The sequence below is a fragment of the Phoenix dactylifera genome, chromosome 12 (assembly GCF_009389715.1).
Source record: "Phoenix dactylifera cultivar Barhee BC4 chromosome 12, palm_55x_up_171113_PBpolish2nd_filt_p, whole genome shotgun sequence".
Lineage (NCBI taxonomy): Eukaryota > Viridiplantae > Streptophyta > Magnoliopsida > Arecales > Arecaceae > Phoenix > Phoenix dactylifera.
Window position 1 is genome coordinate 12,253,545 of NC_052403.1, and position 60,948 is coordinate 12,314,492.

Sequence of the window (60,948 nt, forward strand, 5' to 3'; positions counted from 1 at the left end):
CCCATTCATCCGTCCGCAATCTCCCAGCCGAGATCAGCGTCCATGCCCTCCGCATCAGTTTCATCAGCGAGTAGTTCATCCGTCCATGTTCACAGAGCAGATTAGCGCCCCATCTTCCGTGATCAACCCTCTCTGTGAATCAAGCATCCCGTGTGCCATCCTTTCCTTCCGTTCACAGAGGCCATTCCTCCGCCCTAATCCTCTCACGCGGAAGATCGTATTCTTCACTTGATGGGTCGGGAAGGCTATAAAAGGGGGCTAGGAGGGATTCAACGGGGCGCCAGGGGGATTGAGAAAAAAAAAGAAAACAGAGAAGGGAAGAAAGAAAGAAAGAAACAGGGTATGCCATGTTTCTGAAAAGAAAAAAAAAACAAGGGAGTTGATGTCAAAGGATTTGATGTTTGTAATGACTTGCTAACTCCCTTAGCAAAGGGTGATGGATGAACCCTTGTTATGTTGCTTTTTTCAAGTACACTCTAAACTTTTATTTTAGTTAATTTATATCCATTGGTATGTTTTGGACTCTTGCATATTTATTTATTAGATAGATCTTGTATGGTTTATATATATTGATGCATGGATTGTTTCGATTTTTGATTTGTCGTAGACGTAACCGGCACGATAAATACTTGGATGTTTAATTCATGTTTTCAAATTATATATTCCATGATTAGAACTATTCTATCTAATTATCCTTAATCAAGAATCGCAAAATTTAATTGTTGAAAACAACATTGTCAAGGGGAAATTCAGATCCCTAGCTTTCTCTATATTCTTGAACTTTGTTTAAATTACCTATTATTCTCTACTTTTAATTCTGAAAATCAATGGAAAATTGCATCAGAAATTACACTAATAATTCATAGACCGTTCCCTGAGGATCCGACCTCGGACTTTCGAGTATACTATTTGTGCGATTCTCCTGCACTTGGGAGAGCATTTTTGCGAACGCACCATATCCCTTAGCTACAAGTCTAGCTTTATTTCTTATAACTACCCCATTTTCATCTAATTTATTTCTAAAGATTCATTTTGTTTCAATTACAGAGTTATGCTTTGGTCTCTCAGATAATGTCCATACATTACTTCTTTTGAATTGATTTAATTCTTCTTGCATAGCATTTATCCAATTTATGTCTTTTTCAGCTTCTTCATAAGTCTTAGGTTTTAATTATGAAACAAAAGCAAGATAGTCATTTAAATTTCTAAGAGAGGATCGAGTTCTTACCTCTTGAGATGGATCACCAATGATTAAGTCTTTAGGGTGTCCATGTGCATACCTCCATTCCTTTGGCAAGTCTTGAGATTGTGGTGGCACGCGATTATTTTCCTTTTCTTGATTTGGCATGTCATCAAGATTCAATTTTTCAAAGTCAATAATTCCTGCATCATCATCAAGAGTATTTTCTCTCCTAGGAGACTCACTATCAGACTCATCAAAAATGATATTAATTGACTCTTCAACTACAAGAGTTCTTTTGTTGAATACTCTGTATGCCCTGCTAGATGTAGAGTATCCTAAGAAGATACCTTCATCTGACTTAGCATCAAATTTACTTAGATCCTCCTTGCCATTGTTTAAAATGAAACATCTACATCCAAATACTCTAAGATATTTAGCAGTTGGTTTCTTATTCTTCCAAAGTTCATAAGGAGTTTTCTTGGTTATAGGTCGTATTAAAATCTAATTTAGAATATGGCAAGCAGTACTTATAGCTTCAGCCCAAAAGTATTTTGGAAGATTTGACTCGCACAACATTGTGCGTGCCATTTCTGCCAAGGTCCTATTTTTCCTTTCAACAACCCCATTTGTTGAGGCGTTCTAGGTGCTGAAAATTGATGTGAGATACCATTTCCATTACAAAATTCTTCAAAGTGTTGATTTTCAAATTCAGTCATGATCACTCCGAATTGCTATTAAGGTAAGCTTCTTTTCAGTTATGATATTTTTATAATATTTCAAGAATGCTGAAAATGCTTCATTCTTATGTGCAAGAAATGAACCCTTGTATATCTTGAAAAATCATCTACTATAACTAGTCCATACTTCTTCCCTCCTAGACTTGCGGTTCTAGTGGGTCCAAATCGATCCATGTGTATGAGTTCAAAAGGCCTATTGGTTGATACTATATTCTTTGATTTGAAGGATGATTTTGTTTGCTTTCCTAATGAGCATGGTTCACAAATTTTGTCCTTTTCAAAGATCAATTTTGGCACATCCTTTATCAAATTCTTCTTGACTAGTTTTGATATTAAGTCCATACTAGCATGTCCTAGTCTACGATGCCAAAGCCAACTTGTTTCATTTTTTCTTTCTTCATTAGTAATTAAACATAATCTATTTTTCTTGCCTAACTCATGAAGATCTACCATGTAAATATTTCTCAGCCTTTGTCCTATAAGTACAATGCTATTATCTTTAGGATTTGTGATTATGCATACTGAAGCTTCAAATGTGACTTTAAGACCTTTATCACAAAATTGACTTATGCTAAGTAGGTTATGTTTCAGACCATTAACTAATAAAACATTTTTATAAAGGTGGATGGAGTAATGTAAATTTTATCTTTTCCAATGATAAATCATTTTTCATTGTCTCCATAGGTTACCACTCCACCCTTCTTAGATTCCAAGGTGACAAATTGTTCTACGTCACCTGTCATGTGTCTTGAACAGCCGCTATCTAGATACCATCATTTATCCACCTTATTAGCTGCAAGACACCCCTGCAATCAAGATAAAAAATATGCTTTAGGTACCCAAACTATGTTGGGTCCTTTAGGGTTAGTACTTGATGTTCCTTTTGGAACCCAAATTTTCTTGGATTTTAGCTTATAATTATTACTCAATTTGTTGTAGCTAGACTTTCTATAATTATATTCATATGCTTTATGACCTAATTTATTGCAGCAATGACAGATTATATTTTCATTTTTGGCTTTTACAAATATGTTCTTTAAGTATTTTTGTTTCCTATTTGTTTTATATCCTAAACCATCTTTATCATTGTTGGGGGAAAAAATAGACCATCCCACACGTACAATTAAAGCACCCAAATCTGACAACAAGTCTGAGCTCATCATGCAGGTCGAGCCGAGCTCAGAAGACTGAGCTGAGCCGAGCTCAGAAGGCCGAGCCGAGCTCATCATGCAGGCCGAGCACAGAAGGCTGTCGAGTACAGAAGGCCGAGCCGAGCTTAGAAGACTGAGCCGAGCTCATCATGCAAGCCGAGCTCAGAAGGCTGTCGAGCTCATCCATGCTGCCGAGCTCAGAAGATCGAGCTCATGCAGGCCGAGCCGAGCTCAGAAGGCCGAGCCGAGCTCATGCAAGCCGAGCTCAGAAGGCTGCCGAGCTCATCCATGCTGCCGAGCACAGAAGGCCGAGACCAGAAGGCTGTCGAGCTCATAAGGCCAAGCTCAGCAGGCCGAGACTAGAAAGCTGCCGAGCTCAGAAGGCTGCCGAGCTCAGAAGGCCGAGCACAGAAGGCCGAGCACAGCAGGCCGAGACCAGAAGGCTGCCGAGCACAGAAGGCTGCCGAGCTCCAAAGGCTGCCGAGCTCAGAAGGCCGAGCACAGAAGGCCGAGCACAGCCGGCCGAGACCAGAAGGCTGTCGAGCACAGAAGGCTGCCGAGCTCCGAAGGCCGAGCACAGAAGGCTGCCGAGCTCCGAAGGCCGAGCACAGAAGGCCGAGCTGATCTCAGAAGACCGACCTCGTCGTCTATATGCTGCGGCCATGCCCTGCAGCAGCCTCACCGCACCATGCTTTACTTGCCGGCCACGCCATGACATATCAATCAGGGACCATACCCTGCTACGACTGTCAACGCCTCACCATTCCCAAGAATGTACTGCACTGCGCGCCACAAGCAAGCTCTGGCTACGCGCCATCTCCTCCCATGATGGGAACGGGCCATCCACGGCAACTCATTACTTCACACGCCCACGTCCAATCGTGACGGTAACCCATTAATTCGTCCAGTCACATCACAGGTAACCCTACCACTCTTTCTATAAAAAAGAGGGCTTCTTCCTCTCAAGGGAAGGCTTCGGACTTGGAAATACAGTCCCTCTCCTTCTCCAAAATTAAGCCCCCCCTCTGACTTAAGCATCGGAGGGCCGGTGCCGGAAACCCCGGCCACCGGCTTTTTGCAGGCGCCCCACGGAGGACGCCGCTCGTCGACGGATCGCCGCCCGCCAGTGTTCGCCGGAGCCCCTCCTTCTCAGCTAAGTGGTCGCCTCCGGGTCCAATTTCTAGCAACAGTTGGCGCTAGAGGAAGGGCTCGAGTTGCGGCCATGAAACTAAGGAGCAGAGGAGTCTTTAACGACTCTCGGCATCATGCTCCAAGTCCCGAACGCTCAGTCCAGAATTTACCACCAAGATCTCCGGTAGATCAAGTTCCACAAGTCCAACCCGAGCACTTCGATGCGCTAGTGCAGCAAGTCCAAGCGCTAGCCATTGCAACCCAAAGCCTGCAACAAGTGGAGGCCCCTCCTGTGCCGCCTCCACGGGTTCATATTAAGCAGAGGAAGAAACTTTCTCCCGAGCCATCTCGAATCAGGCATGGCTCCCGCTGCAACGACGTATGTGGGGGCAACCAGTGAGAAGTAGTAGCCCAAGTCTCACGTCAACGAGTTGGAGGAAAAGAGAAATAAAAGCTGAGGTCTGGAGAAGGAGAGTTATGGAGCTTTAAAATGGGATTGTGAGCCTCTGTGGCAAAGGGTACAGCCCCATTAAATCCCATTATCCTTCCAAGTCTTCTGTCTTCCGGCAGCAAGAAACCATCATGTACTCCCTCCTCACGGGCATAAGTCCTCAGGACGGCGCCCACGACGTTGCTCTCCTTCAGAGCGTTGCCATCACCGAAGCCCCCGCCGAGCTCAGAAGGCCAAGCTGAGCTCAGAGAGCTGAGCCGAGCTCAGAAGACTGAGTCGAGCTCATCATCCGTGCTGCCGAGCTCAGAAGGCCGAGCCGAGCTCATCATGCAGGCCGAGCTTAGAAGGCCGAGCCAAGCTCATGCAAGCCGAGCTCAGAAGCCCGAGCGCAGAACACCTCCCAGAAAATCGAGCCAAAGAAGGCCGGTGCTGAGCCAAGTCCTGAGGGACTTCGAAGCTCGAGAGCCATCAAAATATCTCCAAAAGGTACAGGACGCCACTTTGACTTCAAATAATTTCAATATTTCATCTATTTTCAGGTCGGAGAATCCAAAAAATGACCTACGGGTATCCCTATCTCCAACGTCGCCACGCTCCGAATAAGGGCGCACAATCGCCAACGAAGTCCATCTCCTATATGTATCTCCAATGATGCCCCGACTAAGTTCGGGATGCCCCGAGTGTCGACAGTGCGTGCCCAGACCCCTCGACACTTCAGGAAGATGGGGTAGTACCTTCGCGGTCCTCCATGGCGCTCAACACCAACAACGGGATAGTACCTTTGCGGCCCCCCGTAGCGCCTCCTCGACTAAGGTCGAGATGCCCCGAGTGTCGACAGTGCGTGCCCAGACCCCTCGATACTTCGAAAATACGGGGTAGTACCTTCGCAGCCCTCCGTGGCGCTCAACACCAATAACGGGGTAGTACCTTCGCGGCCCTCCGTAGCGCCTCCTCGACTAAGGTCGGGATGCCCCGAGTGTCGACAGTGCGTGCCCAGACCCCTCGACACTTCGGAAAGACGGGATAGTACCTTCGCGGCCCTCCGTGGCGCTCAACACCAACAACGGGATAGTTCCTTCGCGGCCTCCCGCAACGCCTCCTCGACTAAGGTCGAGATGCCCCGACGAGTTGACAGTGAGCCCGAGCTCCCTCGACCTCGGAATGACAGGGTAGTACCTTTGCGGCTCCCCAAAACATTCGTGATTGACAACAAAGCACCCCCAAAATGTTCGTGGATAACAACAAAGCAACGCCCACACAGATCTCCAATGGCAACTATTTCTCCTATTGTGCCGGCGTCCCTAGAAAGCGGACCCCGAACAAAAGAGCGTCCACAAAAGTTAGTCGAGGAGCAAAGCTGCCGACCTCGGCGTGAGACGCTCGACTCCGACAGTAAAAAAAGGGCTCATGGCCTGAATTTTCGCCTTGTCAGCTGGAAGAAGTGCGACGCGGAAGATCTGTCGCGTCGTCTCGACGTTCTCGAGAGCTGAGTCGACCACAAGCTAAAGAAGGCTGCTGAGTCGACCTTGAAGCACTTGACTCCAACTGCATGAGAGGTACACCCTACTTGGCACGCACATCTCCATATATATTTGGCTATATTACAGGATGATCGACGATTGGACTACTTCCTTCGTCCGAGTCAAAAAGCAGCTCGAACTCGAAAGTCGGGGGGTAGTGTTGGGGAAAAAATAAGACCACCCCACACGTACAATTAAAGCACCCAAATCTGACAACAAGCCTGAGCTCATCATGCAGGCCGAGCCCAGAAGGCCGAGTCGAGCTCAGAAGGCCGAGCCGAGCTCATCATGCAGGCCGAGCACAGAAGGCTGCCGAGCACAGAAGACCGAGCCGAGCTCAGAAGACTGAGCCGAGCTCATCATGCAAGCCGAGCTCAGAAGGCTGCCGAGCTCATCCATGCTGCCGACTCAGAAGACCGAGCTCATGCAGGCCGAGCCGAGCTCAGAAGGCTGCCGAGCTCATCCATGCTACCGAGCACAGAAGGCCGAGCTCAGAAGGCCGAGACCAGAAGGCTGCCGAGCACAGAAGGCTGCCGAGACCAGAAGGCTGCCGAGCTCAGAAGGCCGAGCTCAGCAGGCCGAGCACAGCAGGCCGAGCACAGAAGGCCGAGCACAGCAGGCCGAGACCAGAAGGTTGCCGAGCATAGAAAGTTGCCGAGCTCAGAAGGCTGTCGAGCTCAGAAAGCCGAGCATAGAAGGCCGAGCACAGCAGGCCGAGACCAGAAGGCTGTCGAGCACAGAAGGCTGCCGAGCTCAGAAGGCCGAGCTGATCTCAGAAGGCCGACCTCGTCGTCTATATGCTGCGGCCATGCCCTGCAGCAGCCTCCCCGCACCATGCTTTACTTGCCGGCCACGCCATGACATATCAATCAGGGACCATACCCTGCTACGACTGTCAACGCCTCACCATTTCCAAGAATGTACTGCACTGCGCGCCACAAGCAAGCTCTGGCTACGCGCCATCTCCTCCCACGATGGGAATGGGCCATCCACGGCAACTCATTACTTCACACGCCCACGTCCAATCGTGACGGTAACCCATTAATTCGTCCAGTCACATCACAGATAACCCTACCACTCTCCCTATAAAAAAGAGGGCTTCTTCCTCCTAAGGGAAAGCTTCGGACTTGGAAATACAGTCCCTCTCCTTCTCCAAAATTAAGCCCCCCTCTGACTTAAGCATCGGAGGGCCGGCGCCGAAAACCCCGGCCACCGGCTTTTTGCAGGCCCCCCACGGAGGACGCCGCTCGCCGACGGATCGCCGCCCGCCAGTGTTCGCCGGAGCCCCTCCTTCTCAGCTAAGTGGTCGCCCCCGGGTCCAATTTCCAGCAACAATCATATACAGCTTTTTAACTATCAAGAATCATATTTAATTTAGTTGAGCTAAGTGTAAACTTGTCCACTAAGGATTTGTATTTTTCACCATCTTTTTTTAACTTGACATTTTCAGCAATTTGACTTTTGGTTTCATTGGTGAATCTCCTACTTAATGTTTCAAAGTCATTAGATAGTTTTAGCTTTTCTTTGATAAGAGATTGATTTTCATCTTTTAGAACTTTATTTTTGTTGATTAATTTCTTGTGTTCTTCCATGAGTTCTAAAAATGCATCATGTAACTCTTCTACTGTAAAATCACATTCAAGTTCAGAATCTACCTCATCGTCATTGGCCATGTAGCAGATTTGGGTTGTCTCTTGTTGATCTTCCTCTTCCGAACTTGACTCCTCACTTTCACTCCATTCAGCCATGAAGTTCCTCTTCTTAAGTTTTCTTGCTATTCATTTCAATTCCGGACAATCTATCTTGAAATGTCCGGGCTTGTTACACTCATAGCAAATTGGTGTTTCCTTTTTCTTTCTTTGTCCTTACCCTTTTTCTTGCTTGAGCTACCTTTGAGGAAGGGCTTCCTTTTATGAAATTTCTTATTTCCTCTCATGAACTTTCTGAATTTTCTTGCAAGCATAGTCATTCCTTCTTCATCATATTCCTCCTCATCATCAGATTCTTCTGATTCAGTTTTCTGTTTTGGAGTGGTAGACTTCAAGGCAATGATCTTTCTTTTCTTGACCTCATCTTCTGAATTTTGCCTCATGGTCAACTCATGGGTCATGAGTGATCCTAGAAGTTCTTCCAATTGCAGTGTATTATGGTCCTTTGCTTCTTGAATTGCTGTTACCTTGGCCTCCTAAACTCTTGGTAGAGACCTGAGAATTTTTCGCACTAGTTCAGAGTTAGTATAAGACTTTCCTAAGCTCTTTAGCCCATTTATGATTTCCGTGAATCGAGTAAACATTTCAGTTATGGACTCAGTGGATTCCATTTTAAACAACTCATACTTATGTACTAATATATTTATTTTTGACTCCTTGACTTGATTAGTTCCTTCGTGGAGATGCATGTAGATACTCATGTGTGACCTCTAGTTTATCCCAAATTTCTTTCGTGGAGATGCATGTAGATATTCTATTGAATTCACTTACATCTAGTGAACAGTAAAGTACATTAATTGCTTTAGCATTTAGTTGTGCTAGTCTTCTATCACTCTCATCCAATCCATTTTTGGTTTGGGAATGATTGTGCCCTCTATACTAATTGTGGGTGTGTGTGGTCCTCTAGTTATGATATTCCACAATTCATAATCTAGAGCTTGAATGAATATCCTCATCCTAGCTTTCCAGTATGTGTAATTAGTGCCATTAAACAGAGAAGGTCTATTTGTGGATTGCTCCTCGCTCATAGAACACCCTACTTGGGTTGTCATGATCTTTGTCTCTTGCTTGTGAGATCAACAAATACTATGTGAGCACCTTGCTCTGATACCACTTGTTGCCCAAGGTGATAAGCCAAGAGGAGGAGGGGTAAATTGGTTTCTCTAAATTTTTTACTATCTTAATTGAGTCAATTGATGAGTAAGTGAAGTTAAAATAATACACAATGCAAACACACAAGAAGTATAGTGGTTCGGTGCTCTTCTAAGCACCTACATCCATTCCCCAAGCGACCCCTTGGGAATTCACTATAATCCCGCAGATTACAGTTGGATTGTTTTCCGGGCTCACAATCCAAAAACCTTTACACTTTGGTTTTTCGGGATCACCAAGAACCTATGTTGGTTTTACGGGCTCACCAACAAACCTTTACAAGGTGATTAAAAAGAAGAAAAAAGTTGAAACTCCTAGATGAGCAAATATAACAATTATAAGCTATAAAGAAGAGTTTAGAATATAGTTATCGCTTGATGAGACTTCTCTCTTCTTTGTCAAGATTGATTCACTCTTCAAGGGTTGATGGAGCTCTTAATGTTCCTTAGAATCTGCTCTACCACTTCCTTTTGACTCTTTGAGTGAAGTACTTGGTTGAAGAAAATTAGAGCTCTTGTCTTTTTTGTGTGAGCTTTGATATTTTGCAAAAGGATGCCTTCTCTGATGAATAGTATCACTTTAAATAGTTTTCCTCATCCATTGGACACCCTCCATTGGTTAGATTTCAAAAACTAGCCATTACTTGCTGTTGGGAGGACAAAAAGTACTTCTGCAGAACTAGCCGTTATGCTTCTGCCCGTGCTGGGGTCGATCCAAATTTTCCTGGGGTCGACTCAAACCACTGTTCATCAGACTTGGGGTCGACTCAACTTTCACTGGGGTCGACCCAACTTTCACTGGGGTCGACTCCTGTTACATTGGGGTCGGCCCTCTCAGGAAACACATAACCTTATATTTCAGCCATTTTTCACTGGGGTCGACTCAACACTTTTTGGGGTCGACTCAAGTTCCATTGGGATCGACCCTCTCAGGAATTCCAGAGAGACAGCATTGAACGACACAGCCTTGGGGTTGACTCATATTCAGTTGGGGTCAACTCAAGCATTCCTGGGGTCGACTCAAGAAAAATTGGGGTCTGCCCTCTCAGTAAATTCCAGAGACTTGTTTTCTTGAGGCTTGAAGATGGAGTCGACTCAACTACTATTCATCCGTACCATTTTTGCAGAAGTGTGCCTGATGGTTCCATGATGTGCCGGGGTCGACTCCACCAATCTTGGGGTCGACTCATTCCACACTTTGCTGCAACTTAAGGTTAGATTCATCCATACAATCAATGAAATATACTTCAAGCAATTTTGAATGTATGCCATGGTGGTGCTACATACTCTTAACAATGAAAATTACTATTGTTCCCTTAAGAGTACGTTTCACTTGAAATTTTGCCGAATTAGAATGTAGAATTCACTATCCCTTTTCTATCGCAAATTTTATCTCATTATTAATCATTGAAATACATCTTGATCTCATTCTTCTAATGTACCGAGAGTGACGAACTTAGTAATGATGTATCATGTTAACTTGTAGTATTTAATTAGATATTTTTTCAATGGTTGTGTTAATTATCAAAATACCACTATCATCCTCATTGTAGCATCGACGCCAGACTCGTCACATATGAAGGAGAAGCTTTCCCCCTTCCCATTATCACTGAAAGATTTGTCGCCGGAACTCCCCCAAAATCCTAGATATCACTCCGACGACGCTTTAAAAAGAGGAGGAGGAGGCTTACCTTACACGAGGGCGAGGTCGACAGTGGTGGGGAAGCGGAACAGAGCACGCCGATCGGGGCTCAGGATGGAGGTGAGAGAGCGGGGGGGAGGTAGTGGATTGATGTCGGCGCCGGAGTGAGGAGGAGCAGAGAGAAGACGAGAGGTGGTGAATGAGAGATTGATGAAGGAGAGGAGAGGAGAGATTGATGTTGGCGCGGGGGCAGCTAAGCATCGATTGAGAGAGTAAGAATGACTGAGGAGATGAGGGGCGAGCAGTTGTGAAGGGATCTGGCCAGGCTTTCGACGAGGTTTTTAAGCGTCGTCGATTCTGAAGATTTACCGATACTTTTTAGAAGGGTCGGCAAAGTTTGGCGCTGAACCAAAATTTTCCGACACTTCTCTCTAGCGTCGGAAAAGCTCATATTTCTTGTAGTGACAATGTGAGACCCTAGAACTGGGCCCGGTCCATTCGATCGGCCCAGTCCCAAAGTTCAGCCTCACGTGCGGCGCACGTGAGGCAGCGGGATGGAGAGATCCATCCCGAAGAAGAAGGAGGAGCCCCTGTTTTAGGGCTTCTCCCCTTTCTCCTTTGAGTCCATCGAAGGAGAGCCCCACACCTAAGGAAGAAAGGGGGAGGGTCTTCTTCGCGTTGCCGGAGAGAGGAAGAGGGAGAGTCGAGCCACAGCACGGGTCTTCCTCTTTCTCTATTGCCGCCGGAAAGAAGCCGTCGGATCTTCGTCAGGGCTGAGGTAAGGGTTTCTACCCTTCATTTCTTTGTTATACCATTTGAAAAAAAAAGAGAAAGAAAGAAAGAAAGAAGAAGAGAGGGAAGAAGGAGAAGGCCGACCGTTGCGGGCTCTTCTTCTTCTCCCGTCCGAATGCCTCCTCCAAAGGAAGAAGGAGAGGGCCGGCCGTTGCGGACGCCGCCGGCCTCGACTTGGCCTCTCCCGAGCTTGCCGACCTCCCTTCGCGGGAGAAGAAAGAAGAAGAAAGAAAGGGGGGGAGGAGAAGAAGTCGGGAGAAGAGGAGGAGAAAGAAAAAGAAAGAAGAAAGAAAGGGGGGAAGGAAGAAAGAAGTCAGGAGAAGATTCTAGAGAAGAAGAAAAGAAAAGAAAAGAAAAATAAAAGGGAAGGGAAGAAAAGAAAAGAAAAGAAAAGAAAAGAAAAAAAAAGAAAAAAGAAAGAAAAAGAAAAGAAAGAAAGAAAATAATAATAATAATAATAATAATAAAGGAAGGAGGGTGGTTTACGGGTATGAATCCGAATCCAAATCCGAACCCGGGGTGCTAGACACTTCTGCAGGGTCGGCCCTGGAAAAATGTTAAAATTTAAGTTTTATATATATTGTGATGAATTTTAAAAGAAAAATATGATTTTGGATATTAGATTCTGTGAGGGATTTGTAAGATTAATTGGATATGTTGTGGATCGTGTTCAAGGAAAGTAATGAACTGCCTTTTCTAGACTCTTCATTTATATAATATTATTTTTGCATCGAATAAATTGTTAATGAATTTATATATGATTTATGAATTTTACGATATGATGATTTGAATGAAAGATAGATAGATGAATTGGAACAATATTTTTCGGATATATTTACTGTTCTTGCATCGTATATGCATATTTAGATCGGATTATGATATATTTATTATGTTACAAAAGAATTTTGATGTGCATCAGATTTGGAACTCTCAGCCTGACTATATTCTGGACCCTGCCAATTGGGGGTTATGCATTGGCAATTCTGGCCCCACCACAAGATATAAGTGCGGTATTCTGGCCCACTCCGTAGGGTATAAGTGCGGTATTCTTGCCCACTCCGCAGGGTATAAGTGTGGTTCTGTTTCTGGCCTAGCCACAGGGTATAAGTGTGGTCAAGTTAAAGGCTGTTGAGATGAATGTGATTTGTTTCGAATCAGATTTATGATTATGTATATGGATCTTTGAAAGATACGGTTCTCAATGGATTTGTGTTTGAAAAAAATTGATTATATCTTTATGCTGATTCATCGTAATTTGTATTTCTATTTTATGTTATTATATGAATTATCTAGTTAAAGTATTTATTACTTACTGGGCTGTCTAGCTCATTGTACGATTTCTTACTGTTTTTACATATACGAAAAATTAGCTCGATCCGGGATTTTACAATATGAGAGAGCGAATAAAAGAATTATGGCACAAGTTATCTTATATTAGGTTTTATTTAAATTAATATTTTATCTTTATTGTTCCGCTGCGTATTTAGAACTGTGAGATTTTATGACTCGAGTTAGTCAATAAAATAAGATTGCATTTTTATTTAGTTGAATTATTTTAGATATATATATATTTGAGATATTTGGTTAAGATGCCTTGCATGCTCGTGGGGAGAGTTTCCTACAGATGTGCGGCGGTTGGCGCGACCCCCGGCTCGCGATCTCGGACCGGGGGCGTGACAGACAATCTCCGTCGACAACTTTCTGTCAGTGACAGCTCCCAGGGTCCTACAATCCACCAAAAATATAGACTTGCTGATCATACTAACAATCATAGCTGCAAACCAAGCAGCTCCATAGTTCTCGCTTTCCCGGGTGACCTCGACCTGTGCTCCCACACTGAATGGTGGCTCAGCCACTTCCTGCAAGGTGAAATATGCGAGCGAACTTCCAGCCTTGACGTGAAATGGGTTTCACATCGAATTAAGCGTTTCCCATTGTGATAAATATTTGATTTGCCTTCCCAATTGAGCGCACGCAGTGCAGTTGGAAGTGAATTCAAATGCTGCAGCAAAACCACAGGAAACATATAGCACTCAAAACGCGGTTCCCATGCAACCAAAAGTTAAACAAATGGAGAAGATATGGATTAATGCACCAAGAAAAACAGCTCAACAGCATCACAGCAGTACCTTTACGGGTTAGTTTCCCATGCCTTTCCCTTCTGTCCATGGACTAAGCATCGAAGATGGGAAGTTTAGACGACCCATTTGCAGCCCTACTGACCGGGCGGCGCAGGGCTAGTCCTCTGGTGTTCGGACCCTGGGGCCTATACTGTGCTCGGGTGACGAATGGTGATGATTATTGGTACATGTGGCGGCGATCCCAAGTGCGGCATGGCATACCGCGACTGAGCTAGCCCATGCCAGATCCGAAGTGTGGCTTGGCCCCGAAAGCAGAATTCACGTTGAGCAGAGCTATTGTAACAGACCAAAAACACCCGAAAAGTTAGCTGTCTTTAACCATTAAAATCGCTTTATCACGTGGCGTAATTCGCGACGCAAATAAAGAGGGCGCCATGAGAATACAATACAAGCTGGGTGAGTTTTTGACCTGGAGTGGGGATACTTGGTGTGTCAGACCGGATGCAATTAATGCAGATTCATTGACGCTTCACGTGTCCGCGTAACGGAAAAGCCACCCCACGGTGGTCGCGGTTAGGCGGCATTAAGTCTGCACCGATTGATGCCGATGCTGATATCTTAGATGGCAACGGGCAACATAAATAATAATGTAAATAAGCAATACAGCTGGTATATATAAATATATACTCATGCACTTTAATATGAATATATCTAAAATAATTAAAAAAATAAATCTTGGAGTGCTCTAAATAGCTTTCTCTCATTAATTTAGAGAACTCTTCTAAAAAAATTTGTCACACATACGGGGGCATCCAATCCGCAGCTCTATTAGCTTTGACATGGAAGGCAATGTCTCCACCTACTATAGCCCAAATATTGAGAGCAGTGGGTGGAGTCAAATATTGTGGAGCAGTGAATCGCACCTCCCCCCCAAATGCCACTGGTGCCTTCGGGAATCTAGCCGATCACCATAGCCGAGTCACCTTTAAGTAAGATTGCGTTGGCCTGCAGTATGCGTTGGCCTAACACAGACTAACCCAAGTTGCCTTCAACTCTATCATAGGAATAGAAATGTCAAAGATTTGGCACCCACCAGCTGCAACTACCCTAAAGTCTAGGATTCTGATCCCCATCCTATCCCTCCTACTGCCACTAGCACACATTTGTCGAAGTTGACCTTGAGGAAACTCGGAAGTATAGGCTCCCAAATGATAGATACCGTTCGTGGCACTACAAGGGCAAATACAGAATTCTAGATTTTCTGAGCTGTTAAAGGAATGTCTGATGGACCTGCATGGGTGATCTCCGTCCCCTGCACACGGGCCCGCTCCACAACAAACCTAGGTGTAGGACTGCTCTCTCTAAAAATTATGGTATTTTTGGCCAGCCAAATGTGGTAAGCAATATAAGTCGCCGCAATGGCCAACCCATGCCATATCTTAAAATTCTTAGCCAAGCTAAGATATGAACATAAAAAATTATAATTCCCGAATTATAATTTATATAGAGCAATGGAAATAATGACAATAATGCTATGGTAAGTGGTACTGCTTCTCACGGCTACCAGGTTGAAAAATTAGTGCGGGAAACAATATGAGAAATGAGAGCTAGAAATGATTGATAAAAATTTGCACAATTCAAGAAATGAAAAACATCTATATAAAATTATAAAATTTATTTATATATTTAATGTAGGAAATAAAGATATATCTTAAACATATTAATAGAATACTAAAATCTCTCAGCTCATTGTTCAGAAAGAGGGGCTAGAAAAATTTCCTTCTGTCCCACTGAAATATTAATAGATAGTAGATTGCTTTTAATCAAAAAACAAGAGATTTACAAGACTTTTAATTAAAGAAAGAAACTTGAACAAGGAGAGTTCTGCATGAAGAATATTCATGTGGACAAAATCCAAATTAAAGTTTTTCGTTTTTAATTTCTATTAGTAGTGGTACAAAGGTGCTGGCTCACGAGGAGATACTGATTTGGTACTTTAAAAATGCATTGCTTGAACGCATTTTTTAATTCGGCTTCCCGAGTAACCCCTATTTTAGTTGGAAATGTGTTTTTTTGGTATCTATAAATGTAATGCTAATTTAATAGGTTAAGTTGAGCCTAACCCAAACTTGGGGCTATTTTACTTGGATTCAAGCAAACCAATATGAACCCGATGGCCATTCTATCTCGCTCTCTCCTTGTGAGGTTGTTCCATCTCTTCGTAAATCCTAGCTCGTTTCATAGTTTGAGATCCTAAATCTAAATTTCAATACTGTTGTGGTTCAAATTTGGCCCGAAGGTGACCACACCGGGGGAGTTGAAGGAGTTGTTGGCCGGAGCGAAGAAAGGGGAGCCACTTTCCGTGTGATAGTGTACTTGCACAAAGCCTCACCAGTAGTTCTAGTGAGGGCCCTCCGACGCTTAAGTTAGAGTAGCTCTTAGTTGGTCCAAAAATTCCTTAGGCATTACCTGATGGGCTTATTTATAGTCTCCGTAGAGGTGCCCAGGTGACGGAGGTATGACCCATCCTCATCATGGAAGGAGATGGTTTTTAGCCATATGGTGTGTAGCTAGAACTTACTTAAGGCACACGACGTAGGCCGTTCTTGTGAATGGTAAGGCGTTGGCAGATGTGGCAGGGTATGGCTGGGGCAGCATAGTGTCATCCAGGGTTGTTGTTGGCCAGCAAGCAAAGTATGGTGCGGTGAAGTTGTAATGTACGACCACGTATGTGGGCATGGTTGCGTTCATAGGTGCGCATGTAGATGCTGCCGTGGACGAGGTAGGCTCGGTGAAAGGTCGCATCATATACTCAGCAAGGTCAGCCCTGTGGGCATTGAGGTTGGTTTGCCAGGTGCCGGTCAGGGTACGTTATTGTATAGGGGAGTCAGGGCGCGTCGTCGAATATCAGGGGCGCCCCGACTCGCTCGAGTCGGGGCACGTCGGCGAATATAAAGGGCACTCCAAGCTCGGCTGGGGCTCGTCGGTGAATATAGGGGCGCCACAAGCTTGGCCGGGACGCGTCGGCGAATATTTCTGCGGTCGAAGGAGTTCTTTGGCTCGCAATCGACACGGCAGGACATCCCGAGCTCGGGCTCGAGACGTCATTATAAGTATCAGGAGAGGTTGCTGCAGGTCGTAGCGACAGAGAGATCCGACCGAGGTCGGTTGAGCTCTCGGCGAAGTTTGGAATCGGACTGGTTCTTAGCAGGACTAAGGTTTGGCCTGGTCGGTACTGACGTCTGCCCGACCAGAATGGGATGATTCCTAGTCTTGAGCAGGACGATCCATTTTGCCCCCCATCATTTGTAGTGGAATCTTAGTGAACTGGATCATAAGATGACCTCTTTAGATTTTATTTATTTGTTGTATATTGGTGAGGCATAAAAGAGTATATACAGTAAGGCCATCAATGCTGTATTGATCAGAATGTGCATTTATAATGAAGGTGCAAGGATATGAAAGAAACAAAGATGGAGAAGTTGCAGCTATGGTAGAACTCAGATTGGTGATATTTAGAATGTATTCACCTACAAGAGCTGAGTTGCATCATGAGAATATTTTAATATGTTAAGGTTGCTTATTAAAGACATTTGAGGAATTAATCTTGAGTCGGGCAAGTCTTAGGGAGTGTTAATGAGTTTTCTAGTTGTAGGTTGCTTATTAAAGACATTCCACTTTAGATTGTTCTATTTGTCGGACGTCCTTAGATTGTTGTCTTTGTTGGATTTCTTTTTGTTTGAATGCTCAACAGAGTAAGCCATATTGACTTTTATTACCAGAACCCTCTCTAGCATTTGCACTCGTTGTTATTTACCAGCTAGCATTGCTGCAGGGCCCAGAGATTCGTAGTGGCTTCCTGAAGGATGGAAAACCTATCCAACTGAAGGAGGGTCAAGAAATTACAATAAGCACTGATTACGGCATTAAGGGCGATCATAACATGATTTCCGTGAGTTACAAGAAGCTTCCTGTAGACTTGAAACCTGGGAATACATATTGCGTGCAGATGGTACCATAATCCTTTCTGTCCTGTCATGTGACCCAGATGCTAAAACTGTGAGATGCCGTTGTCAGAACACTGGTATGTTAGGTGAGAGGAAGAACGTCAATCTGCCAGGTATTGTGGTGGATCTCCCAACATTGTTGGAGAAAGATAAAGAAGAGGTCCTGGGATGGGGTGTTCCCAACAATATTGATATGATAAGTTCTTGGGCCTCATGCAAAGTGCATAAAGTTAATGCCAAAGGTATGTATTCTATACATCATGCATCTATCCATTTTATGTGTAATTGCAATTATCTATTCTATGTATGATATGTATTATATATCCGCCTATCTATCCATCGTGTATCTTGTATCTATTTATCTGTCATGCATCTACTTATGCATGTATGCCTTTGTGTGTACGCTATTGTGTATGTAATTGCAATCGTTGCACGTTGCTCCTTGGGCATTTTGTATGGTTGGTTGTCTTAGGGCATCGTGTAATTGCAATCATCGTTCAAATCTTCAACGGGAACGAAGGAAGACTGATAAAGTTGGTCCGGCGGATTACCGTAACGATTGGTATATAAGGGCGGTGGTCACGCCTTTCATCCCTTCTCCTTCTTGCGGTGGTCACGCCTTTCATCCCTTCTCCTTCTTCCCTCCCTCCCTCTCTCTCACTCTCTCGCTCCCTCTCTCTCTCCCTCTCGATCTCGATCACTTCTCCGGAAGAAAGAAGAGCGAAACATCGAACTGTAGGAGGAGCGATCGATGGAGGCAGGGGCGGGTTCCAGGCAGCGGCAGCGGCGGAGGCCTCACGGAGCATTCAAGGTAAGAGAATCCTTCTTCCCTCCCTCCCTCCCTCTCTCTAACTCTCTCGCTCCCTCCCTCTCTCTCTCTCTCTCTCTCTCTCTCTCTCTCTCTCTCTCTCTCGATCTCGATCGCTTCTCCGGAAGAAAGAAGAGCGAAACATCGAACTGTAGGAGGAGCGATCGATGGAGGCAGGGGAAACTCTTTTTTGAGTGAAAGCGAAGGAAAACATCTTACTCCTTTAAATATTAGTGGCATCAAATTTGAATATGAAGTTATAGCATGCTATGCCTGAGATGCTTACAGGCCCAGGTTCCGAAGTTCATGGTTGCAAGCAATACATCAGAACTGTCTATTTTCATGCAGTAATTATGCTTCTGTTTACTGCTTGCCAAGGTGACTCTTGGACTCAAACCTGGAAGGCTGGAACCCAGATTAAATCGAAAATGTTCCTGTTTGGAGAAGCTGGAACAGGGCGTAATTGCAAGATGAGTTAAAAACAAACATTTTTCTGCAAAACAGAAAGTTTTTCATGAGATTTTGACATCATGGTTGTCAAAAATGAGATCTGTTTGGAGGAGCAAGAAGAAAAAGAGACGGCACAGAGGCCTCTGTTTCCTGCCGTAGTAAAAATGTTCGAGACAGATATGCATGCATTTCTATTTAGCCGACCCTCCTGCTCTCCAGCATTGCACAATAGTTAGATCATAGGCTTGTGCGAATTTTTAGAGGGATTGATTAAAAACATTTCTAGAGGGATTAATGACGTCCCAGAATCTATTATGGTGGATTAGATGTTTTTCTTCTGCGACAATCCCACCCGCTGAAAACTTCATGTGCCTTGTTAAGAAGGTGATTTTTCCAAGATCTGTCAAAGAGGACTTAGCATTTAAACATAGTAAATACGGTGTTTTAATATTTTTGATCTTAAGGATGATGATGGATCAAACAAGGAGACACTAAAAATCTTGATAGAATTTTTCTTGCCTTTCCAGCAAAAGACGCGGGGGTTGGGGGGGGGGTGTGGAGCTTTTCTTGCCTGTTCGTATTTATGGGAGAGCGTAGAGTTGGTGGTGTGGTTGTTCAATTCCCTACCTATCTGTAGATTATTGTTGAGTGATGTCTGATGCTTTTTTGTTAAGATTGATCGGCCAATGCTGTTTGGTCTGCATCTGTGCAATTGCGATGTACAGTGAAGTAAGGACTCCACTTAACCGCCTTGCTTGGTTTGAAAAAACAAGGAAATCTTTATATACCCAAGCTTAATTACTTGCCTTTTTTACTTTAGAGTCTTTGGAACCTACTTAGGAAGCAACTAGAGATACATTAATTTGAAAGAAGAGAGTAGTTAGGTTGATTCACTTCTGCAGCAAGACAATGCATAGGTATTTTGAAGTACAAATTGCTAAATACCCTGTAGATAGAGGCAAACTAAAAAGGATCACCAGAAAAGGTTTAAGTACTTGTATTGTGCTCTTTACCACTACTGGCTGGTACAGGTAATGAAATATTACTAGGTAGTATATAGCTACAATTTTGTATACCAATTCTGAATATGTCAGCAAGAGAAGATATCGTGCAATTTTAATATTTACTCTTTTCATTTTTTTTCATAAATTGATTCGCAAAATCGTGCAATTTTTTCTTTGAAAAAAGAAGGATGTTTATTTGATTTTCTCTTTAATATACTGATCATATATTTCATTCAAAAACCCGGTTTACATCTTCTCCATGAAACTAGAACTGTGGATATGGCTTTGCTAGAGAGTAGAGTCTTTCACATCATACACTTGTATTTTTTTACGTAAGATGATCTTTATGACGAGCATACATCACCTCTATTGCATACTTTTTGCATTATTTTTATTTTCTGTTTTTCTGATTTGTCCTGTGTTTGTTTTGCTTCTCCTCAGGGTGGTTCATCGGTAACTAGAATCAATAAAATGGGCAAGCAACCAAGAAATCTAATGTTGAGGTATTGACATCTATTATTCAGTGCTCTACACTATGCAGGCAATTTATGATTCTGCCTGATTTTCTAAGCATGCATTTCTGTGATGCAGGTTGCTGCAGCTCCTGTATCGGCTCCACTTGCAAAATCTGCTAAAAAAGGTTCATTTTTTCTTCACTAATATATTTATATTACCAGGTTTTTCTGTCTTGGTTATTCTTTTTCTTTTTGATTTCTAAGAGATCTGCCATGTTTGATGATCAGGCAAGAGGGATGCCAAGGAAGCAATAGAGAAACCAGTGAGCGCAAAGAAGCAGAAGAGAGAAGTTGAGCTGGAGAGGGGAAGCAAGAAAAGAAAATCCTCACAGGAGAAAGTGCTTGCTCCCTCCAGTCATCGCTGAAGGTCATTTTCTTCCCTGTAAAAAAAATAGTTTATAATGTTTCTGGTCTTGCAGGTGCTGTCAACAATGTTTCTGGTATGCATGGCACTAAAATAAGAGCTAAGAAAAGCAGCATCGTTTATCCGTACTCGCTGTACTAATGCTTAGCTTGTTAGGGGTCCCCCCTCGTCCCCTACCACCGCCACCACCACGTCAACATGTCCACCACGTTGTCCTCCATATCTCTTAGACAGAGGTGGTGGAAGATTTTGGAGGCCAGCGTGGTGGACATGTTGACGTGGTGGTGGCGGTGGTAGGGGACGAGAGGGAACTCCTAATAAGCTAAGCATTGGTACATCCAGTACGGATAAACGATGCTGCTATTCTTAGCTCTCATTTTAGTGCCATGCATATCAAAAACATTGTTGACAGCACCTGCAATACCAGAAACATTATAAACTATTTTTTTTGCGTGGAAGAAAACGACCTTCAGCGATGAGTGGAGGGAGCAAGCACTTTCTCCTATGAGGGTTTCCTTTTCTTGCTTCCCCTCTCCAGCTCAACTTCTCTCTTCTGCTTCTTTGCGCTCACTGGTTTCTCTATTGCTTCTTTCGCATCCCTCTTGCCTGATCATCAAACATGGCAGATCTCTTAGAAATCAAAAAGAAAAAGAATAACCAAGACAAAAAAACCTGGTAATATAAATATATTAGTGAAGGAAAAATGAACCTTTTTTAGTAAATTTTGCAAGCGGAGTCGACACAGGAGCTACAACAACCTGCATCACAAAAATGCATGCTTAGAAAATCGGGCAGAATCAGGAATTGCCTGGATAGTGTAGAGCACTGAATTATAGATGTCAATACCTCAACATTAGGTTTCTTGGTTGACTTGCTCATTTTATTGATTCTAGTTGCCGATGAACCACCCTGAGGAGAAGCAAAACAAACACAGGATAAATAAGAAAATCAAAAAATAAAAATAATTTTTGGCTCGTGGATCGTGAAGATGCTGGTAGAAAAAACGAGGGGAAAATTTTTCTAGTGAGAAAAGAGGAGAAAAAACTATCTTTGCAAAAAGTATGCAATAGAGGTGATGTATGCTTGTCATAAAGATCATCTTACGTAAAAAAATACAAGTGTATGATGTGAAAGACTTTAATTCTCTAGCAAAGCCATATCCACAGTTCCAGTTTCATGGAGAAGATGTAAACCAGGTTTTGAATGAAATATATGATCAGTATATTAAAAAGAAAATCAAATAAACATCCTTCTTTTTTCAAAGAAAAAATTTCATGATTCTGCTAATCAATTTATGAAAAAAAATGAAAAGAGTAAATATTAAAATTGCACGATATCTTCTCTTGCTGACATATTTAGAATTGGTATACAAAATCGTAGCTATATACTACCTAGTAATATTTCATTACTTGTACCGGCCAGTAGTGGTAAAGAGCACAATACATCAACTTACCTATGAATTCATCAACCGGAAAAAAAGGGAAAAGAAGTTAGCTATGAATTTGTCCGATTGCAGCAAAAATCAATGGTTCTCAATGATAGGTTGAAGTGCAATCTTCCATCCTTATCAGATCCGGTGTTTCCTTGTCACCTGAGAGCTCTGGAAGAATCCAATTAGCTTCCATAAAATTCTCATTTTTCATAAACCTAATGAAGTGCTAGCTCCATTCAAGCCCATCAACATACCTGCTCTTGACAATTCACGTATTGCTTCGAGAAGTAGTGTCCTCATGCCAACTTTTGTAGTGCAAAAGATGCCTTGCATATTTCATCCTTGGATGATGCTTTATGACCGAAAAGAATTGCTTTGGCAATAAAGTTCCTTCTTTGCTTTCTTTGTGCTTGTGGGATTTAATCTTGCATTATACCTGCTAGTCAATGACAGAACTACACTACAACAGCTGATATTTCTTCTTCTTCTTCTTCTTCTTCTTTGAAAATGATTAGCAGCTGATATTTCAATTGCGTAATTGTTATTGGCAATATGAAGGCACATGACAAGTATCTTTTGACTCTCATAGAAAGGCCTTTTGAGGATGAGCCATGTGGATTTGTTTTCATCTTCTCCTTTTTTGCTCGCCTTATTGGTTCTTTATGCATGTCCTACCATTTTGCATCGGGCTATGCATGAAAAGGTAAGCATGCCCAAATAAGCTAGCAAACCTCATGCCCTCCACGTCTGATCAGCATTATCTATCAAGTTATGCTTTTTTTATTTCATCAAAAGAAAAAAAAAGTTGTGCTTTCTTTATTTCATCAAAAGAAAAAAAAAATTGTGCTTTCTTTATCAAAGTTTGAAAATGATGTTAAGTTCCTGTTTTTACTCGGCATTGCTCCATTTAATTGGTGTTGGATTTCTATCCAAGACAACTTGGGCTGGAAGAGGGATTTACCTGTAATACAAGGCTAGTAAGCCACTAGGATTTGCCGACATGATGATCCAAAAAAAAAAAAAGCATGATGTTATGTTGATTTTACGTAGCTTTTTGTGATGCAAATTTCTAGTAATTAAACACTATGCAACCAATCATCAAGATGACTAGATAACTATGTAATCATAATACTATCAAGTTTTTCCATATTGCTACATCCTCAACCCTCAACACAGCGAGCATAATTTCTGAGAGGAGTTTGTTTCCAATTTAGAAAATCATCTATACTTCATTTAGACCAGCCTAATTAGATTCCTTTGTCTAGTTTGAGAAACCTTTTTTTTTGATGCTTTTGCATAATATGAATATTCATCGAGTTCTCTTGGATAATGCAATTATTGTGATTGCAAACTAGTTACTTCTATCTGGAAAAAAAGCATCATAACGATGTTCCTCGAATAATGTTTTTAGCCAAAATTTTGATAATATGGATTGTTGAAGAATTGTGTGCAATTTGATATTCACGGTCTTTGTCGTTCCCTAATTGACTGCTTACCTTCAACTTGAAGCAGCTTAGTGATTAGTGTAATTTTAAATTAGGCATCCCTGATAATTACTTATAAACGTAGTTCTACTCATTAAGTGTTTGAAATGCAGTCATTGTCAAGACATTTAAACAAATGCTAAATGAGGCTTTTTTTGGTCAAAATTGATGGTCAATAATTGCACGGATGTGATCATTTTTCCTTATCTTTGATTCACAATACAGAAAAATATTGAAGAGATACACTGAGATATATGTTGGAGAGTCAAAACAAGTTGGATGATTTATTGGTATGCCTTGTTTTTGTACCTTTGTAATCAAGACAACAATAACTAGATAATAAAGTGAGGCTCACAATGTTTTATGTATTAGATTGTTTAGCGATAAGGAGTTCGAGTGCATTAGATGATGTTGGAGAGATAATTACTTGAAGTCAAAATGAAATAACACTGGGATCCTAAGTATAATAGAAGTGGAAGTTGCAGTAGGATTGAAGTGGTAAGGAACTAACTGATTAACAAGGCATCACATTTTTCATGAAGATCTGAGTAGGCTTGAGTAGGGCGAACAAGCTGGATTTGCATCAGAAGGGCTAAGAAAAATTTGGAGAAGGCTTAAAACATCGTTAATTGGAGGTTGTGAGAAATTGCTAAGGCTGACACTGATTGAACGTAGCCGTTCATGAGCTTGAATGGGATGAGGGCTCTTCTACTGTATTGTTATATGAATCTTCATTCATATGCTTTCCAAAGTCGATTATACTTTCATATTTCCATCATAAAACTGATTTTGTTTGTGCAATGCAATTTCATCTCTATTACTAGTGTAATGAGTGTGTTGCTTCAAGTCACAAAATTGCAGTCTATTGGGATTTCTTGTAAATATTTACTTCATTCTGATGTCTTTTGATGTCCATCTACAAATATATAGAGTATTGTTGTTACAGGCCTTACCTGAGCATTGATAGCTAATATCAAACCCTTCCATTCCAAGATCGCCGGCACCCTCATCCAAAACAAAACATACACACACAGACATGCACCAGTCATTATATCTCCTTGAGCACATTCTATTATACTTTCCTTCTGTCTTTGCTCATGGGTGCTGGCTGAGCTACACTTGCATGATTTTCTGAATTTTTGTTTGATTTGCATTTTCTTTCAACACCTAGAGGTTTCTTATTTATAAATGCATGCCTTCTCATGGCCTACCTTATCGATTATAGGATTGGAAGTGATATACAGAGATTGACTTGTGATATTGGTAGAAAGGATTCAACCTAAACTCTATTCAAAGCAATTAGTTGTGACAATAGCATTGCAACTGAGTGAATTTTAGAGTCATTGAAATTGTGATATGCCTATGCTAACCATGCTTTGTATATGTGTATCAAATTAAATAAATTTAGAAGACTGATTGCTTGCTTTCTAAGAAGTTTGACTTTGGTATATGTTAGAGTTATTACATCATAGCTAAGTCTAATTGTTTCTTCTATGCCATATGGCTGGTATTATAGGTGTTCACATTCTTCAAATAATTTATTGTATGAATAAAAGTACACTGAATAAAAATTGCCAGAGGGGCATTCTCTTTTTCTGCATTTTTATTTCTATTCCATTTATTGATGCCTGTAAGTAATATGCCATTTGTGGGAGTTCATCTTAAATTATATTAGTTAATATCCATTAACTGATTTAAATGACCAAAGGTTATCTTGGATCAAGTTATTTGTTTTCTGTTTCAGTTGTCAGTTACTTTTCCATCTCTCTCGTTTGAAATATCCAACCAGACATGAGCTATTTTTTCATTTTTCTGTTGACCACACTTTCCCCCCTTCTTTTCCCACGAAGCAAACAAGTCCTAAGAGTCCTAGTTTACTTGATTAACTTATGTAAAATCTGCAAAAGGGTTTGTGGCTGGTCACTAGGGTTTCTGGCTACTGTCTTATTTTTGGTTATCCTATTTTCTTTGAAATTCTTTTTAAGGAGGTGTGCAGTTGGATGTTTTAGAAGCTATCATTCATTATGAATGACTGTTATCTCTGTAATCCAGCCTGTCGGCTTTTATTTAATGCCAACAGGAATATGCAGAGAAAGAAAACTTGGGAATCAAGTTTATCTTGTTCACCAGGATGAAATTAATTTTAATTCCTAGCTATACCTGTTTTAACAATGTAACATTGCGTGATATTCTATATCTGCATAGTTCACAATTGCAAGTGGAATATCTGCTTACCTGACATGAATAGGAGAATATAGTTTGTCCTTGAGGTTTAGCTTCTTCGATTACAGGAAGATTCACTCTAGTGACAATTGGAACATCAGATGTGGTGGAATTTGTCTTGCATGTTAGATGGTTGTTTCGTTGTGAAATCTGAAATCCTGCATCTAATTGTTAACTTTATTTTACTTTTTCATAGGATTTTTCTTATTTTGGATTAGACAAGATATCCTTATTTTCATCATCATGTCTATTTTTATTATATTTTCTGTTTGAAGGAGCTATTTTTATTGTATTCAGTGTCTATATGGAGGAGATCCAAAGGGTTCTCAGCTAAGAGAAATTGAACGAGGATCAGATATTATAGTGGCAACACCTGGTCGGCTTAATGACATCCTGGAGATGAGGAAGATCAACTTCCACCAAATTTCTTTTCTTGTGCTTGATGAGGCAGACCGTATGCTTGACATGGGTTTTGAACCTCAGATACGAAAGATTGTGAATGAGATTCCTCCACACAGGCAGACTCTCATGTACACAGCAACTTGGCCTAAGGAGGTGAGAAAAATAGCTGGGGATCTACTGAAGAATCCTGTTCAGGTGAATATTGGCAGTGTTGATGAACTTGCTGCAAACAAATCTATCACACAGGTGAGAATGATAACTTATGATTTTCACTTTTTTGGTCATGAGAATGTTCAATTCATGCAGAGATTTTTCCTGTTAATTACCAATGAATTGAAAAAAAATTTGTATAGATATCTGATCGTATGTTAGTGATAATTACATGGGTGCTATAATCATGCTTTTCTACCCTATAGTTGCTTGTTTATTTGATGCTTAGTAGATTAGTGGGAAGTGCTACCTTGATTATGGTATGTCGTACTATACCGAAACAAATGGTATCGGACGTACCATACCAGTATCAGTTCGGAACCGGTACCGGTATCGGTGGCGTACCGATATTCGGTATGCCAAAAGAACCGTATACCATACCGTACCGATACTATACTAGTGTGGCACCAGTACGGGGTCTGGTACCGAGATAGCGAACCTTGACCTTGATGAATTTTAAGTTAGGGTTTTGCTAGCTAATAGACAAGCTTTATATGTCTTTATGGCTGGGTGCGTCATTTGTAAAAGGAGAGTGAATTAGAAGAAACACAAAAGGAGATGGTCTGCCAGTTTCTGTTATGGATGTCTCAATTCCCTGACAATTACACATAGAAACCATTTGCTTACTGGGCTCTGCCTGTTTTGTTTCTTGAAGCAAATGAGTCTATAATGATGTCCAACCCTTAAAACAAACTTATCGAACCTCTAAAATTTGAGCAACTCAGGTTTTCCTGGAACTCATCTTAATTTCCACCCTTTCAAAATCCAAGATCGTTGGGCACACAACTGCAGAGGCGTTGGAGATGGGGACCTCAAATTTAAAGGAACTTAGCAACGTAACACTGGAAAAATGATGAGATTGAAATATTATATTGTGCAGCATGTCTTTGACATATGCCATAGCAAAGCTAGTATAACAGAAGAATGGCTCACAAAAACAATCTTTCTAGACTGTAGGACATTTGAGTTAGTGCTCTTGGGTAAGTTAACCTGGAAAGAGACATGATGGCAGTTTGAGCAGTATTCTGCCAATTGTGATAGTGGAACTAGTGCAGGTGTCTGACAGACTAGTACTTATGTGTAGAGACTACAAAATAATCTGTTGTATTCTACTGTTAGATCTAGGAACCATGGTCTGAGAGTTACTGTAAGACACTTGGTTGTCCAAAGCAATTTGTTATGCAGTTCTCAAGACAAATGGTTAGGTAAGGCCACATTGACTTCTGTTTATCATTTGTTCTATAACTCTGGGTCCTCTACTTGCAGCACCACAACATGGTATGCGTTGGACTCCAATCAGTAGTTACTGTTGGAGGTCTCATGGGCCAAAACTGGAGGTGTTGGTCAGAGGTTGCTCTGAAGATACTAGGATCTGGTTATCAAAATGAAGAACAAAGGGACTCTAGAAAGAAGAGGAAATAAAGAGATGAAACCAGGCAACATTGAAGAATTGTTTACCTCGAATGCGAGTGAACAGAGTGCAGATTACAATATGTCTTTTAATTAGTAATATACATCATAGGTCACATGGTAACATCATAAGAAACTTTTTAGCAATAACAAAGCTGGTATGTCATCTCACTATTTAGTGAAAAATAAACAACGTCCTGTTCCTGTTTCTCTCTTAACTAATTGCAGTCAAAATATTGAGGCAGCCTTGCGTGTCGCATTTCGTAAATGTCCTAAAAAAAATTGAAAGGTAGGCATGTGGAAGAGCCTAATCAGCCTATGTAAGTTGCCTGGTGAATTAAAATGCTGAAATGTGGTATCTGGTCTCAATTAATTCAGTGTTAAAATAATACTAAAGATATAGTGATTCTATATGTGTTGGTACATCAGCTTTCAAACCTTGCAAAATCAGCATTTATAAGAATCTTTTCAGATGGTCGATGGGGATTGTCAGCTTCAAAAATATTCATCCCATCTATCATTTTCATGAGCGATGACGCACAATTATATATTCTCATATTTGCTGTTTATGTGCACAATTATATGTGCGTTTGTGAGCTGCTGTGCATTATCATTTTCATTGTGTACTTGTTTGTTCATGTGCATGTGTGGACATGATATTCCTGCACTGAAATTGTATCCTAACCTCATTACTGTGGGGAAAAATAAAATATCTTGGCATACCTACTCGTAATGTGTAAATCCTTGGCATTGGTGGCTTTTTCCCATGTGTAAAAGCTATGTTGGATAGTCTCATTCAAGATTTGCCTGAAGCAAGTTTCCTGAATCTGAGCCAATGGAGCAAGACCTACTTCAGTGCATTTTTCTCCCTTGTGGAAATGAATGCACGTGTTTGTATTCCCATTTTTCATTACATTTTGGCAGGGTACTTAATTATAATAGCTTGTTGGATAAAGGGTCCGACATTGAAATGTGTAGAAGAGGTATCATATTTTTCAACTAGAGTGGGGCTGCAAGAACATTCGGTGCTTGCTAAATGCATTTCTAATTTAACACAATGTGCTCACCTAATGCGCTGTACTTTGGCTTTAAAGCTTGTACACATGTAGTTCATTAACAGATTTCTTTTTTTTTTTTTTAAATTTGGTTTGGCATTGATTTTTGGCATATCAATCTCCTCCACATCCTTGAAAAATTAACCTTAGCTTCTACATTTACATTTTTGTAAAACTATTTCTTAATTTTCCAAAACTCATGTATTGTGGACTTGGGCACCAATACCTTGCTTCTGTCTGATTTGGTGAGTGCTCTGGAGAATTCTTTGACCTGTCATTATTTGTAATCCGTTACTGTTTTCTACATACCTCTTACCTTCCGTGATAATGGTGCTTATGATATACAGTACGTGGAGGTGGTTTTGCCCATGGATAAGCAGAGGCGCCTGGAGCAGATTCTTAGAACCCAAGAACGTGGATCCAGAATCATCATCTTCTGCTCAACAAAGAGGCCGTGTGATCAGCTGGCCCGTAGTATTCGTAATTTCGGCGCTGCTTCCATTCATGGCGACAAGTCTCAGGGTGAAAGGGATCATGTCTTGTATCAATTTCGCACAGGGGAGGCACCGATTCTAGTTGCTACTGATGTTGCTGCGCAGGGACTTGACATCAAAGATATCAGGTGTGAATTTCCTTTTGGTCTCGTATTGTACAGATATTTTACTTTTGAAGGCGAAGTTGAGGAAATGCTTTATTTGTATTGTCCGTGAGTTAAAATTTGGGTCATACCTCCTTTCCTACAATCAGCTTATGAGTTTATTTTGCATATATGCATGCTTTTGAATACCCCTGTCATTCTTCTGGTTTAATTGTTACCTTTATAATTATTTATTTACCCTCATTCAGCATTAGTAGTTCAGTTCATCCTTGGCAGCTCAGTTTTGCCAGGAAAGCGAAGAAAGCATAAGGAGAGGGGGGTGTTAAAAACTACAGGATGTGTGCATATTCATCTGTCATTCTTGCTTATGATCAATCTGTGCTTTCTCCTTTTCATCTACTTTCCATTGAAAGAGATGCTTGTCCATAATCATCATTTGTTCAGTTAGTGAACTTTTGTACATATCTTATGGTCTTTGATTCAAGCATGATTGTATCAGTTCTAACCAGGGCCGGCCTAACCCTTAGGCAACTGAGGCGGTTGCCTAAGGCCTCGGCCCAAAGAAGGCCCATCGCAGGAAATGCCTCAAAGATAAAATGGAAAAAAAAGGCTCCCTGTGAATTCGCCTTAGGCCGGCCCACTGTAGGGAAGGTCTCAAACACAAAACGGCCTGAGGCCCCCAAATACATTGGGCCGCTCCTGGTTCTAACATGTAATGATTCCTCTTACCTCACAAAGACTGTTCAGGGAGATCATGAAAAGGATTTATTGAGTTCAACTAGGAGATTGGAGACTGTTTAAGCAAAGAACTCAATGCAAATGCTGTACTGGCCTTGTGGCATGTGACATTTTAGTCCATCGATACTCTGTTCTTTCAATGGTCTTGTTACTTGTATAGTGCAAGTTTGGTTGATTTTAATGCACATGTTAGCTTGTTATCAGGCATTGCTCTCTCTCTCTCTCTCTCTCTCTCTCTCTCTCTCTCTCTGTGTGTGTGTGTGTGTGTGTGTGTGTCTGTGTGTGTGTGTGTATGTGTGTGTCTGTGTCGTGTCTGTCTGTGTCTGGGGTCATCGTGAATTTTCTGAATTTGGTGTGCAATAACATGTTCACATATGTAGATTTTGTTTTAGAATTGCTTCTGATCTTGATGTTTATGTCAATCCAGTATCTCTAACGTTGTTGTGAAGCCATATAAAGCATTTATATCCATCCATTTTTCCTACCTGTGACACATGACCTCATGTACTTATGGCCTATGTCTTGAATGTGGGAAAAATTAAATGCGCACGCGGCCGAGTCTCGATCTGCATGCGCGTTTGGATTTGGAAACGGCTGGGCGCTAAAGGAAAAATTAAATGCGCACGCGACCGAGTCTCGGGCTGCGTGCGTGTTTGAAAATTAAAATGTCGTGGGCATTTCGCTGGCAGAGCAATTACCGTGGACGCGTCCGCAAAATGACCCTAATGCCCCTGCTCAAACATCCCTATATAAATCTCCTATTTCATCCTATTATACACGAAAAAATTACAGAAAAATAGTAAAAAAACTATGGAGAAATTTTTCTTCCTCTTAGCCACTTCCGATTTTTGTTTTTACATTTTTATTCAGTTTATTTTGTTCTTTTCATTCTGCTCTTTGCTGGATCTGCAAGTTCGATTGGGTTCGTTTTGACTTCTTCCGAGATATGCCAAAGAAGAAGTTGTAGGATCGTCGTATCTCAGAGGAGGATTGCCGGGAGACCCGTACGTGGGGGCAAATACTTCTTTGGGACAGCGTCTACGCGCTTCGACCTGCCTTCAATCAGGCTACTTTCTTCTACCTTTATTTTTAATTTAATATTAGTAGATTTGTAGGATTTGAAATTCTATTATATAAGTTTATTAAATGCATAGATTTATCTTGTGCTAGAATAGATTTATTTTGCATTAAAATAGAATTATTTGGATGCCGAATGATATATATATATATATATATAACTCCTTTTAAGATTTTCCATTAATTGCATTTATAGATTTATTTGTTTATTTAGATAATATATTGCTAACAATCCAAAGAAGTATTTGATTATTTTTTTTGTTAGTAATATATAATTCATTAAATCCTTTATTGCAATTGTGGCATATTAGATTTTAATTACAATAATCATTTTTGCTAGTACATAATTGATAATAAATTACTCTAAAAAGGTAATAATTTGTTTAACCTCCAAGAGGTTTATTATACCTCCATTTGGACTCCAGATCCCATTCAAACGGAAAATTTGGAGATTGGTTAATACATAATAATTAATTCAATGAATTGACTTATTAAATCTCAATCAATTATTCTAATAAAGGAATAAATCTTTTAATTCGTTGAATTGACATATTAGATCTTAATTACAACAATTGATTTGTCATAAAATTAGTAATCAATTATTCTAATAAGGCAATAAATCAATTCTATTATATAATTCATTAAATTGATATTTTAGATCTCAATTAAAATAATTGATTTACTACTACTAAATTAGTAATTAATCATTGCTAATTTGGAAAATTCAAACGAAAAATTCTGAAATTAGTTAATCCACGGTATCTAATTTAAGTTTGCACTTAGATTATTCTAAAAATTGAATTTGTGTGATTTCTAGTGACTATATCTACTAACTAATAGTGTCTAAGAAAAGCTTGTCAAAAAGGCATACGCGCCTAAGAAAGGTTGGTACTTAAGTGAGCCTAGTGCTCCACCACCGATCTGAAGCTGATCTGGCTATTAGTTTTTTTGGATATATCAATTAGACATCCAAAGTTCAATATAAATATTAGTGCAATCTTTTGACACAGATTTTTTGCCTTCATTCAGGTGTCTGTCTCTATTCTATAACCCTGATTCTATGGCTTCAAACACTAGTGATCATCTTAGTGCCAAACCTAAAAAATTTGATGGCTATAACTTTAGGAGGTGGCAGAACCAAATGCGGTTCTGGCTCACCACATTAGGGTTAATCTTAGCCATAGGTGAAAGTACTACTAAAGTTGATAACGGGTCCAACCCAACTACCTGTTTCAACACTGAACATTTTGCCTCCACTAGCACACCCTCTAGGACACTTGATGAGATAGATTATCATTGTATCCATAGAATCCTAGGTGCCCTTTCTGAGAGGCTGTATGATATCTATTATACAGCCAAGAGTGCCAAAAAACTCTGGGACATCCTAGATAGCAAATATGGTCTTGATGATGCTGGGGTAAAGAGGTTTAAGGCCTCCGACTTCAATAATTTTAGGATGGTGGACTCAAAGCCTATGAATGACCAGATTCATGATTTTGAAACCCTGATCCACCAGCTTAGGGCTAATGGAACCAATTTGGATGAATCATTCCAGGTAGCCTGTCTGATAGATAAACTACCTACTTCCTGGTCTGATTTTGCTAAGACCCTTAGCCATACCCAAGGAGTTCTCACCCTAACCCAAGTCTTGAACTCCATTAAGATTGAAGAGCAGCACAGGCTCAGGAGGAATACCTCTACTGGACCCAAGAATGATGCATATAATGTAGAGGCCCCTCCTAAGAAAAATCAGAACAGATCCTTCCGTAAGAATTTCAAAAAGAAATTCTACAACCCTAGAAACCCTAACCACCACTACAATAGGAAACCTATTCAATCCCATGAGCAGAAGAAGAAAGAGGAAGGTGGTGGTGGTGCTCGTTTTTATTATGTGTGTAGTCGGACCAACCATTTGTCTCCCCAGTGCTTCTATAAGAAGACTGCACCTCTTCAATCTAAGAAGAAGGGTCCACACACAACCAGTGCTCAAGTCAACATGGTGACTTCCGGCACTGGCTCCTCTGAGACAGCTTTCAGGTCTGATTTCTTCACTCCTGATGTTAACATGACTTTACAAGCACTTGATTGGTGGATTGATACCAGAGCTGGTATTCATATTTGTTCGGATCGCTCCTGGTTTTCTTCTTACCAGATCTCAAGTGGAGGAGCTGTGATCATGGCAAACAGCTCGGAGGCGCGTGTGCTAGGAGTATGACGTGTGGACTTCAAGCTTACATTTGGAAAAGTCCTGTCACTACACGACGTCCAACATGTTCCAGTTGTTAGAAGAAACCTCATTAGTGGTTCTTTGCTTGTCCAGCAAGGCTTTCGTCTTGTTTTTGAGTCCAATAAGGTTGTAATTTCTCATGGTGTAATGTTTATTGGAAAATGATTCCTTAGTGAAGGATTGTTCAAGTTGAATGTAATAGCTCCTTCAATAAATGAAAATCCTTTGATTATGAATATAGAACCCCCTTCTATCTGGCATGGTAGATTAGGTTATGTAAATTATAATTCAATTAAGCAACTTATGAACCTAAATCTAATACCAAAAAGTGATCTTAAGAACCATGAGAAATGTCAAATTTGTGTAGAAGCCAAACTCCCTAGGAAGCCTTTTAAATCCGTTAATAGGGATTCAGATCTATTAGAGTTGATCCACAGTGATGTTTGTGACTCTGGTAGAACTTCTAGGGGAGGTAACAGATACTTTGTGACATTCATAGATGATCTATCCAAGTTCTGTTACATCTATCAAATTAAAACCAAGGATGAGATGCTCAGCAAATTTAAAATTTTTAAGATAAACCAACAGGAAAAGAAAATTAAAATCCTTAGATCAGATCGGGGAGGTGAATATACATCTAATGAGATAACTCAATTTTGTGAAGATCATGGAATCATTCATGAAGTGACTGCTCCCTATTCTCCCCAATCAAATGGAGTAGCAGAAAGGAAGAATAGGACTTTAATGGATATGGTGAACTCCATGCTTATAAGCTTAGGAGTGCTAGAGAATTTGTGGGGAGAAGCTTTAGTTTCAGCCTGTTATATCTGAAGGAAACATTTCCCGAGTTGTCCGATAAAATCGAACGCCAGGCATGAAAAATCAGTTTTAATTTTTTTTTATTTTATTTATAACAATTATAAATATTAAATTTAACTTTTATGTAAAATTACCTCAAGCCCACAGCGGAAGTTGGTCGAGGTAATATGGATCTGGATCCGGATCTAGATCCCTAAAAGTAGCTCTGCGAGGCCTGGATCTGCAAGCCCTCTACTTCGCACGCATGTCAAACTTCGCAAGAAGGTTGGATGATGTCTTTACTCGTGCAAAACAATCTTTTGCAAAAAGGACCCTTGGAAGAAAGGAAAACTAGAAAAAGGACCTTCCTATTTCTTTCTTTCTTCTCTTTCTTTCTTTCTTCGGTTTCTTTCTCCCGTTTGTTCACAGCACGCCTAGGCTGAAGAGACACCCGTCTCTTGATCCTGATCACAGAGGAATGGAAGGGAGGAGAGGACGCCGGACCTGGGCCGAACTCCAAACCACCAGAAAGAGAGAGAAACTCCTTCCTCACTCTTCTTCTTCTTCACAGAACCAACCTATCTCTCTGTCTCACGTTTTCTTCCCAAGAAATTTTTTTTCTCTCTCTCCATTCGAGAGGAAACGGTGGCCTACAAATAGGCCAACGCTGAGAGGAGTCAAGAGGCGTAATGGTCTAGCGTTATTGAATTCATTCATTATCAAATATGAATAAATTTGATAACGGTTGTTTCAAAAACAACCATGGAATAAAACAGCGATTAATGCCTATTATTGCCGGATTTCAAAAATCAAACTGGACTGGAATGTTGGCGGTTCAAAACCGCACATTCCGGTCCAGTCGGCCGTCTGGCCGGAGGCCGGTTGGCCGCGCAATCCCCGGTCGGAAGGGTTGCGGACGCGTGAAACAGAGAAGCTCTGTTTCATGCGTCCCAGGTGAGTCGCGGCTCACAAAAAAAATGCTAAGGGTCCATGTGAAGGGAGTGGTCCACGGGTCCATGGCATTTATTCACGGTCAGCAACCTGGGAAAAGTCAACTTGTGATACAAATGGGTTAGCCCATTTGATCATAAGTTAGTCTATTTGGTTCTAAACCAAATTTGCAGTCCATTTGAATGAATTTTTGACCCGAAAAAATTCCACATGAGTCTGACTCATAGGAGATTCAATTGGGTCTAGTTTCGGCTCGATCCATGTCCGACTTAGATCAGAACAAATACGAAATTAAATCCCAATTAAATCATGATCGAGCCCAATTACACTAATTTAGACCCAATCAAATCCAATCTCAACAATTGAGTCCTGATCAAGTTCAATTATATTAATTAAAACTTGATTGACCCGAAATACAGACTTAATTAGTTGTTCATCCATGAAATTTAGCATGTACCTCATGTTCAGTGCTAGCTGAACATAGACAGAGCCAAATTCCAAATGACCCATAATTTAATTCTTAATTAAATTGGGTCAAGACCTTCCTACTCAGCTTGACTAATGTGCGTGACTCCGATAGGTTCGAACACTAAGCCGGTAGTACATGGACTACTCCATGCACTAATCGAGGTGACCATCTAGCAATGATACCCGACGTCCGGATAGGTCAAATATGCAAAGCAACATTCAAGAACCTAGACGTATGGTTGTTGCATAATTCATCCCTATGACCTTCGATGCTCAAGATGACCTCAGAGTGGACTGTCGAACTCTGGATCCGGTCATCCATAGTATATTTCAATTAATCAAATCAAGTGACCATCACTTGGTTTACCCTGGCCAAGGTTTTACTGAATTGAAATACAGCAAGACATCAACTCCTCTAATCTGGAGGGTCAATCCCATCTTGACTCGTACACAGACTTCGCGAGTACTTGACTGCACCCAGCATCCTTCCGATCCCTGAATTAGAAATTCAGGTCATCCAGTGCCTAAGTACAGTGAGTTGCTTGCAAGTCACCGTGACAGTCTCAGGTCTAAGGGGTACTTATGCCCATACGTTTTACGAGCTAACTCCCGACAGTGGAGTGCTACGCAGGTGAGGCACTATTCAGTGACGATGTACTCCTACATCTCACCTGTATGCCATACAGTGTCTCCACACTCCTTGGTTTAAGAGGACAACCAACTAAATGGCACACAACGACCTATACTTGACATAGCTATCGTCCAATTGACAGCTCGTCATTTGGTCGCGAACTGGTTTAAGGACTAAATGATAAAATCTCTTTTATCCACTAAATTAGTCCTAAGGACTTCATCACAATACACAGGAGTTCAATTTGAAGATGTAACACTTGTGATGAATAGAAAATTGCCAGAATAAATTTTTATTCATTTTAATAAAATATATACATAATCCAATTTCTTACAATTAAAAATTGGCTTTGGGACACAATTCCCAACAACTCCCACTTGGACTAAAGCCAATTTGTACAGTATCTTATACCCATCTTCGATTTGTGATAATCGAACTCCTTTACAGAAAGGGCTTTAGTGAATGGGTCAGCTAGGTTCTCCTTTCCATCGATCTTCTGAAGATTGACGTCACCTCGTTCCATGATCTCTCGTACAAGGTGGTAGCGACGCAGAATGTGCTTGGTCCTGTGGTGAGACTTTGGCTCCTTTGCTTGTGCAATGGCTCCAGTATTGTCACAATACAAAAGAACTGGACCGTTGATTGAGGGAGCAACACCAAGTTGATTTACAAATTTTTTGATCCAAACAGCTTCCTTTGCCGCATCTGATGCAGCAACATACTCTGCTTCGCATACGGAATCGGCTACTGAATGCTGCTTGGAACTTTTCCAGCAGACTGCTCCTCCATTCAGGATAAACACAAATCCTGACATACTCTTACTGTCATCATGGTCTGACTGAAAACTAGAGTCTGTAAACCCCACAAGTTTTAAGTCAGATTCTCCATAGATTAACCATTGGTCCTTAGTATTTCTTAAATACTTAAGGATGGTTTTCACCACCTTCCAATGGTTCTCACCCGGATCAGACTGATACCTACTCGCTACTGCTAGTGAGTAAGCAACATCCGGTCTTGTACATGTCATGACGTACATAATAGAACCTACTGCAGAAGCATATGGGATTCTACTCATACGCTCTCTCTCTTCGGAAGTTGTCGGACAATCTTTCTTAGAGAGAGAAATTCCTTGGCCTATCGGAAGATAGCCCTTCTTGGAATTCTCCATGTTGAACCGCTTCAACATAGTGTCGATGTACGTGGATTGGGACAATCCAAGCAACCTCTTAGATCTATCTCTATAGATTTTCATCCCTAGGATGTAGGATGCTTCTCCCAGATCCTTCATGGAGAACTGTGATGACAGCCAAAGTTTCACATTTTGTAATGCAGGAATGTCATTCCCAATTAAGAGAATGTCATCCACATACAACACAAGAAATGTGATCACTGAACCGTTAACCCACTTGTAGACACAAGGTTCTTCTTCGTTCTTAACGAAGCCATATGTTTTGATAGTTTTATCGAAACGTATGTTCCAACTTCGAGAAGCTTGCTTAAGTCCATAAATGGACTTTTGTAGCTTGCATACTTTGGACTCGTCTATGGATGTGAAACCCTCAGGTTGTATCATATACACCTCTTCTTCCAACTCTCCATTTAGAAAAGCTGTTTTCACATCCATTTGCCAGATTTCATAATCCATATATGCTGCTATAGCTAGCATGATCCGAATAGATTTTAGCATTGCCACGGGGGAAAAAGTCTCATCATAATCGATACCATAACGTTGACGATACCCCTTGGCAACCAGACGGGCTTTATAGGTCTCCACCTTTCCGTCTGCGCCTCTCTTTCTTTTGAAGATCCATTTGCACCCTATGGGTTTTATCCCTTCGGGTGGATCAACTAGTGTCCATACACTATTGATTTCCATGGATTCCATTTCGGATCTCATGGCGTTAAGCCATAACTCAGAGTCGGACCTCTGCATAGCATCCATATAGGTGATCGGATCCTCATTGTTCTCATCGAGCTCAATGGGATCTGCGTCTTGGACCAAGAAACCATAGTATCTATCCACTTGACGCAGTACTCTACCTGATCGCCTTAATGGTGCTTCTACATTGGGCTCCGGGTTTGATCTAATTGAATCCGGTTCTGTGGGTTCAGTAGATTGTGTTAAATCTTCTACCTGCTGAACTTCACTAAGTTCAACCTTAGAGGCAACAATTCCTTCACTAAGGAATTCCCTTTCCAAAAAGGTTGCCTTAAGTCCTACGAACACCTTTTGTTCATTAGGAAGGTAGAAGTAATAACCCCTAGTTTCCTTGGGGTACCCTACAAAATAACACTTATCGGACCTAGGACCAAGTTTGTCAGTTTGAGAACGTTTAACATAAGCCAGACATCCCCAAACCCTAAGGTATGAAAGTGTCGGCTTACGCCCAGTCCATATCTCATATGGAGTCTTCTCAACAGACTTACTTGGAACCTTATTTAGTATTATACAGCAAACTCTAAAGCATAACCCCAAAAAGATAGAGGCAGACTAGTAAACCCCATCATGGATCGAACCATGTCTAACAGAGTTCGATTCCTCCTTTCGGATACACCATTGTGCTGAGGTGTTCCTGGAGGGGTCCATTGAGAGAGAATCCCATTCTCCTCTAGATAAGTCAAGAAATCACCGGAAAGATATTCTCCTCCTCGGTCTGATCGAAGGATCTTAATACTCTTTCCAGTCTGTTTTTCTACTTCATTACGAAATCGTTTGAACATTTCAAATGATTCCGACTTATGCTTCATCAGATAGACATACCCATACCTGGATAGGTCATCTGTGAAGGTTATGAAGTAGGCATAACCACCTTTGGCACTTACGTTCATAGGTCCACATACATCAGTATGTATGAGGCCAAGAACATCGCTGGCTCGTTCACCCTTTCCAGAAAAAGGTGACTTGGTCATCTTACCCAGAAGACAGGATTCACAAGTTGGCAATGATTCACAATCATTGATTTCTAAAATGCCCTGTTGGGCTAACCTGTTTATCCTGTTTTTATTTATGTGACCTAACCGGCAATGCCACAAATAGGCTTCATTGACATTATCTAACTTAGGGCGTTTATTAGAGGTGTACATTACATTCACAGGCAGTGATAGAGTATAAATGCCATATTTCAATTGTCCACGAAAAATTTTAATACCATTCAAAATGATATCACAAAAATTTTCTTTTATTGATAAACAATAACCATTTTTGGCCAAAAGGCCTACAGAGATGACATTCATTAAAAATGTTGGACAATAATGACAATCATCTAATATGACTACTCTAGATTCAAAAACAAGCTGAATGACTCCTAAAGCTAGGACTGGAACCGATCTTCCATCTCCAACGTTCAGGAATCTCTCGTCATTCTTGAATCTTCTACTAACTTGAAGTCCCCTGCAACGAATTGCAAATGTTAATTGGACTTCCGGTATCCAATACCCAAGTGGTAGAATCATAAATTGAAAAATTACAAGGTGTTATCATATAATTACCTTGTGCAGCAACTGTTTGCTGCCTTTTCTTCTTAGGCCTGTTTGGATCAAGGGACGCTATGTAAGCCGGACAGTTCCGCTTCCAATGACCCATCTTCTTACAGAAGAAGCACTCTGCCTTGCTCTTATCGGCTTTACGCTTCTTAGTCTGGCTGGGCTTAGAGACCCCAGCACGAGCTTTTTGCACCTTCTTCTTCTTTCCTTTCTTAAAGGAAGAAAGTCCTGCAGAAGTCCCACCTACCACATTCACCGTTTCCTTTTTGAGTTGGTGATCCTTCTCATAGGTCTGCAGTAAACCTAGCAAACCATGATAGGATACTTCAGGTTTAGTCATTCTATAATGACTAAGGAAGGTCAGGTAGGACTTGGGAAGTGAGTTCAAAATGGCATCCTTGCCCAATTGCTCGTGCAAAGGAAAGCCAAGTTTACTCAGGCGATCGATTTGTTCGACCATGTACAATACATGATCGGTGACCGATGCCCCTTCCCTCATGCGGGCATTGAATATAGCGCAGGAGGTCTTATGTCGTTCAACATCATCAGGTGTGCCGAAAGACTCCTTCAACATTTGAAGAATTTCCACTGGCTGCGCTTCCTCGAATTTACGACTAAACTCGTCATTCATCGAGGCCCTCATGATGCAACGCACTGTAGTGCGATCGTTGAGCCACTTCTGATAAGCGTCTCTAATTGCACGTGGTGCATTGGCTGCAGGTTCCTCAGGTGCAGGATCCGATATCACATTCAGGATCCGCTCATGCTCTAATACTATTTTCATCTTTCGATACCAGCTATCGAAGTTAGGTCCATTAAGCTTATCATTGTCTAATAGTGTTCGGAGGGACAATGAGTTAGCCATATCTGAAAAATAAAGGAAAAACCCAACTAATCAGTATATGATTTATTTAATCCTAAAGACTTGGACTTTAGTCTAAAGTTTTCTCCCACTATTTTAATCGAATTAATAGCCTCTACCTTTAATTCGAGGAATTACTTTAATTCCCTAGTGGGTACTAGAATCCGCATAGACTGCATACGGGCCCAAGGAAGGCTCGGCCAACCCATGTGCATCTAAGGGTAGGTACATTACCAATTATTTCTCTAAACAATTTCTAGCAATCAATTTTGCCCCAGGTGGTAATCAGTAGGCGGAGGCCTCCACTGAAGATTCTGGTTAGGTCCAACCATTAATGAACTAACTCGATGACACTACCTAATGTATGATCAGGCCCGAGGAAGGCTCGGCCAACCTAATCACAATTAGATAGCTCAAAAAGCTATCATATAACGAAGGATAATTCCAGTATTCAGAGGAACACCAGACGGAAGCGTCCTGCATGTTCAACTGTAATATTGGACCCATTATCATTCACCTTAATGGGAGGCTATGATCTAGTTATCTATATAACTTTATCATTTTAAGGACCTAATAATTTAGAGGATTTTAAATGATATGTAACACTGACCGATAATTCTAAATTCTCCCACTGACTTCACCAAATCATATAGAGGACTAGCTCTTATTGGTCTATTAAACACCTAAATCAGTCACACTGATTTTCTCAATGGCATGGGTGAGTGCCAAGTCTCAAGGTACCTTAATCAAAACTTGATCGACCAAATTGGCCAGGTAAGAGAGATAATGGGAGGGTTACGCCATTAACCTCTTTCCTAGACACCAACTATGTTGGCCAGGTAAGAGGTAGCCCCAATTAAAAACCATGATCAAATGCCGACTTACCTTAGACACCAATTGGTTTATCAAGTTGATTTAGGTTATCCTTGGGAACTCGGGCTCGACCACTAAGCCACAATCAGATCCAATTGAAATGTTTGGATATGATAAACTACAACTATTGAGTTTGATCATTTTATAAACCTTGATTTAGTCTAGTTCAACTATTGATTAGATTAAATCATGTTTCTTAAGTTAGTCCATTTCAATTTGATTTCATGATTAGGTCTAACCTAGTCAACTAATCTGATTGTGCTAACCCATCCCCAAATCCCATGTTCAAATTTAAATTTTAATTCGAATTTCAAATTTTGAATTTTAAATCTTTATTTGAAATTCAAATTTTAAATTTTAAATTCAACATTTAATTCTTTATTAAATGCATTATGATCATGGATACAAGGTGTCAATTTATTCCAAATATAAACAATTTATATTTAAATTTTGTGGTCATAATAAATTTAAAACTGAAATTTCATAAACATCAATTATGCATAATTTCACAAAAATAAACTATTTATTTTATGATACAAATTAATCTCAATTTTGTGCTAGGACAACCTTTTCACTATAAGGGGTTAACCTTATAGTAGGACAACCTTATAATTCAGCACAAGATTGATATTTTATCAATAAATCTAGATCTAATCTAAATTTAAAAATTAAATCATGCATAATTCTAGATATTATAGGCCAATTCCATCGGCCAACCTGGCTCTGATACCAGTTGAAGGAAACATTTCCCGAGTTGTCCGATAAAATCGAACGCTAGGCATGAAAAATCAGTTTTAATTTTTTTTATTTTATTTATAACAATTATAAATATTAAATTTAACTTTTATGTAAAATTACCTCAAGCCCACAGCGGAAGTTGGTCGAGGTAATATGGATCTGGATCCGGATCTAGATCCCTAAAAGTAGCTCTGCGAGGCCTGGATTTGCAAGCCCTCTACTTCGCACGCACGTCAAACTTCGCAAGAAGGTTGGATGATGTCTTTACTCGTGCAAAACAATCTTTTGCAAAAAGGACCCTTGGAAGAAAGGAAAACTAGAAAAAGGACCTTCCTATTTCTTTCTTTCTTCTCTTTCTTTCTTTCTTCGGTTTCTTTCTCCCGTTTGTTCACAGCACGCCTAGGCCGAAGAGACACCCGTCTCTTGATCCTGATCACAGAGGAATGGAAGGGAGGAGAGGACGCCGGACCTGGGCCGAACTCCAAACCACCAGAAAGAGAGAGAAACTCCTTCCTCACTCTTCTTCTTCTTCACAGAACCAACCTATCTCTCTGTCTCACGTTTTCTTCCCAAGAAATTTTTTTTCTCTCTCTCCATTCGAGAGGAAACGGTGGCCTACAAATAGGCCAACGCTGAGAGGAGTTAAGAGGCGTAATGGTCTAGCGTTATTGAATTCATTCATTATCAAATATGAATGAATTTGATAACGGTTGTTTCAAAAACAACCATGGAATAAAACAGCGATTAATGCCTATTATTGCCGGATTTCAAAAATCAAACTGGACTGGAATGTTGGCGGTTCAAAACCGCACATTCCGGTCCAGTCGGCCGTCTGGCCGGAGGCCGGTTGGCCGCGCAATCCCCGGTCGGAAGGGTTGCGGACGCGTGAAACAGAGAAGCTCTGTTTCATGCGTCCCAGGTGAGTCGCGGCTCACAAAAAAAATGCTAAGGGTCCATGTGAAGGGAGTGGTCCACGGGTCCATGGCATTTATTCACGGTCAGCAACCTGGGAAAAGTCAACTTGTGATACAAATGGGTTAGCCCATTTGATCATAAGTTAGTCTATTTGGTTCTAAACCAAATTTGCAGCCCATTTGAATGAATTTTTGACCCGAAAAAATTCCACATGAGTCTGACTCATAGGAGATTCAATTGGGTCTAGTTTCGGCTCGATCCATGTCCGACTTAGATCAGAACAAATACGAAATTAAATCCCAATTAAATCATGATCGAGCCCAATTACACTAATTTAGACCCAATCAAATCCAATCTCAACAATTGAGTCCTGATCAAGTTCAATTATATTAATTAAAACTTGATTGACCCGAAATACAGACTTAATTAGTTGTTCATCCATGAAATTTAGCATGTACCTCATGTTCAGTGCTAGCTGAACATAGACAGAGCCAAATTCCAAATGACCCATAATTTAATTCTTAATTAAATTGGGTCAAGACCTTCCTACTCAGCTTGACTAATGTGCGTGACTCCGATAGGTTCGAACACTAAGCCGGTAGTACATGGACTACTCCATGCACTAATCGAGGTGACCATCTAGCAATGATACCCGACGTCCGGATAGGTCAAATATGCAAAGCAACATTCAAGAACCTAGACGTATGGTTGTTGCATAATTCATCCCTATGACCTTCGATGCTCAAGATGACCTCAGAGTGGACTGTCGAACTCTGGATCCGGTCATCCATAGTATATTTCAATTAATCAAATCAAGTGACCATCACTTGGTTTACCCTGGCCAAGGTTTTACTGAATTGAAATACAGCAAGACATCAACTCCTCTAATCTGGAGGGTCAATCCCATCTTGACTCGTACACAGACTTCGCGAGTACTTGACTGCACCCAGCATCCTTCCGATCCCTGAATTAGAAATTCAGGTCATCCAGTGCCTAAGTACAGTGAGTTGCTTGCAAGTCACCGTGACAGTCTCAGGTCTAAGGGGTACTTATGCCCATACGTTTTACGAGCTAACTCCCGACAGTGGAGTGCTACGCAGGTGAGTCACTATTCAGTGACGATGTACTCCTACATCTCACCTGTATGCCATACAGTGTCTCCACACTCCTTGGTTTAAGAGGACAACCAACTAAATGGCACACAACGACCTATACTTGACATAGCTATCGTCCAATTGACAGCTCGTCATTTGGTCGCGAACTGGTTTAAGGACTAAATGATAAAACCTCTTTTATCCACTAAATTAGTCCTAAGGACTTCATCACAATACACATGAGTTCAATTTGAAGATGTAACACTTGTGATGAATAGAAAATTGCCAGAATAAATTTTTATTCATTTTAATAAAATATATACATAATCCAATTTCTTACAATTAAAAATTGGCTTTGGGACACAATTCCCAACAATATCCTTAATAGGATTCCCTCTAAAAATAATGATCTAACCCCATATGAAATTTGAAAACATAGAAAACCGAATCTTAGCTATTTGAAAGTGTGGGGGTGCTTAGCAAAAGTGAAAATACCTGATTTTAAAAGAAAGAAAATAGGACCTAAAACAGTGGATGCTATATTCATAGGTTATGCAGCCAATAGTAATGCCAATAGATTTCTGGTGATAAGTTCAGAAGTAAGTGATATTAGTAACAACACTATCATAGAAGCCAGAGATGCAACATATTTTGAAGATACCTTTCCACTTAGGACTAGAGTAGATAGCGGTATAGCTAGTAGCTCTAGTAGAATAAGGACAAGAGAAATAGAAGTAGAAGCAGAACCTAAGAGGAGTAAGAGATCCAGGGTAGAGAAAACATTTGGAGATGACTTCTATACCTTTCTTATAGAAGACTCTCCAACTACCTTTGAGGACGCAATGAAATCATTGGATTCACCTTTTTGGAGAGAAGCTGTGGACAATGAGATGCAGTCAATTATCCAAAATCATACTTGGAAATTGACTGATCTTCCTCCTGGTTGTAAACTATAGGGTGCAAATGGATCTTTAAGAAGAAACTTAGGCATGATGGCTCTGTAGATAAATTTAAGGCTAGATTAGTTGCCAAGGGTTTTACTTAGAGACTTGGGGTAGACTTCTTTGATGTTTATGTTAGAAATATGCCCTAGAAGCCAATTTGGCTGACGCATTATTTTGTTTTGGGACATAAATTTGTACTTGACCTAATAATGAATTTATTAGGATGGGCATTCTTTTCATTCATGTTCTTATGCGTCCATGAATCGTCCAAGGAATTAATAAGATGATGACGCATATTCTCAAGAGTTGAGAATTTGAGGCATGCGTCATTGGTGATTAATTCCTGAATTGCTCCTGATCGATGGATCCATCACGAGGGACGGTGATCGATCCGCTGAGATTAGTGCACAGATCACTTAGTCAGATGGATGAGTCTTGAGTCCACAGTGTAGGGACGCTGGAGTGATTGTGTAAGTGCTTGTTAGAGAACAAGGGTACTGAGCGTGACCAAAGCAAGTAGTCACTTGGATGTCTATCCACTCGTCAGTGACTTACTTGATGCTGCAGTTGTATGACTGGTCCTTTGACCTGCAATGCCTCGGCTATTCACAGTGAGGTTGCTGTAGTTTGACGAGCACATAAACGTGGGCCCTATCCATTTGGGTCCTTGTGGTGCAGATTGGCTGCAGTAGGTTCATTGCAGGAGTAGGGGTGCATCTAGATGGAATCTATCAACCTTGATAGATTAGGAGAGATCCTATGTGATTTATGAGACTGAATTCGTAAATCCTTGGCCAAGGTAGTTTTTGAAAAAAGAGTTTTCCAATCTCGAACTGGAGTCAAATAAATTTTACATATGACAGATGATGGGGTTTGACGAGTTATCCATGACCTCCATCCTGTTGGGATCCACGATAGAGGGACTGTATCATACGCTAACTGCACCTAGAGGTTCATCTATTCTACTCTGCTGGGTTGCCACTACATGCTGCTAGGTGTCACTGGTGGATTGTGAGACTCAGAGGCATTCACTTGATGATCAGTGAACCCGAATGAGAAGAGTTGGAATTGTTCCAACCCATTGAAAGGAGTTTCAATGATATTGTGATAGGGATCACAACATATCTCACTACCAGACAGAATAGAACCTATGGGGTCACACACAATAGAGGATCTGATCGATCTAATGGTTGGATTGTGATTTGGAATCACAATAGTTTTTAATTGTCAATTTGATTGATAATTAGTTTAACCCACTAAGAGTTAGTGAGTTGAAGAAGGAATTAATTGTAATTGGATTGCAATTTGATTGAATCAATTGGACTTAATTAATTGGGCTCGATCTTATATGATAAGGTTCAAGAGTCCTACTTGGAGTAGGACACCTAGAGTTCTAATTAGATTAGGACTTCAAATTATTAGAGTCCTACTTGGAGTAGGATTGCTAAAGTTCTAATTGGATTAGGACTAAAATTATAAAAGTCCTAATTGGATTAGGACTAAAATTATATGAGTCCTAATTGGATTAGGATTCCTAGAGTCCTAATTAATTTTGGTCCAATAGATAAAGATGACTCCTAATTAGATTAGGATTCATGTGAATCAAATAGGGAGACTAATTGGGTTCTACTTAGATTAAGATCCAATAAACCAAGGGCCACCTAATTCCTAATTTGATTAGGATTAGAAGGGAGGGGCAAGAGCCCCTCCCTTCCTCGGATGCTCCCAGGATCCGCATCCCGGATGACCGGGATGCGCGACCCGGATGGACGGGACTCGCGTCCCGGATGCCCGGGACGCGAGACCCGTTTTGGCCAAACATTGGTGCGGCTCCTCCTAACTTCTAGGAGGAGTCCACACCTAGGGCTTCAAAGAAAAAGAATAAGAAAGGGGGCAGCCCCCTTTGGGATATATTCTTGGTGGTTCTTTTTAGGCGAGCGGCCTCCATCTCTCCCTCTCTTTCTTCTTCCATCCGCAAGGTAAAAGAGGAGCAGCAAGGATGTTTGATTCTTCCTCCTCTTCATCGGATGCATGGAAGAAAACAAAGAGAGAAAGGTGTTTCTCTCTTCCTCCTTCTTCTTCCATGGTAAAGAAAAGAAAAGAAAGCGTTTCTTCCTTCTCCTTCTTTCTCCTCTTGGAAACAATCAAGAGTTGATTGCTTAGAGAAGTTCCAACCATCAAAAGGGATCTCTGCAAGGGAGCTAGCACCCCGGTGAGATCGCAACCTCGATCAATCCAGATCTTCGTGTGGATACCCGTAGAGGCCGGACACTTGTGCGGCTTCAAGCGAACCTGATTTCCACGATCATCAAATAGCGGTGAAGATCTACCCGCTCAAAGGTAAAGATTTGATCTTTATAATTTTAATTGTAGATCTGAAAATTAATCAAATAATTAATTTTAATCCTTTCCTTCAGATTTCATGATCCTCTGAGTTAGAGAACTCAGAATTTTTTTGAAATCTACGTTCCTCTGGACGTTCATGAGATGAACGACCCCGCGCGCGTCTTTCCGCTGCGATCGTCGCAACGCGTGTGAGGGTAAACCGACAGTGGTATCAGAGCCAAGTTTTTTTTTAAGGATTAAGATTAATATTAATAGACTTGATTAGGATTTTATTAGATCTGAATTTTAATATTCATGCTTGCTGAAATTTTCTGCGTGCTGAAATTTCAGATTTCAGAAATTTCAGCATGCTGATTTTTATTCTTATGATGTTGCATGTTGATTTTAAATTACAATGAGATTGAAACAATTAAAAATCATGTCTTGTATAATCAGAGATTCAGTTGGTAGCATGATTAAAATTAAAATTATCAGATCTGAAATTATATGCATGAGATGCATGTGATAAGAATCAATCATGGATTCATGATCATAAAAATATATTTTTCTGTTTATGCCTATGCTTAAAAGGAAAATTATATATGCATGAGATGAATAAGATATGATCAAATCATGGATTCATGATAATTAAAGGATGTCAACTCGAGTCGACTTAAGGTTAACTCGAGTTGACTCCAAGCATACATGAGCCGACCCCTGTTTGAGGATGTGTTTAAAATGTATGCATGAGATGTAAATAAAATTCTTAAAAATAGAACATTTACATAAGATGTAAACTGAAACAATTATGTCATTTACATAAGATGTAATCACATAATATATGAAAGAGTTTCATATTTACATAGGATGTAAACTTGAACCAATGTGACATTTACATAAGATGTAATTATATAACATTTGGTTTGGGATAGATTGTTACATTAAATGCAAATCCTTTGAGACCTAAAACCTCCTCAATCAGTCGAGAGTGAACGATGCATTGAGCTAGCCATATTTGATTAATTGATCTAATTGGTGTCTAGGAAAGCATTAAAGGTGGTTACTTAATTAGGACCTTACTCTCTGAGTAAGGGGAGCCTCCCACCTGCTTACCTGGCCAATTGATCGATTACCTCCTATGAATAGCTCAAAGTTGGAATCACTAAGACTAGATTACCTAATATTAAGTCTTAAGGTCTTCCACCGTAGTAGAGTTGCTAAGGTCTTTCCGGCGTTGATTTGTCTCGGCTGGATACAGTGGGCAAGTTGCATCGGGAGACTGGACCTCTCTATTGGCATGAGATGTTGTGGGGTAGAGGTGGGGTTGGGTACCAATAACTGTTAGGTGAGGGCCCAATGACGACTTTACTTCTGCGGGAATTACGGTGGGTCTGACTTAACCAAGAAACGGGACCAATAACTGTTAGGTGAGGTTCTTATGACTTGGAGACCAAGTAGGCTACAACTTGCTTGAGAAGCATTGTACAAAGAGTTGTACACTTATCATTTATGTGTCATCAATAACTGTTAGGTGAGGTGGCATGTAAATTGGTGGGACCGTAGCACCCCACTTGAAATCTAGAGTCGCAGGTTTCCGTTTCTCTATCGGAGGAGTGTAAGAGATTCGAGAAAATAGTGGGAGGTGTTTGTTTTAAATGTCCTTAAAACAAATAGAGTTCAAGTACAAAATTCTAACTAGAATCTTTACTCTCTGAGGATTATAAAGTCAGCTTCCAAACTCTTAACTCATATCCTAAAGAACCACCGTTTGACCAAACCCAATTATAAAGACTGGCTCTGCAATTTCAAAATAGTTTTGAATTGTGTGAAATTAGGGTGTGTGCTAGACCATGAATTTTCTGTGTTACCAGTCCGTCTGATCACTGATCAGCATAAGATGCATGACAAGTGGACGAACAATGACAATAAAATTAGGTGCTATATAATGGCATCAATGTCCAATGAACTTTAATGCCAGCATGAGAACATGAAGACTGCCGGGGATATATTGAATCACATGCAAGAGTTGTAGGGTGAACAGAGTCGCGCAGCATGGTTTGAAGTGTCTAAAAGGCTCTTCAAGGCCAAGATACGCGAAGGGCAGTTCGTCCATAATCATAGTTTGACCATGATAAAGGATTTTGAGGAGCTTGAGAAGCTCGGCATGACCATGCACAAGGAATTGCAAACGGATTTGATCCCGCAATCCCTTCCAGCTTCATATGAACAGTTTATAGTAAACTATCATATGAACAAGACTGTATGCACCAAAACAGAATTGTTAAATAAATTGGTAACTACCTTAGGAACCTTGAAGAGTTCAAGGGGCATAGTTTTCGCTGTCGAGTTGGCTTCTACTTCCAAGAGAGAGTCTACTTGGAAGAAGAAGAAGCCTGCGAAGAAGCAGAAAATCGAAAAAAAGGCCAAGTAAGAAAGTTCCAGAAAAGGGTCGATTGCAAGGGAAAGTGTTTTCATTGCATTGTGGACGACCATTGCAAGAGGAACTGTCCTACATACATGGGAAGCATAAAAAGCAAGAAAGGATGACACACCTTAAGAAGGTATGTCAGATATGCTCAGGATACTTAGGAACTGTTACCTACTGCTAGCAGAAATTTGATTTTTGTATCTTGTTTAGCACAAAAAGATTTTTATAAGACTGTTGTTCCATTTATTTGAGAAATAAATTGGTTCCACATAGTTTATGATTGACAGTCTCTATCACATACATTTGGATGTACCTGTGAAATTATCTGAGCAAATAGTGAGTACCATAGGATCCAAAAGATCTAGAGATAAGATAAATCTAAAGTATTTGTGGCTCCTCAGGCTTGGCCATATAGGAGAAGACAGAATAAACAAATTGGAGAAACATGGGCTTTTGGCTCATTGACTTCCAAGTCATATCCGATTTGTGAATTCTACCTTCAAGGAAAGATGGCCAAATTACCCTTTGTAGGACACGGGAAGAGGTCCACTGAAATACTTACCCTAGTACACACTGACGTGTGTGGCCCATTCGATGTGCAAGCTAGGAAAAATAATTGTTTACTTCATTTACCGATGATTACTCACGGTATTGATATGTGTATGAGACACAAATCTGAAGCTTTTGAAAAGTTCAAAGAGTTCGGATATGAAGTAGAAAAACAAATAGGAAAACTCATTAAGGTTCTTCGATCGGATCGAGAAGGTAAACACCTTAGTGGAGAGTTCCGAGATTATCTCAAGAAGAATGGTATAGTTTCACAATGGATCCCTCATAGTACATCTCAGCTCAACGGGGTGTCTGAGAAGGGGAATCAGACCCTATTGGATATGGTCAGGTCCATGATGAGCTTCACTGATTTATCCTTGTTTCTTTAGAGAGATACCCTATTTTCAGCTATTTACTTATTGAATAGAGTTTTCTCTAAATCTGTTCCTACCATACCGTATGAGATATGACATGGTAAGAAGCCAAGTCTTAGTTATCTCAAGATTTGGGGATGTCCGGCCCACATCAAGCGACAACAGGCGAACAAGTTAGAGGATAAGACAATTAATACTCGTTTTATTGGATATCCTAAAGAGTCATTAGGATACGATTTTTCCGTCCCAATGGATCACAAAGTGTTTGTGAGCCGACATGCAATCTACATTGAAAAATAGTTTATCCTTGATAGAGGCAGTGGGAGAAAAATTGAGCTCGAAGAGAAAGTCTCTGAAGAGCAACGAGTCATTGTGCCTATAGAACCTATTCGTAGTGAGCCAGTACATGTTGTATCTCCTCCACCTCGTAAGTTTAGTAGGATCTTCCATCCTCCTGAAAGGTACTTAGGTAAGCTTACAGAGGATGAAGAGGAAGTGTTCCATGGGAGATAGGGATCAAGGTAAGGATCCCAATACCTACAACGAGGCGATGTTAGACATCGATTCTGAGCAATGGTTGGAAGCAATGAAGTCAGAGATGGACTCCATGCATTCCAACCAAGTCTGGACCTTAGTAGATCCACCAGAAGGTATAGTACCTATTGGTTGTAATTAGATTTACAAAAGGACAAAAAGGTTTGAATGGCTAGGTAGTGACCTATAAGGCAAGGCTAGTAGCAAAAGGTTATAATCGATACGAAGGCATTGATTATCAGGATACCTTTTCACCTGTAGCCATGCTGAAGTCTATTCAAATATTGCTCGCTGTTGCAGCATATCATGATATTGTGATGGTGATCACAAGGTCTGTAAACTGCAAATATCCATCTATGGACTAAAGCATCTCGGAGTTGGAAAACTTATTTCAACGATGTAATCAAATCGTTTGATTTCATCAAGAACGAAGAGAAACCATGTGTTTATAAGAAGGTTAGTGGGAGGGCTATTGTATTTCTCGTATTGTACGCGGATGATATCCTTCTTGTTGGGAATGATATTCCCATGCTAACTAAAGTCAAGGTATGGTTGTCTAAGAAATTATCTATGAAAGACCTTGGGAAAGTATCATATATTTTGGAAATTAAGGTCTATAAAGATATATCTAAGAGGATGCTTGTCCTATCACAGAATATGTACATAGAGGGAGTGCTGAAGAGGTTCGGCATGGAAACCTCTGAAAGGAGATTATTACTCCTTAGGCATGGGATAAATCACTCTAAGAAGATGTGCCCCAACACATCTGAAGAGATTTAGCGGATGAACAAGATCCCTTATGCTTTGGCTATAGGGAGCCTCATGTATGCCATGCTATGTACATGACCTGATATAGCACATGCTGTGAGTGTCACGAGCATATATCAGTCAAATCCAGGCAACGAGCACTGGATAGCTGTGAAGAACAGTCGTAGGTACTTGAGAAGAACTAAGGACATGTTCTTGGTCTTTAGGAGAAGATCAGAGTTAAAGGTAGAAGGATACACACATTTGATGATAGAAAGTCTACACTAGAATATGTGCAATGGTGTTCGGTAATTTGGAAGAGTTCCAAACAATCGATCATTACAGATTCTACCTTAACAACTGAATGTATCGCCACCTCTAAGGGTGCAGTGGAAACCTTCTGGATTAAGAAGTTTATTGCAGAATTAGGTGTAATGTCATCCGATGCTATAACACTATACTGCGATAACAATGGCACCATAGCACTAGCTAAGGAGCCAAGGTCTCACCAGAAGTCTAAGCACATAGAGCGGTAGTTTAACCTGATATGCGACTATCTCGAAAAGAAATAAGTAGAGGCATAGAGAGTAGACTCCACAGTCAACGTGGTAGACCCATTCACTAAGAAACTAAGTCAGCAGAAAATTGAAGCACATCTTGAGAAGATGGGGCTTAGATTTATGGCTGATTGGCTTTAGTGCAAGTGGGAGATTGTTAGAAATATACCCTAGAAGCCAATTTGGCTGACGCATTATTTTGTTTTGGGACATAAATTTGTACTTGACCTAATAATGAATTTATTAGGATGGGCATTCTTTTCATTCATGTTCTTATGCGTCCATGAATCGTCTAAGGAATTAATAAGATGATGACGCATATTCTCAAGAGTTGAGAATTTGAGACATGTGTCATTGGTGATTAATTCCTGAATTGCTCCTGATCGATGGATCCATCACGAGGGACGGTGATCGATCCGCTGAGATTAGTGCACAGATCACTTAGTCAGATGGATGAGTCTTGAGTCCACAGTGTAGGGACACTGGAGTGATTGTGTAAGTGCTTGTTAGAGAACAAGGGTACTGAGCGTGACCAAAGCAAGTAGTCACTTGGATGTCTATCCACTCGTCAGTGACTTACTTGATGCTGCAGTTGTATGACTGGTCCTTTGACCTGCAATGCCTCGGCTATTCACAGTGAGGTTGCTGTAGTTTGACGAGCACATAAACATGGGCCCTATCCATTTGGGTCCTTGTGGTGCAGATTGGCTGCAGTAGGTTCATTGCAAGAGTAGGGGTGCATCTAGATGGAATCTATCGACCTTGATAGATTAGGAGAGATCCTATGTGATTTATGAGACTGAGTTCGTAAATCCTTGGCCAAGGTAGTTTTTGGAAAAAGAGTTTTCCAATCTCGAACTGGAGTCGAATAAATTTTACATATGACAGATGATGGGGTTTGACGAGTTATCCATGACCTCCATCCTGTTGGGATCCACGATAGAGGGACTGTATCATACGCTAACTGCACCTAGAGGTTCATCTATTCTACTCTGCTGGGTTGCCACTACATGCTGCTAGGTGTCACTGGTGGATTGTGAGACTCAGAGGCATTCACTTGATGATCAGTGAACCCGAATGAGAAGAGTTGGAATTGTTCCAACCCATTGAAAGGAGTTTCAATGATATTGTGATAGGGATCACAACATATCTCACTACCAGACAGAATAGAACCTATGGGGTCACACACAATAGAGGATCTGATCGATCTAATGGTTGGATTGTGATTTGGAATCACAATAGTTTATAATTGTCAATTTGATTGATAATTAGTTTAACCCACTAGGAGTTAGTGAGTTGAAGAAGGAATTAATTGTAATTGGATTGCAATTTGATTGAATCAATTGGACTTAATTAATTGGGCTCGATCTTATATGATAAGGTTCAAGAGTCCTACTTGGAGTAGGACACCTAGAGTTCTAATTAGATTAGGACTTCAAATTATTAGAGTCCTACTTGGAGTAGGATTGCTAAAGTTCTAATTGGATTAGGACTAAAATTATAAAAGTCCTAATTGGATTAGGACTAAAATTATATGAGTCCTAATTGGATTAGGATTCCTAGAGTCCTAATTAATTTTGGTCCAATAGATAAAGATGACTCCTAATTAGATTAGGATTCATGTGAATCAAATAGGGAGACTAATTGGGTTCTACTTAGATTAAGATCCAATGAACCAAGGGCCACCTAATTCCTAATTTGATTAGGATTAGAAGGGAGGGGTTTGCCCCTCCCTTCCTCGGATGCTCCCGGGATCCGCATCCCGGATGACCGGGATGCGCGACCCGGATGGACGGGACTCGCATCCCGGATGCCCGGGACGCGAGACCCGTTTTGGCCAAACATTGGTGCGGCTCCTCCTAACTTCTAGGAGGAGTCCACACCTAGGGCTTCAAAGAAAAAGAATAAAAAAGGGGGCAGCCCCCTTTGGGATATATTCTTGGTGGTTCTTTTTAGGCGAGCGGCCTCCATCTCTCTCTCTCTTCCTTCTTCCATCCGCAAGGTAAAAGAGGAGCAGCAAGGATGTTTGATTCTTCCTCCTCTTCATCAGATGCATGGAAGAAAACAAAGAGAGAAAGGTGTTTCTCTCTTCCTCCTTCTTCCATGGTAAAGAAAAGAAAAGAAAGCGTTTCTTCCTTCTCCTTCTTTCTCCTCTTGGAAACAATCAAGAGTTGATTGCTTAGAGAAGTTCCAACCATCAAAAGGGATCTCTGCAAGGGAGCTAGCACACTGGTGAGATCGCAACCTCGATCAATCCAGATCTTCGTGTGGATACCCGTAGAGGCCGGACACTTGTGCGGCTTCAAGCGAACCTGATTTCCACGATCATCAAATAGCGGTGAAGATTTACCCTCTCAAAGGTAAAGATTTGATCTTTATAATTTTAATTGTAGATCTGAAAATTAATCAAGTAATTAATTTTAATCCTTTTCTTCAGATTTCATGATCCTCTGAGTTAGAGAACTCAAAATTTTTTTGAAATCTACGTTCCTCTGGACGTTCATGAGATGAGCGACCCCGCGCGCGTCTTTCCGCTGCGATCGTCGCAACGCGTGTGAGGGTAAACCGACAGTTTATGCACCTGTAGCTAGAATTACAACTATTAGGGTCCTTATAGCATTAGTCTCTATTTAAGATTAGTAATTCATCAGATGGATGTCAAGACAGCTTTTTTAAATGGAGACTTAAATAAAGAAATCTATATGGTCTAGCCAGAGGGATTTGTAATCTCAGGCCAAGAAAATAAAGTTTGCAGACTAGTCAGATCTCTTTATGGTCTTAAACAAGCACCCAAGCAATGACAGTTGAAATTTGATGAAACAATAATGACATTTGGATTTGAAATCAATAGCACAGATGAATGTGTATATCATAAGAGAGTTGGGCACAAATTTGTGATCTTGTGCCTATATGTAGATGATATACTGATCTTTGGGACAGATCTTCAGATAATTGATGAAGTAAAACAATTTTTAAGTCATAAGTTTGATATGAAAGACTTGGGACAAGCTGACTTAATTTTAAATACCAAAATAATTAGAAGTGCAAATAGTATTGAGTTATCCCTCTACTCATTATGTTGACAAGATACTCAATAAATTTAATTATTCCGATTGTCAGCCTGTCTCTACTCCATTTGATCCCTCTACTCATCTTAAGAAGAACTTAGAAACTCCTGTCCTTCAAAGTCTATATGCTCAAATCATAGGCTCACTAGAATTCCTAACAAATTACACCAGGCTAGACATAGCATATGCTGTAAATAGACTTAACAGATATACTGTTAATTCAAATAGAGATCACTGGACAGTATTAGAAAGGATCCTTAGGTATCTTAAGGGTACCAAGTCCTATAGTTTGCACTTTAGTGGATTTCCAGCTGTTCTAGAAGGCTATAGTGATGCCAACTGGATCAGCGACACCTTAGATGTTAAATCCACCACAGGATATGTCTTTCTTCTAGGAGGAGTTGCTGTGTCTTGGAAATCTACCAATCAAACTTTGATATCTAGGAGTACCATGGAGTCTGAACTGATAGCTTTAGACACTACTAGCACTGAGGCTGAGTGGCTCAGAGATCTACTAATAGACCTCCTTGTAGATGAGTCATCTTTACCACCTGTCTTCTTACATTGTGACTGTAAATCTGCAATAGATAAATGCAACTAAGAAAATGCTAATGTAAAAATGAACAGGCACTTAAAAGTATGTCATAAATCATTAAGATATAAATTAAAAAATTGCCTTGAATTTTGTAAAATCAGAAAATAATTTGGCTGATCAGCTTACAAAAGGTTTATCTAGAACAGTGGTTCTAGAGTCGTCGAGGGGGATGGGGCTTAGCCCATAAAGATAGATCACCACGGTGGAAACCCAACCTTAAAAGGTTCAATGGGTAGAAACAAACCAGAGTGTGACTAAGAGGAGCACTATTTCATGTTTTCCTCATCCCTATGGCACTAGTGCTCATAAAAGCAAGCGGTAGGATGAGTTCGTTTGTATAACTCTTAATGAGTCCGAGACCCAAGAGGCAGGAGCTTCCTTGCTAGCTTTCTTATTAGGACTCACCTATATGTGCAGTCGTGAGGCCGCGATTGTGAAAAATGGGTGATTCCTTAAAAGGCACATGATAGATACCTGCGCATGGCCATATTAGCGCAACTCACTTAGAACCCAGATCGGGCTATATTATGTGTGCTATTGATTTATTCTGAGCCATAGACCGAGGTTCAAGGTTAAGACCACATTGGCTCCACAGATGTAATCAATTGTCACTAAGTGAAGGTTTATACCGAATGTACCTACACCTATTACATAATATAAGATATCTAGTATTTTATTTTGATTTTAAATTTATTAAAAAAAATTAATTTTTGTGGGGGATTGTGGGAAAAATTAAATGCACACGCGGCCGAGTCTCGGTTCGCGTGCGCGTTTGGATTTGGAAACGGCCGGGCGCTAAAGGAAAAATTAAATGCGCACGCGACCGAGTCTCGGGCCATGTGCGCGTTTGAAAATTAAAACGTCGTGGGCGTTTCGCTGGCAGAGCAATTACCATGGACGCATCCGCGACTTCCGCGGACGCGTCCGCAAAATAACCCTAATGCCCCTGTTCAAACATCCCTATATAAACCTCCTATTTCATGCTATTATACACGAAAAAATTACAGAAAAATAGTAGAAAAACTCTGGAGAAATTCTTCTTTCTCTTAGCCACTTCCGATTTTTGCTTTTACATTTTTATTTAGTTTATTTTGTTCTTTTTATTCTCCTCTTTGCTGGATCTGCAAGTCAGATCGGGTTTGTTTTGACTTCTTCCGAGACGTGCCAAAGAAGAAGTTGTAGGGTCGTCATATCTCAGAGGATGATTGCCGGGAGACCCGTACGTGGGGGTAAATATTTCTTTGGGACAGCGTCTACGCGCTTTGACCTGCCTTCAATCAAGCTACTTTCTTCTACCTTTATTTTTAATTTAATATTAGTAGATTTGTAGGATTTGAAATTTCTATTATATAAATTTATTAAATGCATAGATTTATCTTGTGCTAGAATAGATTTATTTTGCATTAAAATAGAATTATTTGGATGCCGAATGATATATATATATATATATATATATATATATATATATATATATATATGTATAACTCCTTTTAAGATTTTCCACTAATTGCATTTATAGATTTATTTATTTATTTAGATAATATATTGCGAACATTGAATATCTTTTAATGAAGTACATTAGGGATTTGTATCTGCTGTGTTGTATTTTATTATTATTGTGATTTGTTGCAGGGTGGTGATTAATTATGATTTCCCCACGGGGATTGAGGATTACGTCCACCGGATTGGACGAACTGGGAGGGCTGGGGCTACTGGAGTATCTTACACCTTCTTCTCAGACCAAGATTGGAAACATGCAGCCGACCTAGTAAAAGTTCTTGAAGGTGCAAACCAACATGTTCCACCAGAGGTTCGGGGGATGGCTGCACGCGGCGGGCCCCTTGTTCCCAGGTCTCGTGCTGGAATGAGCCGCTGGGATTCAGGTAGCAGTGGCAGGTGGGACTCTGCAGGTGGGCGAGGAATGAGGGATGGCCTTGGTGGCTTTGGTGGTCGTGGGGACTTTGGAGGTGGCCGGGGCATGAGGGATCGCCCTGGTGGCTTTGGTGGGCGTGGCAGTAGGAATGATTTCTTTGGCGGGCGCGGGCCTAGAGGCCGTGGATTTGGATCAGGTGGACCTGGAGGTTGGGGGCGGCATGATCGTGGCCCACATGACCGATACATTAGTCCTGATGGACGAGGCCGGTATGATATTCGCAGGGGATTTGGAGAGAGGAACAGAGAACGCAGTTATAGTCGAAGTCCAGAGAGAGTTCGGACATGGGGTTATGATAGAGGTAGGAGTGAGAGCAGGAGCTGGAGCCGAAGCCGAAGCCGAAGCCGAAGCCGAAGCCGAAGCCGAAGTTGGTCAAAGAGCAGCAGGAGTAGGAGCAGGAGCAGGAGTAGGAGTTATGACAGGTACGAGAGGCCTCAGGGAGGAGATTATGATCGCTCTCCTGTGACTGCAGCAGCCACAACCACCGCTGGATTTGATCCTCCCCCAGTGGCTGGGCTGGAAGCTCCACCTGTACCAGTGTTTGATTCTTCTTTACCTCTGTCAGGTGATATGTCGCCCATGTCACCAGGGCAGAATAATGGATCCTTCCCTATAACTGAGCTCACCAGTCAGCTTCCCTTACCTGACTTTCTGGAGTCTAAAGCCTCTCTGGAGCTGCCTCCACATCAAGCAACCGATCTGTAATGCAGCGCAGTTTTGGAGATGTAAAATCTATTTACAGGACTTTCTGACTGAAAATCTTGTGAAGGATTAGTAACTCTGGAGGGGCTGGGGAGGAGCCTTTGGTGGCTGATGGATGCCCTTTTGGCAAGAAATTAGTTTTTTCTTTTCTTTGTTTTCAGGAAAGAACCACTAAACCAGGGATTAAAATAGTGACTCGAAGGAGGCTTATTATGTGGTACTTTTATCAGTAGAACCGGAGCGTATTGATATGAATTTTCTTAAGGAATGTACAAGTTCTACCTGCTTTCATTCTACTGAAGTGTCGGTTTGAACATCACTTGATTTGAGTCCGCCACTAGTTACCATTCTCTTCTCTGTGGCCAAGTTGGTCTTTCTTATTCCAACCACTCCCCAAATTTTAAACATGGATTTTTCGGGTGCGTATTTTTGTTATGATGATTCACGACAGTTCAATGTCTGAAAAGTTTGATCCTGGTAATCCCATTCCATTCCCCAGAAACCACTGTAGCATGACTAGCGTTCTTCAAACATGCACGGCCAACTGTGTATATGTAATAACACAGCAGCCCCCCTTCCACACGGCAGCCTGTGATTGAGCAAGTGGATATGTTCATACACTGTCCTACCAATCAGCTACCCCTGAGCAAGTTGTAGATGGTGAGTCATCGAAGTGGACCCTTCGGTAACTTGGCTGGATCGGCACACCTTTCTGTTTTGCTAGTGCCTGCAGCCATGCCGTCTGCACCTGGCTCCAATAAGAATCCTTGAACCACAACTTGGGGATGTGAACCCGGAAATAAATGCTCTATAAACATTCACTAGTCAGCTTAGCTAAATGCCATATCAATAACCTACCCGCCAACTTACCTATGAATCCATCAACCAGAAAAAAGGGAAAGGAAGTTAGCTATGAATTTGTCCGATTGCAGCAAAATTCAATGGTTATCGATTATTCTGTTCAACATCCAAAGGCAAATGGAGAGCGATTGAATTGTACAGCTGTTAAACCCTCAAAAGCAGATGGAAAACAAGCAAATAATACAGTTCCTCAGAATCTGAAAGCAGCTGGCGAGCAATTTAATGGTATAGTTCATCATTCACGAAACATAGTAGGAAATCCAAGCAAGTCTGATGATTCGAAGATTGCAGTCAATATGGCTCTCACTAATGATTAGGCTTTCTCAAAACTTGGTGGCACCAGATGATCAGATGGCAAAAAGGATGCTAAGCCTAAACCAATAGTAAGGCTATGGAGGTTATGTTATTTTAAGAGGCGTGATTTGTTTTGAACAAATGCAGATTTGGCAACCAGCAAAATTTCAGCAAAAAATATACAGTAGCTATTAAGATCCCACCGTACCACCGCAAACACGTGTGTACCTATAATGTAGCTCCTATAGTGCATTGAAAGCCACTGTAGCTTGCGAGCATATAGAATCTTATAAACTCGTATACTCGTAAGCTACAATGGCATTCAATGCACGGTAGGAGCTACAGTATAGCTACACATGTGTTTACGGTGACACAATGGGCTCTTAATAGCTACTGTATATTTTTTGCTGAAATTTTGCAGATTGCCAAATCTGATAGTCGGAAGTCCAAGCAAGTCTAAAGATTCAAAGATTGCAGTCAATATGGCTCTCACTAATGTTCAGACTTTCCCAAAACTTGGTGGCACCAAACGATCAGATGGCAAAGAGGATGCTAAGCCTAGACCAAGAGTAAGGCTACAACGGTTATGTTATCTCAGGAGGCGTGATTTATTTTGAACAAATGCTTATTTGGCAACTTGCAAAATTTCAGCAAAAAATATACGGTAGCTAT

The 60,948-nt window shown here is 40.9% G+C and overlaps 1 protein-coding gene and 1 long non-coding RNA gene across 2 annotated transcripts; one reads left to right on the forward strand and one right to left on the reverse strand.

The window, feature by feature from the left end:
* The first annotated feature begins 18,186 nt into the window (after positions 1–18,186).
* Positions 18,187–59,440, forward strand: LOC103696445 (DEAD-box ATP-dependent RNA helicase 40-like). The gene is made up of 4 exons (XM_039132601.1): positions 18,187–18,366; positions 26,133–26,483; positions 29,260–29,534; positions 58,119–59,440. Exons 1-4 carry the CDS (start codon positions 18,307–18,309, stop codon positions 59,122–59,124), a joined length of 1,692 nt encoding a protein of 563 aa, XP_038988529.1. The 5' UTR covers positions 18,187–18,306; the 3' UTR covers positions 59,125–59,440.
* Positions 20,578–26,126, reverse strand: LOC120112764. Its single transcript, XR_005514427.1, has 3 exons — positions 22,383–26,126; positions 22,150–22,287; positions 20,578–21,605 (listed from the first exon to the last, which is right to left on the reverse strand). It is a non-coding gene; the product is annotated as an uncharacterized LOC120112764 (long non-coding RNA).
* Positions 59,441–60,948: the final 1,508 nt, after the last annotated feature.

Coding starts and splice junctions, on each gene's coding strand:
- LOC103696445 (XM_039132601.1), top strand. CDS start 18,307: ATGGAGGCAGGGGCGGGTTCCAGGCAGCGGCAGCGGCGGAGGCCTCAC. Junction 18,367..26,132: donor GGCCTCACGGAGCATTCAAG/GTAAGAGAATCC, acceptor TATTGTATTCAG/TGTCTATATGGAGGAGATCC. Junction 26,484..29,259: donor CAAACAAATCTATCACACAG/GTGAGAATGATA, acceptor TATGATATACAG/TACGTGGAGGTGGTTTTGCC.